The sequence below is a fragment of the Aureobasidium namibiae genome, assembly GCF_000721765.1.
Source record: "Aureobasidium namibiae CBS 147.97 unplaced genomic scaffold scaffold_30, whole genome shotgun sequence".
Taxonomy (NCBI): Eukaryota; Fungi; Ascomycota; class Dothideomycetes; order Dothideales; family Saccotheciaceae; genus Aureobasidium; species Aureobasidium namibiae.
The window spans coordinates 1-60350 of record NW_013581179.1 but is presented as its reverse complement, the minus strand read 5'-3'; the positions used below and the strand labels follow the sequence as shown (position 1 = coordinate 60350).

General features: G+C 51.2%; 22 protein-coding genes across 22 annotated transcripts in view; 14 read left to right on the top strand and 8 right to left on the bottom strand.

The window, feature by feature from the left end:
* M436DRAFT_76976 (uncharacterized protein) overlaps positions 1-1493 on the bottom strand; it is a gene marked incomplete at both ends in the record, with an annotated part of 1933 nt that extends 440 nt beyond the window's left edge. The window contains 2 exons of the mRNA XM_013567097.1: positions 158-198; positions 1118-1493. Coding sequence (XP_013422551.1) covers positions 158-198; positions 1118-1493 — 417 coding nt within the window. The remainder of the gene's footprint in view (positions 1-157; positions 199-1117) is intronic.
* A 578-nt stretch (positions 1494-2071) lies between these two features.
* Positions 2072-3301, top strand: M436DRAFT_68209 (uncharacterized protein; the record flags this gene model as incomplete). Its single annotated transcript, XM_013567072.1, has 2 exons — positions 2072-2711; positions 2829-3301. The coding sequence occupies 2 exons, from the start codon at positions 2072-2074 to the stop codon at positions 3299-3301; spliced, it is 1113 nt and encodes a 370-aa protein (XP_013422526.1).
* A 549-nt stretch (positions 3302-3850) lies between these two features.
* On the bottom strand, positions 3851-7312 carry M436DRAFT_58669 (TGF beta receptor associated protein-like protein 1; the record flags this gene model as incomplete). The annotated part of the gene is made up of 2 exons (XM_013567066.1): positions 3851-7140; positions 7195-7312. The coding sequence occupies 2 exons, from the start codon at positions 7310-7312 to the stop codon at positions 3851-3853; spliced, it is 3408 nt and encodes a 1135-aa protein (XP_013422520.1).
* Positions 7313-7524: 212 nt separating this feature from the next.
* On the top strand, positions 7525-9810 carry M436DRAFT_76974 (uncharacterized protein; the record flags this gene model as incomplete). Its single annotated transcript, XM_013567096.1, has 2 exons — positions 7525-7621; positions 7706-9810. 2 exons carry the CDS (start codon positions 7525-7527, stop codon positions 9808-9810), a joined length of 2202 nt encoding a protein of 733 aa, XP_013422550.1.
* A 1075-nt stretch (positions 9811-10885) lies between these two features.
* On the top strand, positions 10886-11854 carry M436DRAFT_76973 (uncharacterized protein; the record flags this gene model as incomplete). Its single annotated transcript, XM_013567095.1, has 3 exons — positions 10886-11054; positions 11116-11298; positions 11358-11854. 3 exons carry the CDS (start codon positions 10886-10888, stop codon positions 11852-11854), a joined length of 849 nt encoding a protein of 282 aa, XP_013422549.1.
* A 3208-nt stretch (positions 11855-15062) lies between these two features.
* M436DRAFT_76972 (kinase-like protein) lies at positions 15063-17361 on the top strand (the record flags this gene model as incomplete). The annotated part of the gene is made up of 2 exons (XM_013567094.1): positions 15063-16448; positions 16498-17361. 2 exons carry the CDS (start codon positions 15063-15065, stop codon positions 17359-17361), a joined length of 2250 nt encoding a protein of 749 aa, XP_013422548.1.
* A 699-nt stretch (positions 17362-18060) lies between these two features.
* M436DRAFT_76971 (uncharacterized protein) lies at positions 18061-19219 on the top strand (the record flags this gene model as incomplete). Its single annotated transcript, XM_013567093.1, has 3 exons — positions 18061-18123; positions 18176-18556; positions 18611-19219. The coding sequence occupies 3 exons, from the start codon at positions 18061-18063 to the stop codon at positions 19217-19219; spliced, it is 1053 nt and encodes a 350-aa protein (XP_013422547.1).
* Positions 19220-19638: 419 nt separating this feature from the next.
* M436DRAFT_58594 (uncharacterized protein) lies at positions 19639-20286 on the top strand (the record flags this gene model as incomplete). Its single annotated transcript, XM_013567060.1, has 2 exons — positions 19639-19719; positions 19825-20286. The coding sequence occupies 2 exons, from the start codon at positions 19639-19641 to the stop codon at positions 20284-20286; spliced, it is 543 nt and encodes a 180-aa protein (XP_013422514.1).
* A 1120-nt stretch (positions 20287-21406) lies between these two features.
* Positions 21407-23388, top strand: M436DRAFT_68201 (uncharacterized protein; the record flags this gene model as incomplete). The annotated part of the gene is made up of 3 exons (XM_013567071.1): positions 21407-21835; positions 21893-22052; positions 22103-23388. The coding sequence occupies 3 exons, from the start codon at positions 21407-21409 to the stop codon at positions 23386-23388; spliced, it is 1875 nt and encodes a 624-aa protein (XP_013422525.1).
* Positions 23389-24147: 759 nt separating this feature from the next.
* On the bottom strand, positions 24148-24633 carry M436DRAFT_23180 (uncharacterized protein; the record flags this gene model as incomplete). The annotated part of the gene is made up of 1 exon (XM_013567053.1): positions 24148-24633. A coding segment is annotated over one exon (486 nt), but the record flags the coding sequence as incomplete, so codon positions are not given.
* Positions 24634-25201: 568 nt separating this feature from the next.
* On the bottom strand, positions 25202-27361 carry M436DRAFT_58579 (uncharacterized protein; the record flags this gene model as incomplete). The annotated part of the gene is made up of 2 exons (XM_013567058.1): positions 25202-27113; positions 27255-27361. 2 exons carry the CDS (start codon positions 27359-27361, stop codon positions 25202-25204), a joined length of 2019 nt encoding a protein of 672 aa, XP_013422512.1.
* A 1772-nt stretch (positions 27362-29133) lies between these two features.
* Positions 29134-30452, top strand: M436DRAFT_68198 (uncharacterized protein; the record flags this gene model as incomplete). Its single annotated transcript, XM_013567070.1, has 2 exons — positions 29134-29449; positions 29524-30452. The coding sequence occupies 2 exons, from the start codon at positions 29134-29136 to the stop codon at positions 30450-30452; spliced, it is 1245 nt and encodes a 414-aa protein (XP_013422524.1).
* A 2070-nt stretch (positions 30453-32522) lies between these two features.
* On the top strand, positions 32523-33320 carry M436DRAFT_86462 (family 12 glycosyl hydrolase; the record flags this gene model as incomplete). The annotated part of the gene is made up of 2 exons (XM_013567092.1): positions 32523-32740; positions 32801-33320. The coding sequence occupies 2 exons, from the start codon at positions 32523-32525 to the stop codon at positions 33318-33320; spliced, it is 738 nt and encodes a 245-aa protein (XP_013422546.1).
* Positions 33321-35320: 2000 nt separating this feature from the next.
* On the bottom strand, positions 35321-36322 carry M436DRAFT_58570 (uncharacterized protein; the record flags this gene model as incomplete). Its single annotated transcript, XM_013567056.1, has 4 exons — positions 35321-35687; positions 35740-35993; positions 36054-36095; positions 36158-36322. 4 exons carry the CDS (start codon positions 36320-36322, stop codon positions 35321-35323), a joined length of 828 nt encoding a protein of 275 aa, XP_013422510.1.
* Positions 36323-38875: 2553 nt separating this feature from the next.
* On the top strand, positions 38876-39820 carry M436DRAFT_76965 (uncharacterized protein; the record flags this gene model as incomplete). The annotated part of the gene is made up of 1 exon (XM_013567091.1): positions 38876-39820. One exon carries the CDS (start codon positions 38876-38878, stop codon positions 39818-39820), a length of 945 nt encoding a protein of 314 aa, XP_013422545.1.
* A 1798-nt stretch (positions 39821-41618) lies between these two features.
* M436DRAFT_76964 (uncharacterized protein) lies at positions 41619-42833 on the bottom strand (the record flags this gene model as incomplete). Its single annotated transcript, XM_013567090.1, has 1 exon — positions 41619-42833. The coding sequence occupies one exon, from the start codon at positions 42831-42833 to the stop codon at positions 41619-41621; it is 1215 nt and encodes a 404-aa protein (XP_013422544.1).
* Positions 42834-44253: 1420 nt separating this feature from the next.
* M436DRAFT_68193 (DUF1479-domain-containing protein) lies at positions 44254-45943 on the bottom strand (the record flags this gene model as incomplete). Its single annotated transcript, XM_013567069.1, has 4 exons — positions 44254-44453; positions 44510-45170; positions 45226-45428; positions 45487-45943. The coding sequence occupies 4 exons, from the start codon at positions 45941-45943 to the stop codon at positions 44254-44256; spliced, it is 1521 nt and encodes a 506-aa protein (XP_013422523.1).
* Positions 45944-47387: 1444 nt separating this feature from the next.
* M436DRAFT_86457 (serine carboxypeptidase) lies at positions 47388-49100 on the top strand (the record flags this gene model as incomplete). The annotated part of the gene is made up of 2 exons (XM_013567089.1): positions 47388-47483; positions 47547-49100. The coding sequence occupies 2 exons, from the start codon at positions 47388-47390 to the stop codon at positions 49098-49100; spliced, it is 1650 nt and encodes a 549-aa protein (XP_013422543.1).
* A 1483-nt stretch (positions 49101-50583) lies between these two features.
* Positions 50584-53271, top strand: M436DRAFT_58595 (aspartyl-tRNA synthetase; the record flags this gene model as incomplete). Its single annotated transcript, XM_013567061.1, has 1 exon — positions 50584-53271. One exon carries the CDS (start codon positions 50584-50586, stop codon positions 53269-53271), a length of 2688 nt encoding a protein of 895 aa, XP_013422515.1.
* A 660-nt stretch (positions 53272-53931) lies between these two features.
* M436DRAFT_86455 (uncharacterized protein) lies at positions 53932-54297 on the top strand (the record flags this gene model as incomplete). The annotated part of the gene is made up of 1 exon (XM_013567088.1): positions 53932-54297. The coding sequence occupies one exon, from the start codon at positions 53932-53934 to the stop codon at positions 54295-54297; it is 366 nt and encodes a 121-aa protein (XP_013422542.1).
* A 147-nt stretch (positions 54298-54444) lies between these two features.
* M436DRAFT_86454 (uncharacterized protein) lies at positions 54445-55827 on the top strand (the record flags this gene model as incomplete). Its single annotated transcript, XM_013567087.1, has 1 exon — positions 54445-55827. The coding sequence occupies one exon, from the start codon at positions 54445-54447 to the stop codon at positions 55825-55827; it is 1383 nt and encodes a 460-aa protein (XP_013422541.1).
* Positions 55828-56675: 848 nt separating this feature from the next.
* On the bottom strand, positions 56676-59392 carry M436DRAFT_58671 (uncharacterized protein; the record flags this gene model as incomplete). Its single annotated transcript, XM_013567067.1, has 4 exons — positions 56676-56855; positions 56928-57584; positions 57644-58806; positions 58969-59392. The coding sequence occupies 4 exons, from the start codon at positions 59390-59392 to the stop codon at positions 56676-56678; spliced, it is 2424 nt and encodes an 807-aa protein (XP_013422521.1).
* Between the last annotated feature and the right edge of the window lie 958 nt (positions 59393-60350).

Here is a 60350-nt window from a genome sequence, read left to right as displayed (position 1 = left end):
CCTTGTTGTCCTTGTTGTCCTTGTTGTCCTTGTTGTCCTTGTTGTCCTTGTTGTCCTTGTTGTCCTTGTTGTCCTTGTTGTCCTTGTTGTCCTTGGCGTCGCTGGAGGTGGAAGGAGTAGTCATGGTTTTCTTGGTCTTGGTGGCAGCGGTGCTGACTGGAGGGTCGGTCTTCTTGGGGGCAGTCTTGTTGGTGGGAGCTTTGGTGTCAAGATCCTTCTCGTTGATGTAGATGCCAGTGGTGAACATTGCCGATCACATGTGAGTATATGTGGAAGAGTGTGAAACACGCGTATACATACTTCTGACTGTTTCTGAGAGATCTGCGCTTGTCGTATCTTGGTAGAGTCTTGGGTGCAGCGTGGAGAGCGCTTGATTGATGATCCTTGGATGAACGTGGGAGATGCGTAGATGTTTGATGATGAGTGGCATACGCGTGAATGTTGTGGTGAAGAGTGGTGGAGAAAGAGGAGTGCGTGTAAACACAGCGCTCAAGGTTGTGGTTGTTGTGAGAGCGCCAGTCGTGGTCTATTCCCTTTTGGGAACGCAAACGGAAAAGTCGACGGCGACTAGCCTCGACTGGACCTCTCGAACGGAGGAATGAGCATCCTACATCACTTTCTGATGTTCTGCAAGCGTTCTGTCACAAATCATCGATGTTTGGAGAGTCATGATTCGTTCACGAAGAAGACCCACAAGTCGATGAAGCCCAGCAGGGGTGTATTCCACAGTACAGTAGGCCACAGGAGTTGAACATGTCTCTACTATACAGATCTGATATGAGGTACAGAAGGGGTCATAGTCACGATGTGGAAAAGCGAATGGAGGAAGTGATTTGAATTTGAGAGATGCCATCAACACAGACCTGCTAGTTTTTGTCAATCTTGAAGTCATACAGTTGATTACTCATAAGCTACTCTGCTGCAGGTGCCTCATGTGGCAGCAAAGATGAGAACGCGCCTCAAAACTATCCAACAATACGGATACCGCCGCGCTTCTTCGCCTCTGCCTGCGCCTTGCGCTTCGCAAAGTCTTGAGCAACCTTAAAACACCTCTTGTACTGATAATGCCAGACCTTCGAAGGCTTGATTACTCCGTGAGTACCGGGACTTAACATACCGTGTTTATCATGACTCTTGGTCAATTTGCGAGCTTGACGACCAAATTCGCCTCGCATGTATCCTGCTGGAAGGTTGGGGTCAGCTGCTTCATCTTCAGTGGTAATGCCCATAGTTTTTGCAGCCTGAGCATCCTGCATAGCTTCTTTGATTGCGGCTTTCCTCTTTCGCTTGAAGAGGTTGTATTCTCGTCGACTCAGACCTTCGGGTGTGAGAAGAGCAATTGCTTCTTCCTGGGTGATAGAAGAACCAGTGACGGAAGGTGAAGATGGTACAACGGGAGTCGATGGTAAATCAGATGGTGAAGGGACATTAGGCGTAGAGGGAACGTCAGGCGTGCCAGCGCCGATGGGGGAATTTGTGCTGTGGAAACTCATCTTTTGTCACCAGGACTTCTATTTTGTAGTTTTGCTCGGACTCGCGTAGAATATGGAGACTTCGACCTTATAAACTCTACGCATCACCAGAGCTGACAAAGAACTTCGAAAGAGATTGCTTGAACATGGGGACAAAGAAATCCTCATGCAAGGCCCAAATAGTGGATGGACTACAAGAACGGAAAGGGCGCTGTGTTTCGCACTTTCTTTGTCAATCAGAATTTCTGGCTTTGTTGGACGGTTAGATGATAGCATCGCATCAGCTCCTGTGTGCGACATTCTTTCACCAACTTAGTTCATCATGAGCGGTTCTTTGAGCGGGTCTTCCAACAACTAAACTAGACGACAATTCGATTGTCCGACCTCTTTGATGTCCTTTGACCCCCCTCGAGTGATTATTCTCGAACAATGGACATACAATCTGGCACATACATGATCAATCGGCTCGTAAGTTGCTATAAAACACAAGAGCATGCAAGTCCCATGACCGATACTCGACACACCAATCTACAGGAAAGAAACAACACTATCTGAACAATCTCAAAACCACAAACAGGACATTCATATACAACAAAATCATGCCTCCCAAAAAACAAAAGGGCATGGAGACCTGGACGCGCAACGTCGGACTTGAGGCTGAATTGATCAGACTAGGTGTCGCTAGGGATGCTGTAATGGAGATGACAAGAGAACAACAGAGTGCCGAACTTGATAGACTTGAGGGCCTTGCTCCTCGAAGTATCGCAGATGCATATGCTCAGACCTGGACAGACAATCACCAACAGGCTGCCGCCGCTGCTGCCGCTTTCATGATCGCTAATCCCCCTCCTCCTCCTCCCGCCCCTGTTGTTCCTCCACCACCCCCTCCTACTGTCGAGACTGCACCCGAGACCCCTCACGCTCCTCCTGCTCCTCTCTCTGTTCGATCTGCTGACAATGTTGACCATTTAGGTAACGCTAATGCTGGAAATCCAGTTCAAGATGATCACCCAATGGATATTGATGGACCTGAATTGACCAGCATTGGTCTCCACCACAATTCTCCGACTGATAATAATCCTTGGCTCCTCCAACAATCAATGCAACCACCAATTGCAGCCCGTCGCGCCGATGAGCCTTGGCCACAACCACTCGGTCCTCTCTCCGTCGAAGTCCAAAGATTCATCAATGAGGCCCCCAATGATCACCTTCAGCGCCATCACCTCGAGGTCGTCGTCAGTGATCAATGGAACTATCTCATGGCACCACCCCCCGCACCGATTGAGATACCCTCGATGGGCCCACTGCCACTCGACATCTAACAAATGTACGCCCATCTCCCTGCACACCTCCAAGCTATCGTTTCCACGATGCCTCTGCCCTTGCAACACTCTTTCGCCCTCGAAACTCCTCACGTCCAAATGAGCCACCTCTACCACAGATACACTGAACTCAGACAACAATTGGAACAACAACTCGCAAACAGAACACACATCGATACTGATCCCCTTCTCCACACTCTTCCCGAACTCAGAAACTGGCTTCAAAATACCTCTCTCGCACTTCAAACCCGCTGGGTCAACTCTGTCCACCCCGACCGCATGGAAATCCTCAGAGAAAATGGTTTGCTGACTTGGATGCAGGATTACACTGTTGCCCACCTCCAAAGACTTGTCGCTACTGCTCCTCAACATGTTCCTGATCGTTTGCTGCAGGCTGAGGATATGGCTAGGTACAATGCTGGATTTGGTATGGATTACTTTGCTTGGTTCATTTCTCCTGAGCGCATGGCTTGGTATGAGGGACTCAGGCAGAGTGGTCAACTGTAAGTTTGATTTCGCTTTGTCGTTTGCTGATGTTTTGCAATTGTCGCTGGTCGATGCGAATGTTCGAGACAGCTAAGTCCTTTGCTGTCACTCTATCAATCAAATTTTTTTTCCTGCAATATCTCTTTTCTTTGCCTCTCGACATGTGCCAATACGTCATGGTTCTTTTGACTCCCGTGTACCGATATCTATAGCTAAACTCGAATTTCTCTCATTCAAGGCTTGCCTCATGTGAGACTGCACCTTATTTGTCCTGTAGACGTCTGCGCTTTAACGTATGATCTGTCCCATGTACATCTCTACTATACAACAGTCTCTCTCCGCACTTGAATCGGCCAGGTCTACGGCGCACCGGCAACCTCTCGGTCTTCGGCGCCGAGGGCCTCATGACTACCTAAGATAGGAGTAAACACTGCACCAACACCTTCACGTTCTCACTGAACTCCAGGGTTGTGGTCGGACCACAGTACGCGGCTCATTGGGCGAGAGAGGATCGATTGTGGATAACGGGCAGTTTGACAATGTAGGTATCGGAAAGAAGTTGACCATGCTCTAAGCAACGCCGCTATCTTTCTTGACACTCTCCCAAACAGCTCCCTCCTTTTCGATCTTCTCCACCACATCAACCGCAATTCTGAGGTTTTGGGCGCCAGCAAGTGCCCTGGCTATGACGGTCTCGTTTCTCTCAGACACAAGTCTTCCTAGCGCGCTAGCGATGAATGCGCCAAAGTGCTCGAGTGGCCATGACGGAGGAATCAGAGGCAGCACTTGTGCAACATCAAACCAACTTCCGAACTTTTCGAGAAGCTCGGCAACTCTTTCTAGTTGCTGTTCATGGTCTTCAAGATCGAAGTAACAGTGGAGGAGATGAGAGAAGAGTGTTTCTTGTTCCTCTTTTGAAGGTGAGGGGAGTGTTGAGGCCGAGGTGGCAGGGTGGAATATACTGCTACCGCCGAGGAGGCAATATCGTACTGCTGTGTCGAAATCTGCTAGTCCGTGAACAAGCAATTTGAGAGCTTTCTGATGCTCATCTCTTCGCGCTGCAAGGACTATCATCTCAGGGACAAGCACTCCTGAGTACGCATCCAGTCTATTGCTCAAGGCTTCAACGTCATAAACTGAAGAGCCGCCAATAAGCTGGAGGAGTCGAAGTCTGTTCTGCCACCATGTGTCCGGAAGACTGTTGTCATGAATGAATTGGCTATACGTCGGCTTCGGAGGAGACAGAGCTCGATAGGTGTGGTAGCTCGTAAGGAGTATGTCGCCGGCAGATGTCGATGGATCAGAGATGGCTTCGGTAACGGTATCGAGGTAGAAGTAGATAAGGTCGTTGGCATATTGATTTTGGTTCTTGCCGAAGACAAGGTGTTCCAAGTAGTCTTTGACTGCAGTTGGCGCACGCTCCTTTAGTAAGTCAACGGCTTCGGCAGTCGTAAACTTCACTCTTGCATTCTCATCTGCAAAGATTTGAACGCCGAGGGCGGGGTTGCGATTGGCGAGCCAAGTGCCGTAGTCCTTGACCAGTTCGACATCCTTGATTCTGGTGACATATTTCCGTACGTCCAATTCTCCGTCGATCAGTTCACCGCCTACGTCTTCTGAAGATTCGAGTATACGCCGCCAAGTTGATAGGACTTGACCAACCATACGTCGACTTTGATATAGTCGAGAAAGGACATAGAGACGTTTGTGCTGTTCAAGAAGTTCAACTGCACGGTCGAAGCATTCTACACCTTGATCGACGACATCGTTGAGCTCGGAACGTATCGACCCGGATATCGCCGGTCCCGGGAATGTGTTGCTGTCGAGCATTAGGAGTAGAGATAGTAACGCAGCGTCAACGGTATGGAAGACCTGCTTCTCATCTGCGATACTGCCAAAGCCTTTCTTCTTCCGCCAGGATTGCAGGTAGCGCTTCAAGACTTGTAGCAAATTGTCTCCATACGGACCTTGTGGATCTTGGTTGATAGAAGCTGCATGGTATTGTGCTTTGAATTGTTCAATGGCATTTTTGAGACCACCCGGTATCCAGAGGCCTTGTTGACCTTCGACTACCTCGTCTGACAGGACCGGGATGATGGAAAGGATGATGCGAGGGTCTATTTCTCCCTCTACAAGAGCGTCATGCGTTGAGCGTTTGTCAGTCTCAGAAGCAACGACGCCCTGATTGGTTTTGAGAATGAGATCAATCAGCAGCAGGAGCGAAGCTTGTTGCCGAACATAGTTGAAACCGAAGAACTCGAACTCGTTAGTGGCTTCTCTGCCACGTATACTGTTGATTACTGCTTGAACTTGGCTACGATGTACAGCGAACACATCGGCCGAAGAATCGATAGCGGCACTCAACCGAGTTTCGAGTTGCACGACGAGAGGGTTACGGACCACCCACCAGATACAGTCGCTGGCAAATACCAAGACTCTAGTCTGGACACTTGAGAACCGGTCGATGAGCTTGTCTTCATCGTTGTCGCGTTTCTCATCAGACGCAATCTCTTCGGGTGTCGTTTGATGAAGGTAGAGACGGCGCAGACTGAGTGCTTTACCAACAGAGGGAAGACTGAGAGTTGTCGCAGTAGTGACCTCGCGTAACGCCATCTGAGCTTTAGACATGTCAGAGTCTGGCAGGATGAGGTAATCTTTATAATACTGATTGTCCGAAGGATCAACATCCCAGCGTTGATACTCGACAATCTTTTCGACGACGCCATTCTTCTCACGACGTACAACAGCTAGCACAAAACCCTCTTGAGACATATCTCCAGGCATCCGTGGCATGGAAGGATCCGAGGCTTGACTGTCGACAACGATGGAATCTGGGTAGCTCTCGAACTGAATGGTACCCCGGACAACATCGCCGTCGAGATTGACAAACATGCCCACAGCAGGGTCATCAACAGAAGTACCGGTCGTCAAGAGGAACTCGTTCGGAGTGGGGGTGGAGATATGAGGTCTCAGTGGAGAGTGTGATATTGGAGGCACGAACGGTGGCTGTTCGACTTGTGGCGTAGGAGGAAGGATTTTGCCATCGAGGTCCAAAGAGGGACTAGCAAGCGGTCTCGTCGGGCTGGGGGAAAGAGTCTGACGGGAAGCAGCACGATGCGGCCATGCTGAGGGAGAGTCGTTGGGGTGGAGACGATCTGGAGTCTGACGACCAGGCGTCTGAGGAGAAGTGACGACTCGGTCCCGCACACGAAGATCAGGTCTGCGGACAGGGCTGGTGGCTGAGAGGGTGGGCGAAGCGGAGCGTTGCCTCGTAGGTGTGCCCTGGACTGGACTCTGGCGACCCGAATGCACGTCAGGCAAAGACGAGATGGGGAAGAGGTCAATCTTGCGTTGGTTGACAATGTCCAGCAAGGCGTAAGATGTACCATCAGCAACACAAGCGAGATCAGCGCGGCGTTGTATATCCAAACAATTGCCCAGCTCAATATCCCTGATCTTACGGGGAGAGCCTTGGTCCATGATGCGGATGACACGCAACTTCTGCCTCAAGCAGATGACAATAATGCAGCCATCAGCAGGATCCAGCTCCTGGCCATCCAAATCACGGTCCAGCCCTCCAACCCATGTGCAATCACTCTGCTTGATCTTTCCGCCGAACGCTGGACTGAGCTCGGGCAGTGTGTAGAATGTCAAAGTACCATGGCACAAGACGCATGCCTTCCCAACCGAGGGTAATAGTAGAATCTGCTCAACGATTGGCGACGAGTCGGATTGCTTGGTCGAGTGTTCGGGTTGTAGACGGGAAGCAAGGATGTAGGTAGGCTGGTCCGAGTCGGGCGACGGGATCGAGACAAAATGGAGAATCTCTCCTGCCGACGTTCCGATATACAGGTTGCCATCTGCTTAAGGTCAGAGAATTGGCAGGAGCGGCGCATGCGGAAGTCGCGACTCACCCCAGGCATCCACGCAGGTTATGTGCACATCGTGCTCTTCCTCTCCGTCTGGCGACAATGGGGCATTGCGCATCAAGTCGCGCAACACATATGCGCCATCATCAGCTGCAGTCTCCATGCTTCCTCATGACTCTGTCTCATCTACAGCGCAGTGATCAAGGTGTCGCAGCGGGCGTCATTCTCACATGTCAAAGCGCCAAGAATCTCCACGTAACCCTTGGATGCTCCTGCCCACTCGGTCAACAGACAAGGACATTGCTCCGTCAATAACCTATCTCTTGCCCTTGTTGACTCCAATCACATGCGCTGTGTTGAATGAGGGCAGTCAAAATGCCAAGTGAAGCAGCAGAGCCGCACGCCGTCCAGGGCGCCGTGGATCATCACGACAAGGAGAACAAGTTCCAGCAAGCAATCGCTTCATGGCGGAGTACGCACCTCTCTTTCTTTTGATCAAAGTCCATTCTGTGTTTGCCCTTTGCTCTCTTTGTCTCACTTACTTATATCTGGCTAGGCGTCGATCTAAGCTCCCTCATCTCGACCCTCGACACAGCCGCCTCGGATCTTGTCACCCACCAGCGAGATACTTTGGTACAACGCAAGGAGCTTGCTCAAAAGACCAAAGACTTCCGCAAACTCGAAGACGCCGCCAAACTTGGCGAGATCAAAGCGCTGCTCAAGTCGTACCAGTCCTTCATCGACCTCATCTCCAACCAGTCAAAGTCGACTCAGTCAGCCTTCCTCCAGATCTACTCGCCCCTGTCCGAAGCCCCCGATCCGTACCCACTGCTCGAAGCCTCGATTGACTCTTTTGTCACCGCTCAAGAAGTCGTCCCCAAGCTAGAGTCCGAGAACAAACACTTGCAGTCAACTGTCACCAAATTGACAGCACAACTAGAGGAAGCCGAGTCTCAGCTGGAACAAGAGCGCTCCACCAGACAGTCCTCACAGTCGAGTCAAGATACAAAGATCAAGGAAGTTGAGGCATCATGGAACGCTGTCCTGAAAGAGAAGCAAGACAATTGGGACGCACGGGAGAAGAGCTTGGAAGAAAAGGTCGAGAATCAAGACCGCCTGCTGAAGGAGCTCAAGGCCAGCTACGATGTCGCTCAACGTCTAGGCAAAGCCGAAGACGATACATCAAACACTCTACACGGCGCATCGCAGCAGGAGCTCGATCTGGTCAACCAGGAACTCGAAAAGGCAAACCTCCGTCTATCTGAGCTGGAAGGTCGCAACGAGCAGCTTCGCCTTGACCTCGCCCAGTCGACCTCAAACCAGAGCTCATCTCAAACCGCCGTCTCGGTCGAAGACGACCCTGCGTTCCTCCGCCTACGCTCTGAAAACTCTCAATTGCTACGAAAGCTCGATGCACAACGCTACGAGAAGGACTCGTTAAAGACAAAGTGCGACTCAAGTGTCAGATCACTGGAACGGGAGCTGGAATCCCTGAAGCAGGACCGTGAAAGTATCAAACGCAAGCTGGACAAATGCAGCGACTATGACGAGGTCAAGCAAGAGTTGGACATGCTCAAGTCAATCGAGTTTGCAACGGGTGATGCAGATGACTCGGACCGCGAGACAGATGCTCCTCCCATTACTGAGAAGGGCGAGTCTCTGGAGAAGCTGCTGCTTGCTCGCAACAAAAAGCTCTCCAACGAGCTGACCATCCTCCGTGTCTCGCACAACGATCTCCAGTCTCGTCTTGAGACGCTGCAAGAAGACCTGTCCAGCACGAACATGGAGTTGGAGAAGTCGCGCAACCTCACTCAAACACTCGAGGAGGATCTGCTGCAAGCTCAGAACGAAGCCACCAACGCTTTCGACCCCTCGGCCATGTCTGTAGCAGGCACATACACGTCTCGCTACCCAAAGTCCTCGTACGCCGCTTCCATTCGTCGTGGAGCGAACACTTCTCCCACGTCTTCCATCATTTCTGGCTTTGACACCGGCACCTCTTCACCCAGGGGACTGGATTCGTTACGCCTTGAAGCCCCTAACGCTGGCATCCTGCCAATGGTCACTGCTCAACGTGATCGCTTCAAGGCCAAGATCAGAGAGCTCGAGACGAATCTGCAGGAGCAGTACACTCTGGTCTCTTCTTTGCGCTCCGAGATTGCCAGCCTGCAAAAAGACAATCTGTCCCTGTATGAGAAGAGCAGATACGTCAACAGCTACAACACAAAGGGCGGTGCCACCTCTGGCTATTCGTCCACAAATCCGAGTACCATCACAATCGATCGTGGCAACTCAGGCACCGATGCTCGCTACAAGTCCGCCTACGAAAACTCAATATCTCCCTTTGCCGCTTTTAGAAGCAAGGAAACCAGCCGTGCCTTCCAAAGACTGTCACTACCAGAGAGAGCAGTATTGCAAGCGTCCAGGCTTGTCCTTGCAACAAGGACGAGCAGAAATATGTTTGCCGTCTGGGTTACAGGGCTCCATCTTCTGGTCTTTGTTATGTTGTTCTGGATGGGCGGAAGCAGCGATACACCACATCTGGCTCATACTGTTGCCGCTGGTAACGCCGCAATAGCTGGCGCAAAAGTAGCTGCGGCGCAAGGAGGTTCTGGAGGATCAGGTGCGAAATGGGAACAACCCGGTTTCGGAGACACGTAAAGAATTGGAATCAAAAGTATACTTCGTCTCCCATTCAACCCTTTGGACAAGTCACAACACTTACCTCCAAGCTTTCCCAAGCTTTCCGAGGGCTTTAATGGCGTTGCAAAGCTTTCACCTGGAGACATTCTCACCGCGGAGAGCCTGTCGAAGTCCAGCCGCACGGTTTCTGACGCCACCTCTTCAGCCAATCCACGCGTCAACTTGTCACACTCCTCTTTCGTTCTCATAACACACTTTCGGAGGCGTCGGAAACAAGATGCTCCAAGACTTTTCAAGAGAGATCAAGACCAGAACGGTTGCCTTGTGGATGCGGGGATACCAAACTTCACCTCGGTTAAAGTCTTACATGCCTCGGCACCGCTTCCTTCACGCAACGACTTGCTCGAACACCTGCCGTTTTGGGTTGGTCTTCTACGAGCCGCTGTGCTGGGAAGCTAGCTACGACCGATGTTTCGTTGACCGCAGCCGTGAGGGGTCTCCGATGTCGACTCTTTGGGGGGAAAAAGCAACTCGTTAATACTGAGCAATACCAAGAGATGATACAGATATGATATCAACAACAGCAATTACTTGTCCATTGGACATGAAACTCGATATGGATCCTCGTGGAGTGACATTCAGAGTGACAAGTTAGATCGTCAGGTAACTCAGGTTGTCAGTGACATGCAGATCGAGTCTCGGCCATCGTGTCTCGTAGACTCGTACCTTCGTACACAGCATCTTCCCCCTGATGCATCATGCAAGCCGCGGCTTTACGTTTCCTGCCCGTTCACCACGCCATCTCTTGCTTTAGCGCCTCACCTCTGGGGTAATTTGACGTGAAGATCTCCCCATGTGGGGATGCGACCGATGATCTGGGGATTGGGTTTCCGACGTTCTGGGGTTTGCGGAGAGTGAATTGGGACACTATCGTCTACTAGGCAGAGGAGGCCTTCGGAAGAGGAACCGGTCGTATATAAGTAGGGCGTGGATCCTCCTTACTCATCCCTCCGTACATCGTGGCCTTACTCATACCTACTACTTGCAGTCTGCTTCCTCTCCCATATCCATACCAATTCATACACGACCAATCATGTCTCACGAGAAGATCGACCACACCCTCACCGAGGACCGAGACAGTGGCAGTGGCAACGGCGCTCCTTTGAGTCGTCAAATGACTGTTGCCCTCACCCCCGAGCAATACGAGAGATTGTTCTTCCAGCCTGAAGGGCCCAGGCGTGGAGACTTCTCCAAGAGATTTGGTATGTCTACCTCCGCATCCGAGATGTGCCTCTGCAGATTCGTTTCTAACAACTATCACAGCCAACCCTACCCTACTCGGTCTTCTTGGCTTCTTGATCCCCTACACATCCACCATCTTTACTCTTTGCGGTCTGCGGGGTGCCGTCGCACCAACCAGTCTTATCGGCTTGAATGGTGACTACTACTTCCTCGGCGCCATCGCCATGAACCTTGCCGGTATCGCCGAGTTCGTCCTTGGTAACAGTACGTTTTGTCCTCATCCATCGAATTATCATCACGCCAGTGATCTAACATTGTAACAGCCTTCCCAATGGCCGTCTTCATCATCTACGGATGCCACTGGGGCTCCCTCGCCTACGCCCAGGATCCCTTCTACAACCAACTCTCGGCTTTCTCGAAAGTCGGCAGCAATGCCGGAGCCGAGTGGAACGCCTCGCAAGGATTCCACAATATCACCATGGTCCTTGTGTCTTTCACATTCCTCGTCGCCACTTTCCGCGTCAACGCCTTCTTCGTTGCCACTTTCTTCGGCCTGGTGATGATGTTTTCATTCATCGCTGCCGCCGACTTTGCTGTCCCTCACATTGAAACTGCTGCTGACCCTCTTGCTGCACTTGAACATGTGGGTACGCTGCTCAAGATCGGAGGTGGATTCGGTTGGTTGGGTTTGATCAGTGGATGGTACCTCGCCATTTTGACCGCTTGCGCTGCTGTCGGTATCCCCTGCCCTCTTCCTGTTTTGGACTTGAGCGGCAAGGTCTTCTCCAAGAAGGATGGCGAGCACTCCAAGCACGCTTAGATGTGCTTGTCTGTGTGTGAAAGAGGGAAAGATGATGTGTATGAGATAAGTAATGATGTATATGTACTACGTAAAGATTTTCCATTCTTCCTTCACTTTTCCTCTTCTTCTTCCTCCTCTGTGTGGTGAAATCGGGTGTGTTTTGCGATTTTGAGACATGGTTCACTTTCTTCTCTTTTGCAAGATGTCTTGCTGCTCCACAAAGATACCAAACAACACAACAGTGCTCGAGACATGTGCTCAGACATGCAAATGTCTCGATCTAGCGTCCTTACTATCTGTCTTTTCCTCCATCAAAGCCTCGAAACTTCAAAAGCAACAGTCACACCCTTATAATTTCACCATCAATTACCACCAAAGCACACAACAACTCCTACAGAACTACAATAATGTCATACTCGAAAGCCAACAAGAACGATCAACCCAGCAGATCCACAAATCGCAAACCACCAGCCATCAAAGATCAATTAACTCCTGCCACCTCTACACCAAGTCGATTGCCTGGAACCTTGCATCCAGCTTCTTCTGCAACGCCACCGCCCAAGACCAGACAGCCATCTACCGCTCCAGCACGTAAACCCTCCGCTGCAACCAAACCAACTCCTTCACTAAAGCGGCCCTCACCACAACAAACTCCACAGCGCAAATTCTCTGCTACGCCAACCCCTTCCCATCTCTCTCCCAATCAGCCACGCAAAGCCTCTGTGACGCCAAAGTCACCCTCAGCGCGGAAGACATCTGCTACACCAAAGCCTTCCCACCTCACTCCTCCTGGGCGCAACGCCTACACTGTTCTGAACTCTGCACCATCTCAAGCAACCCAACCTCTAAAACCTTCACCACGCAAAGCTTCTGCAACTCCCAAGCTGCCCTCGCCGCCAAAACCAGATTGGAAAGCGCCACCGGGAAAACGCTGTTCGTTTACATCGTCGCCTACTCAGATTCCTTCGCCTGTGTTTGTTTTCTCGGTCAGAAAGGATGCCTCGGCATCACTAGAACCGAGTTCGCTGGTGGGTAGTGGTATAGGTGGACTGTGTACTCCTGTGCCTGCTCAGAGAAGGCGTAGAGGTGGCGTGATGGGATCTAGTCCATTGGTATGCGAGGTCAGCGGTGAAGAAGATGTACTCGAAGGATCTGGCAGAAAGGGCATGGAGGAAGTCAAGGAATTGGGGTTGAGATTACTTTTCAACGATCCATTTCTTTCGACTCTTGGATCTGCCTCTGGAACCATCTCTGCAGTCTCTGGCCTCCCTGTTTCACCGAGAGTAAAGCCTATCACCGATGCTCTTTCGCCCACCTCGCCGACCTCACCTCGACCGCGCATCTATACGCCCACGTCCACCGCGACCACTCCTACCTTCGCCACTGCCTTGAGCCCCATTGCCACGAACAGCAAACACCAGCAACAAGCAGGAGATGCAGAAGAGCAGACACCAAAACGCGACTCCCTCTCTCCCAATCTCGGGCCCACCACTGTCACGCCTCCATCCAGACTTACCTTCCCATCTACGGCCACTCCGAGATCACAATCGTCCAGGATCCCTCATCTCAAGTACCGCCATCTCAGTCCTCTCAGCACGCTCCCGCCTTCGCCCTCGTCGACACATCCCTACACCGGAAACGCGCATATTACGCCTTCGTGCACCGTAGGAGCGCTGACGCATCGATTGGCGTGCGGACATCTGGTACTCACGATTATGCCAGAGGTTTGCGGTGTCAATTGTATTCATCCGAAGGATGTGCGAAGCAATAGTTCTCAGGAAGCAGGTGGGAAGAAGGGCGGTGGGGAGGTGAGAAGGGAGAAGAGTGAGCAAGAGAGAGTCACAAGGGAGAGGCAAGGAAATGGTTGGGAAAGGGCTTGGAGAGAGAGAATTGCGAGGAAGAGAGAGCACACAGAGCAAGGCTTCGTGGGTAATATCAGGAATTTGGATGCAGAATGGGGTTGTCCTTGTTGTGTGATGGTAGGAGAGCAGGGGAAGAGGAGGAGGTGTGTTGCTATCTTGGCGGCGGAACATCGATAGATCATGATAGACAGACACTGGGAGTGAATATTTGCATTAGGTGAGGATGTGTATGTGCGAGCGCAAGAGGGTGAATTGATCGAAGTAGGGTATATCGAATGCACACAAATACCACTATGTCTTATTGAGAGTGTCGCTCTTGTCCAGCGACCGGCTTCGAAGAGCCTCGCAAGATGATGTCTGGACACAAAGAATCTGACCACATGACTTCCGCCGATGCAAACGATGAAGCTCTATACTTTGGTTCAATTATTCCCGAGCATGGAACGACGTTGTCGGAGAACATAGACTTCCGAGTGACAGGCCATGGTTTGCGACTTGTGAGTGTTTCCATTATTGACGCGCTTTGAGCGGAAGCGCGTGGAGAAGGACACGGAATCGGTCTCCCATCACTGGCTCACCGGCTTCCAAGATGGCTTCTCTGATTTCTGCCATAGACTTGAATCAGGTGTTGGACGGCGTCGAAGGAAGATGTCACCGTCGTCGTCATCCTCCAAGTCGCGGAGTCGGAGCTGCCAAGACTCGATACCAACACGTGGGCTGCTTATTCACACTTTTATGCAAGCCATCCGCGAACAATAATCCTGTTTTGTTGGAGCTGTCCACAAAAAAAGTCACGCCGACCGTGATAACAGGTAATTTCCAGAACCCGTGTCCTCTAGAGTCGACTCTTTTCCCTCTCATCTCCAACAACAAAGCACACGACACCTTTCCGCGACACTTTTGGGGAAAGAACGACTGTGCCAAGCCCAATCAACAGCTTTGTGCACGGTATTCGTTCGTCCTGAAATCTGGCAGCTTGATTCAGGCCGCCAACAGCACTTTTTGTTCATCCTGACCAAGATCTGACACCCTACTCAACATGGCCCATCGCGACTCGCCGAAGCTGCAAGGCATCTTGAAGAACGATGATGACGTTCAAGCCGCTCAGAACGGTCAGCCTGTCTCGCCGTCGCAGTTGTTGAACATTCGTGGTGCTCAGTCGCCGAAAGAGGGTCCCAAATGTACGTATCTTCTCTGTCTGCCTTCACGACTTGATGCAGTGACCCTCACAACTTGCGTGTCCTTGTTCATCTACTCATCTGTCGAAACCAACTTCGTCTGCCCATCCCTTGAATTTCTCATCTCATATCGCTTATCATGTATCAGCTGTTTCAATTGATCCCTATGCAGAGACCATTTCTCCAATGATGCTCGGAAAGGACAAAGATGTTGATGATCTCGAACTTGACAGAGTTCCCAGCAGTGGTCCTCGTGCTTTCAAGGCCAAGGGCCCCAACCAGAAGCGTCTGTCAGGCAGACGCGCGCACAACGGATCAGTGACCTCGTTGCCAATCCTCGAACCATCCGAAGGTGAGAAGGATGAAGAACACCATCTGTTCAGTGGTGGTCTTGTCGGTCAAGTAACTGCATGGCTTCGTGAGGAGAGAAAGAAACGTGATGCACGCAAGACGCGCAAATCTGCCAATGCGCAACCTCAAGAAGAGGGCACTCCTCATGAGAATGTTCCCACCACTTCTCGCTCCCGTCGTCGTAGCTCTGGCGAGAGCGTCGATCTCAGCAGGTTGGAGCAGATCTTGAAGGAAAGCATCCACTTCGAGAAACCTCGTAAACCATCACTTGTGCATCCGAGCATCCGAAAGCGCCCATCAGTCGCCCGCCTGCACAAGTCTTCGTCCAATGCTGGTCAATCCTCCGACACTGAGTACCATGACGGCGATGCTCTCGTCCCCTCTGCTGAGGCCTGGCTTGACAACACCAAGACACTAGCCAGTGCTGGAGGTGCTGCAGACCCGAACGAGTCGACAGAAAGTCTCGGCCTTGGTTCTCGTCAAGCTTGGTCATCGTTCAAGTACGAGATTGTCCGTCTTACCCACACGCTGCGTATCAAGGGCTGGCGTCGTGTGCCCATGGACATGAGTAACGAGTGCACTGTTGAGAGACTCAGCGGCGCCCTCACCAATGCCGTCTACGTTGTATCACCGCCGAACGTATTGCCTCCTCGTCCCACAAGCGCCGATGGAAGCCAACCCTTGCAACGCCCTCCTCCCGCAAAACTGCTTCTCCGTATCTATGGTCCTCAAGTGGAGCACCTCATCGATCGCGAGTCTGAACTTCAGATCCTTCGCCGTCTGGCTCGCAAGCGCATAGGACCTCGTTTGCTGGGTACATTCAGCAATGGTCGATTCGAAGAATACTTCCACGCAAAAGCACTTGACCCCCAAGATCTGCGCAACGCAGACACGTCCAAGCAGATTGCCAAGCGAATGCGCGAACTCCACGAAGGTATCGATTTGCTTGAGCGCGAGCGTGACGAGGGTGCATTTGTTTGGCAAAACTGGGACAAGTGGTTCCAGCGTGTCGAAGATGTGACCATGTGGCTTGACAGCGAAGTTCTCAAGCATCAGCAGAGCAAGAACCCTTCGATGGAAGGATGGCAGGCTCGTGGCTTTGTTTGCGGTACTGAATGGGCCGTCTTCAAGAAGACGGTGCAAAGATATCGTGAGTGGCTGGAGGCACAGTACACTGAGCCCGGCCAGCTGCGCTCTCGTTACGTCTTTGCTCACAACGATGTAAGTTATTCTTGTCCTCGACTGCGCGTATCCATCTAACATTTGGTAGACCCAATACGGCAACATCCTCCGTCTTCTGCCTTCGGGCACATCACCCCTTCTCTTGCCAGCCAACACGCACAAGCAACTGATCGTCATTGACTTCGAGTATGCCAACGCAAACACGCCTGGCCTCGAGTTCGCCAACCACTTTACCGAATGGTGCTACAACTACCACGACGAAAAGGTGCCCTGGCTCTGCAACACATCCTTCTACCCCACTCCCGAAGAGCAAGATCGCTTCGTTCGCGCCTACGTGCGTCACCGTCCTCAGTTCAATGCCATGACTCCCCAGTTGGGTCCTCAAGACGGCGCTGCTGCAGCAGGAAAGGAAAAGGAACAAGAGAAGCAGAAACGACCTGCTGGACCTACAAGCAGTATCTCAAACTTCATGCTAGATGCCCGCGGACCTCCCGAGTCGGCCGCAACCACGGCAAAGCAAGATGCAGAGTACCAAGCCAATGAGGACGCCCAAGTGCGCTCTCTGCTGCGCGAAACACACATGTGGCGACTCGCAAACACAGCTCAATGGGTGGCTTGGGGTATCGTACAAGCCAAAGTACCTGGTCTGCCCTCTGCTCCTTCTGCAGCTATCCCGCTTTCCGAGACTCCGGATGAGATGACACCTACTGGAGACCAAGTCATTTCTGATCCTCTGGATGCAGAGGTTAAACAGTTGCAAGATGATATCAAGGATAAGCGACCGGACCCGAATGAGGAGGATGACGAGCAAGCCGAGGAAGAATTCGATTACTTGGCTTATGCTAGGGACAGAGCTATGTTCTTCTGGGGTGATGCGTTGAGTTTGGGTCTTGTGGATGAGAAGGAGTTGCCTGAGGATGTCAAGAGCTCGGTCAAGAGAGTTGAGAATTGAGGCATGTAGGATCTCTAGGGTGTACGGTGGCTTGTTCGAGCAAGAGTCCTACTATTGAACGTCTTGCTAATGGATAGATCGAGGTACACCACAGCACGACTACCTGATTCTGACAGCATTGTTGATATCTCCCTTACGACCCACTGCAATTTTTAGTGCTATGGAAATGCAGTGTGATGACTCCAATCTGCTGTGTGTCCATTGAGAGCCCCTGGCGTTTATCGAATCTAATGGGCTCTCAGTGGATATAGCTCCAGCCCATGATATCTACGTGACTTTTGATAGCAATCTCCAGAGCACACACGCCACATGGAACGACTGAGCGACGAGACGTCGGTCATGAGCCTCGCTCGACATTGGCTCAGTATGTTGATATATCTTGTGACCCACGTCTAGTCCTATAGAAATGCAGAGGAGTGATTGGAATGTACTGTATGTCCACTGAGAGCCCCGAGGATGGAGTAGATGTGACGGGCTCTCAATGGATACAGCTACGGATCGTCATAGCTATGTGAATTTTGACAGGCTGTTTGTGTGTATGCAAATCAATTCGAGATGGTCGAGGAAAGATGCCCTGTCAAAAAGCAGACTAGTCCCAATCAGGAAATGATCATCCACTGTTTTGGACTTTGATGTTTTGGACTTTGTCATGCGCCGGCTTTGCTTCTGCCACAACAAGACAGCAATCAACGTTACACAATGGCGACGAGTGAGCAGATCAAGACGGCGCTGTTGACAGAGCACTTCCGCTATACACCATTGGTGAGTGCGCGTCTTGAGTCTTCTGTCGCGACCGAGTGCTTATCCGCTACAGACACTCCTCGACGACATTGTCAACACCGTCAACGAACTCACCTACCAAGCCGTCGGCGAAATCGAGACCGCGCTTCTCAATGTACCCAAAGAACAACTTGGTTTTGCGCCCACTGCGCCACACTCCACCAGCGACCAAACGCGAGACACGACCTCCCAAAACACAGCAGCAGACACCGTAGCAGCAGCAGAAGCAACAGCAGAAGAAGCAGCGACCACTGAAATCAGCGCCGGCATTGTGAAGCTCGAGAGTCTGCTAAACTCGACCATTGACAAGAACTTCGACAAGTTGGAGATTTATACGTTGCGCAATCTGTTGACTGTGAGTAATGCAAAGGAAGATGAAGGCTTGGAGAATTGGATCCTGCTGGATCATTACAAGGTATGTTGGTATGCTCTGTCGCTGTGTGAGGAATAGACAGCTGATATGCTTCAGGATCTCAAAACACCCTCTACAGATGGCAATACGCCAACGCCAGACTCGATAACGCGTTTGCGAAGAAAAGTACAAGAGACGGAGAAATTGCAATCGAGTCTACAAGCAGAAGTGGCACAGAACGAAGCTTTGCTCGCGCAACTGCGATCGCTGGTCCCATCTGCAACAGCTACATCTTCCAAACCCGATGACGACGCGCAACAACACGCAACCAACCACTCCTTCTCCTTCCTCACCTCGACTTCTGCTGCGGCATCTCTAGGCGTAGGCTCCACCAGCCACGCCAATTCTCTCGCCCAAAATACTTCATTCGTATATTCGCAATTACCTGCTTTACGAGATATAGTTGCAACACTCCGCGCTCACTTGGCTACGTTGCCAAAGAAGGATATGGCTGCCACGATCGACGGAGTACAAGAAGCTAGACATGGATATATCGAGAGTCAAAGCAGGAGGGCATTGGAGAGGGTTGGTGTGGATGCGACACCGGCACCAGATACAGAGGCTCTGGGGAGGAGGATGGGTGTTGAAGAGACGAGGGCGTTGGAGGGAATCGTGGGGGCTATGGGCGCGCAGCAAAAGTACGATGAGGATAAGATGGAGGAATGAGGAACGAGGATGAGTTTGAATTACGAGGTCATGAAGGAATTGGGGAGAGGCGTTAAGGCTTTTGCGAGTTTGATGATACCCAGATGTAACCCCGAGAATGAGAAAAGAGAACTTTTGATATACACCCACAACTCCATCTTTGACGAAAGGTCTGTGGGGTCATGCTCACGGTCACTTTACTTCACATGCTTCCTACGAATGTCGTGTCGAGAAGGATCAAAGGATCGAAACTTAAACGTATTCAAGGCAGACGCGCCCATCACCTGTTATAGCTACCAATTTGGCTCCCCTTATCTTTGCTATGAGGTTACTGACCATAAGTTCACATCACAAAATTCCATGGTTCCAGAAAAGGAAAAGTCACACTAATCCACCACAAAGCACTCAAAACATTTCCGATTCTTTCGCACACCGAAACCATGACGATTGAAAACATCATGATACAAACTGATCAAGTCGTCAACGATGCTGTATGCTGTACAGTAAACCTTCCCATTTCTGTAAGCTTTTGCCATCTTTATTTCTCTAGCGTTTACTTTCTCGGCATCCCATCGCCGCGACATGAAGTAACATAGGAACGCCGAAGTACTGATGCATATATCAAGGTACTCAATACCTTCCTCAATCAAGTCCACACACAAGAAGACGAAGAAGGAGCGGTGCCGACATTGACACTGATTCACGATCTTCAGACACGATTCTGGGGACCTACAAAGGAGTTGCGAGAACCAGACAACAACGACAACGACAACAAGGAAAGCAATGCTGGCATACTAGACACACCTTTTCTCAATCTCTCACCTGTCGCCATTGTTGCAACTCTCCAACACCTGACTAGGACTACAGACTCCGCTATCCAGACAGATTGGTTTTTGGTTTTAGACGCTCGGTCTATGGAGGATCATACAGCTGTGATTGTTAGTGTAGAGCAGGAGGAGGTGAGGCAAGTGAGGGTGGAGTGGAAAACGGCGAGTAGATATTTGGCTGCTGCTAGCACAAGTCATCCGGGTATTGATGAATTGATAGAGATTGCGGAGGGGAATGAGGATGGAGTGTTGAGGGATTAAGGAGTGGTTGTGGGGAAGGAATAGCAGGATGGTGGGTAATGAAATCGATGGGAAAAGTCGAGCTGTAATGAGTTGTAGAGATATCTTTCCATCCAACTCGCGCTTTGTATATCTGACACATCTTTGGGATCTACTTGCGTGTAAACTAGTTCTGGCTGGATGAATTCATAAATCTCCATCTGATACGTGAGTACATCTCATGATTGAACTATACTGGTGATCCGTCCTGTCATGCTTCTTTGAATGGTCAAAAGTTCGAAGTCGGGTTGTACTTAGCACCCTGTCGTGCTACTGACTCTCTCTTCGACTGATCAAGATTACTTCCCCTTGACCTGGACCTTGTTCTTACAGAATTGTCGTGGTCTCAGAAGGAAGACAATGCCTCTGTAGTCATTCATGACACTGAAATAGATCTGATGTCGCGATAATGCTGAATTATTCATCGGATCATCGGGACCGGCTACGACTTGTGTTAATGCTGCCACTCAACTTCGATCTCAGCTTGTATCTGACATGGAATAGGGGAAGTTGTAAGCCACCGCAGACTGGCATATGCACTTGCCGTTCATATGGTATACAATTGACGAATCTCTTCGGAGTTCATGCTCGTGGAACCCCGCCACCATGTGGTTTTTATCTTGTTTACTTTTTTGCCCTTGCTCAAGCTTCGGGACGGAAAGCTTGCGCTCGCCAAGACAGGAGTTTGAGCCAATGAAGCTTGGTAGACAGGCACGTTTCACCGCAACATCAACTTTTTGTGTCCCGCCCTCGACTCACAGCCTCAGTGAATCTTACCAAGCATACCCATGTCTTGGCCACCTTGCGAGCTTGGTTCCCGCAGCTTCGTCAGAACAGGCAGGCCGGGTGGCTACCGCCTGGCTGCCGTGTTCAGCATGTCAAATGCAACATCCCTCATTGGCTTTGACAAGTGATCCGCGTCGTCAGTGGCATACTCGATAGCATGCGGGTCCACAGCATTGAGTACGAAGTGAGTGGACGATCCCTGAGCTGTCCTTCACCTATCCCCGAGCTCCGAAAAGTACAAAGTCGACTCGGATTCCCGTTGTAGAACTTCTTGAAAGGTAGGAGCTATTCGATTGGTCTTCACCTGCAGTCCACGATGCGTTCATTCATCTCTCTGCTTTCCCTCTCGTCCGTCGCTCTTGCGAGCTGGACTCGGAACTTGAACTACCGCAGTCCTTCTGACCACCATCCTGGTCTCGGTATCTCTCTCCACAAGGTCAACAAGCGCAATGTGCCTGGTACTCAGTACTCTGCCTCGCAGTTGAACTTTACCCATGGCGTTGCTTCTGGTGACCCGTACTCGGACTCTGTCATTCTGTGGACTCGTGTAGCTCCCATGTTTGACAATGTTAACGACAACTCGACTGTGTCTGGCATTGCACCGCTCTACGGTCATGGAGCCAGCTTGAACGCCAGTACTGCTCCTGTATGTGTGCAGTACAAGGTTGCCAAGACTTCCAACTTCACCCATGTCGAGAGCCAGGGCACCGCCTACACTTCTTCCGACATTGACTACACTGTCAAGGTACGACATATCCTATCTTGGGGAACATGAAGCACTGGCTAATTCTTGAGCTTCCAGGTCGAGGCCAAGAACCTGACCGCATTCACCCGCTACTACTACCAATTCAACGTCTGCGGTTCCAACAAGACCAGTCCTCTTGGCCGCACCAAGACTGCTCCTGACACCAATGACTACACTGCCGAGGTTGGACTTGCTGTCTACTCGTGCAGCAACTTCCGTATGCCACACTCGATCCCAGTATCCGACAAAACGACTAACACATGACAGCATTCGGCTTCTTCAACGCCTATGGAAACCCCGTGCGAAAGGACTCTGTCGACTACGTCATCCACCTCGGCGACTACATCTACGAGTACGCCGGCGACGGTGACTACGGCTACGGCTACAGCATCAACCGCATCCCCAAGCCCGAACGTGTCATCACCACTCTCTACGACTACCGCGAGCGCCTCGCTACCTACCGCACCGATCTCGATCTTCTCGCTTCTCATCAGAACTACCCTTGGATTCCTGTCTGGGATGACCACGAGGTCTCGGATAACACATACCGCGATGGCGCTTCTGAGCTGAACAACACCGAGGCTTCGTTCATCAGCGATGGTGGTGTCTCGGTTGACCAGAGAAAGATGAATGCTGTCAGAGCTTACTTTGAGTGGATGCCCATCCGTCAAGTCGAAATGGACGACAATCTTCGTATCTGGCGCAGCTTCAGCATTGGCAGCTTGTTCGACTTGGTCATGCTTGACACCCGCCAATACGACCGCTCCATCACAGATCTCTACTGGAACACCGATTACGTCCACGACATCAGCAACGATGCAGGCAGAAGTATGATGGGCAGCAGACAGGAAAACTGGTTCTACAACCAACTGACTCAATCCGCAAACCGTGGTGCCGCATGGCGTCTTATTGGCTCTCAAACCGTCTTCTCGCGTGTGAATGAGTCTGCGGCGTATGGCAACACCAATCCTCTCGACTACGACGCTTGGGATGGCTACCAAGCCAACCGCAACCGCACCTTGTCGCATCTCTACAACAACGGCATCGGCAACAACATCGTCATGTCGGGCGACTCTCACGCCTCATGGGTATCTGATCTCGTGTGGCTTGACCACGAACGCTACAACTCCACCTCCGGCAACAACAGCATCGGTGTCGAATTCGCCGGCTCTGCCGTCTCCTCGCCCTGCCCGTACGGCCAAAACATCTCCCTCGCAGCCGCCAACAACGCCTCCGACTGGCTGGTGCATGCAAACGAAGAATTGCAATGGCAAGACATCTACTACAGAGGTTACTTTGAGCTCCACATCAACTACGACGAAGTAACCGCCAATTACTTTGGCATGCCCACCATCATCAACCGCAACCCTGACGAGATTTCTCTCGCCAACTTTACCGTCAAGAGCGGTGCTAACAAGTTGCAACGACCTGTTGCTGGTGGCATCGTCGAGTCTGGTGCACTGAAGTTGGGGCAGGTTGTCCAGACTAATGCTACCAACAACACTGCTACGGGTGTTTGGTTCGTTAGCCAGGCTAACGAGGAGGATATCTGAGGATGCCTACAAGGGGTAGGGCAAGGGGGAAAGATGATGAAGATGTATACGCGAGAAGAATACAATTTCACGGCCATTAAACATCACGAACGACTCGTTTGCCTTTGCAATAGCAGTGACGGTTGTCACGAGCTTAATCTTTATCTCGAGTGGTGTTGTTTCTACACTCAAAGGTATTGATGGAATTTGCACAGTGATAGTCGACATTGCTGACATTTGTTCCAACGAGCGTCGACCGAAGGCATCACGTATCCATCGATATCCGTCACAAATCGAATTCCATCGTTGATAAAATCACACTACCATAGCTGCTCGAGACGTCTTTGGGCTTTCGAATGCCAAAAAACAAAGTCATGTACTGTGTTCGGTATGGCGGGGAGGACTCATAAATCCAAAGGCGTCCATCCTTATGGGCGCGGCGGACTAGAAACAAGCGATGATTTGTATACGGGGAGCGTTGGCGAAAAACCGATCGAGTCATCCTCATACGCGTGTGCGATACCCGCCGCTTCCGTTACTACGTGAGAGCAAAAGTCTTGTGCGTGAGATTCTGCTGCTGCTCGCGTGGGCACTCGAATGGCGAATCCGTAATCATCATATCGATGACATTTGGAGGACAGTTCTTGTGGCTCATCGGATGCTCTGCAAAACTCCTTGCCTGTACACTGTAGCTCGAATCCCCACGAGTCAAACGTGACAATCTCAAGCTTTGATGGCATCTCCAGCTGTACGATCAGAAGACCTTTTCCAGTGTTGGCGTCTGAAGCGTAGGAGCTGCATGATAGCCGTGGTAACCAAAATAACAATACCAACAATCGAGACCGCAAAACCCGCTTTGTCTAGACTGCAGACGAACCACAAGTACGGCACTCTACCTGCTCGGTCTTGTCTGCTAGGAGGTGTGCTATAGGAAACCCCACTTCCCAGAGGCGTATGCAGATATCCACTGCAAGAGGAAACACTCCGTCGAGTCAAAACAGCAATAGCTATGAAACCCCCAGCGAAGCATGTATCCAGGATAAAGCTGATTATAGCGAGTACAGGATGGCCGCCAAGAAAACAAGTCGAGATTGCGTTGATCAAGGTGTAGAGAACGGCAGCGCTTGAGATTCCTTCGATAGCTTTTGATGAAGCAGAGATAGGGAGTTTGTGCTGCGTGAGGTATGAGAGGAAGTAGCCGTAGATGCCGACGATGGCTCCGGCGGCGCATAGACAGAGTAGGTATAGTGTGGTCTGTACTATTCTTTGAATTTCGAGCTTTCCGGAACGCATGGTCTTGGGTCAGAGGAGACTTGCGACTAGGTAGAAGCAGTTACGCAGTCTGCGAAGAAACAAGGGACGAAATTTGATGGTAGTGGCAACTTCGATGGCTTCTCAAGATCGCTGTGGAGGTGATGTCCATTTAGTAGTGTGTAGGAAACGGCATAGATGAGGTCAGCCTTGGACTTGGTGTTCTAGGCATGTCCTTGGCAGAAGCATCAAGGATGAGCATAGCCACAGAGCTGGATGAAGATACACCTAAAAGCGGTCGGATCTGCACCCCTGACTCAAGAAAGGTCACCTAAGGTTATAAATAGGTGATCGCATCGTGGGGACAAGTCAAGATCTTCTCCAACCTCATGTTTTGCGATTCTGACCCTGGCTTCACTTGCATGATACACCTTGGCGTAGGAGTTCCAGGATCAACCAGAGGAAAATCTTTCTCGTAGACCGACGCTAGCATGGGCAATACACATCACCCCCCCACGACTTTACAGCCGGTCTGCAACAAATTCTGTTTTGCCTCTGTACGAGCTGTAGAGCGAGACCAAGCTCACTCAACCTCCTTCCACCTCGCCTCAAGATACGCCACCCTCGCAAAGTCACCCCCACCCTGACTTGCCACAGCAGCAGCCTGTTGCCCATACGCAGCGCCCTCCACACCCCACGGAGTAGCAAAACCATGTCCCACAGATGAATTGCCGTACGTAGTCGTATACCTCGGCAACGGACCATAATGAATTCCACTTGCCGTAGAAGACATGCGATCCAGATTATTGTAGAATGAACTATTCATATTCAATCTTTTTTGCTCGAATAAACGCATCTGGGCTGCAGCGAGTAGTTGATCCATCACGGGAACCGTTTCGATAAAAACTTGCGTGCGGTGTTCGCGATAGGCGATGAAGTTTGCGAGTGCGGTTTCGTCGGGGAGGTAGTTGTTGTTGGCATCCCTGATATTTTGGATAGCGGAGGCTTCTTGCACGGCTCGCCAGCGTCGGCGCATGTTTGCGGAGTAAAGCTCACAGAGATGTTTTCCTGGTGAACTCTCATGGTTGAAGTAGTGGGAGAGTGGTCTTTCGCGTAGTACATCTTCGTAGCAGGCTGGACAGACACCCATGGGATCGCCTCTGAGCCCGATGCGCCAAAATTGAGCTACTTGTTGTTTCACACCCGTGCACGGGAAGATGGAGGCCATGCGCCGGATGTGAGTAATAAACTGCTCTGTATCTGGTGTTTCAAGCGCAACATGGTAACGTATTATGGTCTTTGCGAAGTTGGGAGCCTCTGCGCAAAAGTCGCACATCTTGGTCGTGCCTGGAGGACACTTCTTCTGGGGTTGGAAGTAGATCTGCATCCCAAAAGCGCAGATGAAACCACTATAGCATGTGGGACAGACATCGAAGTTGTTGCAGCCTCCTTTGAGAGTATACCATTGTACACCAGCCATGCCTGCACCTTTGCATATAGGCGTCTTTATCTGCACTTTGCAGGTGTTCCAGAAGATGTCGTGCTTTTCATATCCCAGTGCTGCTCCATAGGCAGCTTTCAATGCTGGGATTGCGAGATCGCATATCAGCTGAGTTTCCTTGTTCTCCTTCGGGAGAAGCTTTGGTTTGTACTGCTTGTCGAAAGCAGTCAAGGCCATTGAGTCCAGGAAGCATGTTTCGCAGATCACAACACTGACATCACCAGAGATAATCCCATACCAATCTCGGCTTGCCGAGCTGACTGCGTTGAAACCAGCACAAGAAGGCTTACTCAGGCGACTTGTCGCTGCAGCGACGAACTTGGGCCAATCATTCACTTCTGAGTGTTCAGCAAATGCCCTTGTGATATTGGGAACAGCGATATCGCAAGCCCAAGTTTGTTTCTGAGTTGGCTGATGATCATGGAGCCTGAACCGTCTTTCGAAGCTCGAGCCGACGATGAAAGCATTGTAACAAGCCTCACAAGCGACAAGTCCTGGAATAGCATTGTGCTTTGCTTGGAACCATTTCAATCCGACCAAAGCTGTTCCAGAGACGCCTCCCATACCATGACAATTGGGTATCTTGGCCCTTACTTCCATGTATGCTTTGACTGACTGCAGATCGCGCGTGGTGACTGCCTCTGGCCATAGTTTATCGGCCATACGAGGTACACCAAACATGCATCGAGCAGCATAATTCTGACCTGGTTCCAGCTTACCAGTAAAGTCGAGCTCGAAGATGCTGTTCCGAACATAAAACTCAAAGCATCTGCTGCAGGTGGAGAAACCTGGAACGTCGATGTGTCGGAACCAGAATGCATCATGCAGTAGATTCTCACCACTGGGACATCCTCTCCCAACATAGTAACCTTTCTTCTGGCCTGCTGGAAGACATGATGGTGGAGAAGATGTGGTGAAGAAGTTACCGCTCAGTGATGGAACTAGATGAGGGGGGTGTTCGATTCCTGAGTATGATTTATATGGTGCTGGGCGTCTGCCATCAGCCTGCTCAGGTCGATGATCCGATATCTTGGGTGAGCTGCTTTGTGATGCGGAGGAGTAGTCTGCATTCAAAGTCTCGAATCTATTCCTTAGGTTGTGCATTGGATCCTCATGACCGGAACCATAAGAAGACTGTTGAGCCGATCCTTGTGAAGGTTTCCGAGGTGGCAGTGGAGGGGGTCGATTGGATCCTGACTGCGACGAGGGATTGCGTCGTGGCGGTAATGGTGGTCTGTCCATAATGACCGTTGATGACTCACGCCTCGAGGTATCCTGTGACGTGGGAGATGATGATGGTGGTATACACGATCCAAAGCGGACAGTAGAGGCAGCGGAGGAAAGTGCTCGAGCGGATCCAAAGAAGAAGACATGCAATCAGATCCGGACGGAACAGTGTCTATAGCTGGTGAATGGCATGAGTTCATCGGCAATATCAGCCTCAGGTCATCCTGAAACCTGGCGGGGACTTCGGGAAGGAGCGCCAAGCATCTCCAGTGCGCCACGCTAATCTGTAGAGGTGTCAAAAAAGCGATGGACGATGTAGGAGAAGCTGAGCACCTTATATTATCATCGCTAGGGTTCGTATCACATCGGGCACTCCGAGAGTGCCAAGCATGATCGGCGCTTAAGCATATACCAATCGCAACCCGACCTGCTAAGAAAAAAGGTTAAGGAATCTGTAGAGAATGCTGAAGATGCGTGGCAGCTCGGTGTGGAATATGAGCGGATGCGATCTGAATCAGTGCGAGTCGCTTATGTATAATCCTGTCGTCTTATCCCAACGCGACGGTGTAATGTAGACCAGCGAGGCGACATCGAGAGTATGCCGGCTGGGTAACGCCCCGGATGGCGAAGGAGTATCAGCATAACAACGAAAACGAGAGACGTAGAGACGACCAGACTGTAGTCATAGGATGTAGTAATGGGATGTGATCATGTAATGGAGATGGCTTAGAGGACTGTAGATGCTTAAACGTTCAATAGTTGATATAATGTATCATCAAAACAACTGCAGCCTGCAATTGGTGACATGTTCAGCGCATTTTAGGAGTGAGGTGCTGAGTTCCATCTGATTCAGATGCGCGAGTGCAAGGCTAACATGTCGACTAACACTATACCTCGCGAACGTGTCATGAATAGTGTACACTGTTTTCCAACCGCGCAGTCTAAGAAGCAGATGGAATTGTCACAAGATGGCCAGTTGGGAGATGGCTGTCAACGGTGGACTAGGAATGCTCTTGAATCACACATCAATCGCGTGTGTAGGAGATCGTTGATACCAAAGTGAGGGTGTTTACATGGGATAGTGAAGTCTGTAAGCATATAAACAACGAAGGATACTTTTCCACTGCCATAAAAGGTCACTGGTCAAACGGTCAGGAGGCAAGTGTATCACGCACGTCGGGTTACCTACGGGAGTAATTTGTTGATCGTGGCCCTCCATGGATAGGAAATCGAGTACGACTTGAAGGTCCGGGCCATTGTCTTTTTCCTTTTTTTGTCTCGATTTTTTCTCTCATACCACAATCTCTTTCTTGTGTTATCGTGAAGGAGGAGGAGGTGAAAGTGTAAGAAGAGATGACCGCAAGTAATGAGTTGAAAGCGTGAGTGGTATTTTGTTCAAACCTCATCCAGAGCAATCATTTCGCGGTGAATGTTTGATCAGGTGTCTTTCATCTACCACTCTTGCCTTTCTTGGACATATACCCAGATCGCCATTCAATAGAGAAGCAAAGATGCATGGCAGGAAAGTCACTATGTTGTTGTTCTACAGTGTTTGATGTTTGGCTGCTTGAGCTGGGATATGACTGCAATGACCCCTGATGTCCACATATTGCAACAATTAGACGGCGCCGACGACATGGAAGATTTAGTAACATCTAGCACCAAGGGTAGACATAAGAATACAAGACCATAATCACATTCTACCCATCTCCCACACTTACCACTCTTCACTTACTATTTTCTTTATGTGCGAGCTTTTCCGAAAGCGGAAATTCCTTAGCGTCGTCATGCCGGACTCGTCAACACAGCTTCACTTACGGCATTACGATGTTTACGGCGACTCGAAGCCCGCGTCTCAATTGCTTCGCCGAGTCATCTCTCCATCACCAAGCAAGATGAGCCTCATCCGCCAACTCCTGGAATCGATTCCAGAGCGCGAGCGTGAGATGGAAAAGGAAGACTACTCCAAGTGCACCTTACGCGCAAAGAAAGGATACGATCGCCGCAGTGGTCGCTCGATCATGGTGTTCAAGATAAGTCGTCCAAACAAGAAGAAACAGCCTTGTGGTATGGTCGACTGTCGGGTTTGTGGAGTCTTCTGGCGTAAGTACTCCTTTGATATCGTTTCATGCGACCAGGTATGGGTTCGAAAGGACAAGTGAGCTGACCTTGACTAGGCATGGAAATGGAAGATCTCGAAAAGCGTGTTCCAGGCTTCGTCTCGGAGCAGGTCGTCCCCAAACAATCGTTGCGCAAGAGATTGGGTACATCACCGGCGCCGTCCACGACTGGATCTACCACGTCGACCTTGACTGAGTTCACCGAGATCTCCGAAATCTCGCAAGAGCTGTTGGGCCACAGCTTCGACTCCGGAATCCCTACGCCTTCATCAACACAATCTTCCGCCACATTTTGCGACTCATCAACTGCAAGCATACAGTCGACTCCCACCAAGTCTCTCAGGAACAGCAACCTCAACGGACCACACGATCTGCCGTCCCCTTCTTCTTCAACAACATTGGCCGACTTGAGTGGTGACTCCAAGCTCTTCAATGGCCAACATCTGCCAGTTCATCCTTCGGTACCGGCCTTGAACGAATTCAACTTGCGTAGCCGCCGTTCCGCCATCTTCAAGAACTCTGCCCCCTCCGTCGTTGGCTCTTCGAGCGCCATGTCCACCTTGACCCAATTCTCGGAGCTGGACACTGCCTCATCACTCTCGACCCCACCAAGCAGCCTCTCTTCGATCCCACTTACCGTATCTTCGGCCAGAACCACCAGCACACCCCACTCGCCATACAAGGTCATCAAAGTCCGCAAGCACAGAGAGATGACTAAGTTTGCCGATGGCTCGGAGTGGATTCCAGCAACCCTTGCGCGCGTCCAAGAGTACATCGCCTCTCAAGGCGAACGCCGTCTGCCTCTATCATACCGTCTAATTGTGGCCAGACGCGCTCTGGGTGGTTCGAGAGTGGGCGCACAGTTCGAGAAGGGCATTCGAAAGGTCGATCTCAAAGCTGGAGTAAAGCCACAGACCAGAGCCGAGGTTTTGAGCCGTGGACTGAAGTACTTCCCTAACGATGGATTCCAGACGCAGAAATCCTAGAGGGAATGGTGTTGTAAAGTCGGATATTGAACATTACATTCATACTGAGTGTCCAGAAGAGATCAGCACCACTTGTACTTGCCTATTTTGCGTTCAATCAACCAAGGAAGGCTCATGGGATATCGAGGGATGAAAGGCTTCGTTGGATATCCTGGCCGTGGTTGGTTGTAGATCGCAGAGAATTCACCAAGCAAGCAGCCTTCAGCTGTCAATCGAAAACGCAAAGTCATCTTTCTTGTCATGTTCTCGCACCAGATAATGGTTTGTCGGCGAGCAAGAAATGTGACAGACCGCATGCGGCAGGAACTGACGTCCAATCCGTGCCAAGCATTCCAATCGCCTTCCATTCTCTCTGCGACAAAGAAGGCACGACCGAAACGCGACTCAACAATGAACCGCCAAGACGGACACGTTTGCTTCCACAGTCGACAATGGGAGAATGTATAGCTGTCGGTTAGCCGACTCAGGAGACCAACACTGAGCTCACGAGCTGTCGTGGTCGCCAGGAGATCGACGGCCGTAACCATCGAACTAGAATCCTCTTCTCCACTACCACCCACCGGCCAGTTGTGGCAGCTGACTGACCGATCATTCAGGCTATGATTGTCGCGCAGCATGTCGAGGCTACTTTGGCTCTCCGGTGGCGATCTGGCGAGCAGGCACGACTTTCCGTACGTCGAATGGCCGCGGCATCCTTCTGTCGCAAAGTTCAGGATCCTGAACGGTGGTATAGCTTCAGTCGACATGTTAACACTATGACACGCAGACATCATATAGGGAAAGAGCTTGGACAGAGGAACAATCCCAAATGATCTATCGAAAGCAAGTTGAATGCCGGAGCTCCACGCACATCGGATTCTTCTGTTGGACTAGTGCGTCGACTGCTTAGGGCGAGGCATCCCTCGCGTAGCTTTAATGCTCGTTCACAACGTCTCGCGCTTGTACAGAGACCTATTGGGAGGTTGTTCCGAGCATGAGAAGGTAGGACATCTCACAACAGGACAAGGCAACTCTTCCATATCGTTTTGGGTATCGCAGCCAGCACGATTCGGATAAACCGGCGAACACTATTCGCACTTGCACAGCTGCCAGAGCATTGTCTGGACGGGAAAATGGCCAAAGTACGTAGCTTTTAGTATTCATACAAATGCATCTAGTCGCATAGGACTAGGAAGCCTATATTGGCGAACGCGAGTGATCTGCAATACAGGGACGTTGACACCTGGTGGACCCAAGCAAGCCTTCTCGCCAATCTACAGGCAATAGAGAGTCTCCTTGATGAGTTCTCTGAATGATGCGACAAGCAGGGCAAGGTCTCTAGTAACAACAAAGCGCAATTTTATCAACCACAAAAATAAGCAGAAAGCAATACGAACAGAGTCGCTTGACAACCACTATACAACAGTCGCGGGAGATCAAAGCGTTGATCATTTTGGCCAGAAAGTTTGACAAAGTGTTTACCCGAAGCCCCGAACTTCCAAGCTTTCAAATGTGCGATCTTCATTCCACCCCCTCTTCTCTATATCATTTCTTCCAGACGACTAGTCCTTTCATCAAAGAACTTCCACAAATCGCGATGATCAAGATGCTGTCACTTCGCTTGGAAGTCGTTGGTTGTCCACGCCACGAGTACATGTCATTCGTCGCAAAAGAATCGCCGGGGAACCCTTGTTAGCCTGCTGCAGATGAAACAAGCCACGGGTCAAAAGCTTCTTCGACGAAACCTCCTCTTGTTAATTTATCCTTCACTCGCTGGCAGGGCTGTGATAGGGCTTTGCTATTGTAGGGCTCTAGACGTGGTTTTTGAAACGCAATGCCCTGTAGGCTGTCGGCTGGAAGCACGCTTTTACGCTTAGCATGGATTGTCTCTTCCGTTTTGTCCGTCTTTGAGGAGAAGGTGAGTCTGTCCATATATAAGCAAGGCCCAAGTTTTGGTTTTGTCCCACATACTGCATCGCCTACCTTCTCTTCAATCCGAACCAAAGCCAGACTGGTGCTGTCTTTGTATACCATCCTCTCTTTACAACTCAGACTCTCCTTGACGCTCGTATACTTTTCTCTCCCGGCAATATGAAGTTCATCACTGCTGCTGCCGTCATGTTGGGCGTTGCCTCGGCCGCCCCCACTGCCACTATTGAGAAGCGCGCTCAACAGTGCGGTCAATGGGACAGCAAGGTCACCGGTGCCTACACTCTGTACCAAGACCTGTGGGGCATCTCCGGCTACACTGGCTCCCAATGCTCCGACATCAACAGCCTGAGCGGAAGCACCCTCAACTGGTGGACCACGTGAGTGTTCCCTCAACCCTCAACTCCTACAAAGACAGCAACAACTAACAACACCCACAGCTGGTCATGGGCCGGCGGCTCCAGCCAAGTAAAATCCTACGCCAACGTCGTCACAAAGACCAACCCCGTCCAAATCTCCAAAATCAAGTCCCTGGCCACAAAATGGACCTGGGTGCAATCCGGCAGCAACGTCGTCGCCGACGTCGCCTACGACATCTTCACCTCCTCCACCGCAGGCGGCAAGAATGAATTCGAAATCATGGTCTGGCTGGCCGCGCTCGGTGGCGCAGGTCCCATCTCCGCAACGGGCAAACCCATTGCTACCGTTACTGTTGCTGGCCACAGCTGGAAGTTGTGGTATGGCAGCAATGGTGTTAACGAGGTGTACTCGTTCACGCCCAACGGAAACAATGTTGCTAGTTTCAGTGGTGATTTGATGGATTTCTTTGCGTACTTGATCAAGAGTCAGGGATTCAAGGATAGCCAGTACTTGATTTCTGTTGGTGCTGGAACCGAGCCTTTCACCGGCTCTAACGCTAAGCTTACTTCTTCCTACAGCTTGGTTCCTGCTTACAAGTGAAGCATTGGAGCTTGAGCTGTGGAGTGGTCTTGATGGCTGGCTGCCGACTCAGCTGTCGGGATACGCGCAGGAGCATTCGTCGAGGGCGACTGTTTCATTTTTCGAACCTCAAGTACGTTAACTATCAGATGCGGTTGCCAAAATGCAAATATGTATACTGAGACAACCATTCACCTGTCGCCTCCCTTTCCTGATGCCTAGATCTCCATTGTAGGACTTGGAACATACGCGATTGTGATGGGTCTACTTACTCGGCCTCTTGTGAGCGGTAAGAGATGAGAAAGGTTATGATTCATCTGTTGTGCTCTTATGTCAAATCACATGCACGAAGATCAAATGTTCCTTTTTCGTGTGTAATCTGGCCGCAGGTCTAGAACGAGTCTTGCGAAAGTGCTTCTGAACATTTCCTCCCCGACATATCACAAGTTGAAATAACAGGATGGAGTTGACAGAGACACGCAATCTGCATGTCACTGTAGAAATCAAGATATTCTCGTCATACCATTCGGTGTACGAGATAACAAACCGAAGAATCGAATGCAGCACTAACCATAGACACCCGGATCAACTGTGTGGTGATCAAGACCTCCTTGTTCCAGGAGTCGGTAACACTACTCATACTTCCCGTGCAGAATCCTGCTAGTGGAAAGAAACCCGCGACATGCCACGTCAAAAAGCTCAAGCAAGAGAACAGGAGGACTTCCCACCAAGAGCCTCAGGCCGAAAAAAAAGACCGTTGACATGGGCGTCCCACTGGAAATATCAGAGAACCGGAGAGCCCGAGACGTTGAAAATCTGGATTGACGTAGGGTCACGGGGTACTGCAAGGTCGTGCAACGGTATGGAAATGTGGAAAGCATGGCTTGGTGACGACGACGTGCAGTGTATGATGTGACTCACTCCGACGGCGGAAATAAGCTGTTGTAAAGGAATTTGCTCTACTCTCGGTGTAACAGTCGATTACAGAAGACATGTCTGGTCATCACAACACGACGTACCATTCAGAAGAGCATTATCCTTCGACGACACCTATCTTTGTTGCTATGCCCTAAGAAGAAGGCGCATGATGGGATGTGGAGGTTGAAGAGGTCTCCCCGAATTTCACCCCGATATAGATTAAACTACATCGAGGCCAGTATAAACCGTTGTGTGGACAAAACGTCTCATCGTACCATCTATTGCGTTTCAAACTCAACGATGGAAAGTCGGATAGGAAGGGTTCTGGGTTTGCCACATCAGTTCTATGCTGCAGGCGTGCGCATCTGCACTGGCTGGACTTGCTTGTGTGGTATACTAGGTGCGTCCAGGCTGGCCAGAATGCCAGTGCAAATTATCTGACAGACATCCACTGACATGACACGACATGGCCAGAACGACCGGAATGCAAAGATGAGAAGAAGAGAGCACTGTGGCTGTTATTACATTGCTTGCTGGATGTTGATGGCATCAAGCTGACAGAAAGATCTAGCATATCGTTGCAAGAAGGGGTATCAGAGAGCAAAAATGCCTTGAGAAGGAAAAGAAGAGAGAATATATGCACAGAGAAAAGAATCCGCTAAAGAAAATGCAGGAAACAAAGAGATGAAGCTGGTCAGAAAGATTGTAACTGGTGCCTCAGGGAAGCCCTGACATGAACCTCCTTGGGCCTGCCACTTTCTAAATCTCTCAATGCAACTGTTTCCCAGTCGGAGTTGTTGCTGGTCAAAGGGCAAAAAGAGTCGGCTAGGGAGATCGGCTTCCTTACAATTGTGGCGACGCTTGTTGTGTGACTCTTTTTCTTGCCGTTGAACATCCTGGATGCAGAGTGGAAAGAAGAGGTGCCGTCGAATATGACGTCTTTGTCAAACTCGTCCCAGGACATGGAAGGTGGAATACAGTCACCCCGGCGGGATGAGTTATTCGAAGGTATGATACGGGCTTTCTTGGTCGAGAACCAGGAGGTTATTGCTGTCCATAGGGGGCGCAGCGACGGAACGCAGGCGCATAACTACGTGTCTGGGTTAGTGTTGTACTACAAGGTAAGACCTGGTGGATTTGAGACTTACCAGGCCAACATAAATCTCGACATCTGCACAAATCCACAAAGGTAGTGCTCCCCAAGTCGAGTCCTTGGTTCCGAGGAAGGCGCGGTAAACATATACCTCTCGAACAATGCCAGCAGCTGTCGCGATTGTACCCAGGGAAAGTAGCACCGTTGCTGCCAGCCTCTGCCTGAACACGACATTCAAGCGAGCGACGATAGGCAGTGGTAGAATGTTGACGACAAAGTCCATCACAGTCAGCAATGCTCCGATTGTGGTGATGGAAACACCTTCGCTGAAGCACTGCGAATTATCTCCGATAGTCGTCCAAGCCGCATGTATAGGTCTGCAAACTGTCAATGCCATGCTCATAGGAAGTGAAACTGACTCGGACATACCGGCATCGAAAAATGGAGACCAACACGGCAACCAGACACAGAGCAGCATTCAGGCCCATCACAACATAGATGATCCTTCTGAGGCCCTTCTCGGCCACGTCTTTGATGAGCCATAGGTAGAACAGCAATAGTGCCATTCGCACGCACGTTCCGCTCACGATGAACAGTATCTTCGCGGCCAAATATGCTTTGACGGACGTCGATAGTACATCCAGAGGGATGTTCCAGATATGTCGATCCCATCCATAATGTCCCTGATATTCGTGTTAGCGGACTTGTGCGTGGTCACGGTCATCGCTAGCGGATTGTCATACCATTGCCACATTCACAACTGCGCCAAATCCTACTGCAAACATCTAGATTTACCATGGTAAGCCAAAGGTCAAGATGTCTCAAGCATTGAACATGGTCCACGTACGAATGCTAGTAGTATGAACAAGTCATCCCACCATAGGCCTCGCTTGGCTCCCATACGCATCCGACAGTAATACCGAGCCACTACCACAACGAATGCAAAACCCATCAGAAGGTCATTGCCAAGGATGTAGCCTTTGGCTCGATCCGAGAGGCCGCCCCGGTCCATGGAGGATGAAGAGACACCAGATCCACAGGGTACACGGCCGTAAGATTCCAAGATCCAGTGATGCGGTACGTCTGTGCACTGCAGAAGGAGGCTGGGTGGTGGTGTAGTTGTCCCGAGTAGTGCCAAAAAGTCGCGTCGCGCGTCGGAAACCTAGAGGGAGCTACTGCACGAGAAATGCAGGCAGGGAGTTTATTATACTTGGTCGCCTTGACTTTTAAGGTGTATCGAAACCTGGAGCTGTCTCAGTAGTAGGTGCGTAGCCACGAGCCAAAGCGTGTACGTATAACGTGGATTTTCGCTGCCATGCCTCTTTAAGCAGATCGAGCACTTAGCTCTCAGCAATATAACGACTTTCCGGGCCAGTTTTGTCTCGGTCAGAACGCCTGTTGGCGACTGACGGGTGGCCTTCACTGTCCAGGACTGCTGTCACGATGATTTGCTCGGCATTCTGAACAGTCCAACGGTTGTATTGGGCGGGATGCCGTCTTTTGCGCGTCCGCTGATAGAACGCCCAGGGCAAGATCAAACGGTCAAGACAACTAGTCGAAGCGACACTCGAGGCGCAGGATTAGATTTCTCTCACCAAAAGTAAATGGATTGATGGTGGGAAGAACCCATGTCAGGGTTGTCGATTGTAGGAACGGGCGCGGCAATGCAGTCAGAAAAGTGTTTGCGTGTGGGTCTTGCTTTATCAAATGTCTCGCAAAAGCGTACGGCCGTCCGTCATCTCAAACAATAGTGACCTCGCGTGCAGGCCTCAGGCTCGAGCGGGCCTTGATGAGGTAGAGACATTTCTCGTGTATTCTTGCAGAATGTCACGACGAGTGCCGTGTCGGTCAGCATGCGAACCACGAGAGAGGCGCCCAGGTACTGAGTACACCATGTGGTGGAAGAATCCTTCGACCGCTTGTCATGGACTAGAAAATTCGAAGAAAACGGCGATGAACAAGTCTTGGGTCTCGAAGTGCAGGCCTCCAAAGAGCAACAGGAAGGGAAGTTGAGTGCCAAGCTGTCCCGATGGAAGGAGCCGATCCGACTGTGTCCGTGCGTGTCCAGACTATCACTTGGTCCGTATCGACAACGTCTGCTCATATCAAGGCATCTTGGTGCTGATCGATGATCGATTTTCATTAACGAAGAACGCCGCTGGAGTCATCGTTCTTTGTTCGCAAAAGAAGCAACTTGCAAGACTCTTCCTTGTCGAGTTCCGCTGATGTGGGTGACTGGTGCGATGCGCGTCTCGGTCGGCAGTGTGATCTCGTTGTCAACGGCCGCACGCCATGTCGGTTCATTTGATTGCGCCCACGAGGGAGACCCAGAACATGCTCGTTCAGGAGCGGTTTTCTCTGCGAGCGCCCCTTTTGGAGGTCGGCTTGTAAACGACGACTGTGGCTCCCGGGTCCAAGCGCTTGAGGCAAACGTTGACACCTTACGAACCCGTCGCAATATTGTGAATCACTCTGCGACAATGGACTTGCGCTGAGTGTTTAAGGAAGTCTCGCTTGCTGCTGCTTGCAACAAGCCTTTTTTTGCGTGTCCGCTTGCTCTTGGTTGCGATGAAATCTTCTCTCTCGCCAGGCTCGCTGCCTGAGGAGAGTCAGGCACAAACCAAGTCGATGGTCGCTACCCGAATAGCGCCTGGCGCACGGTTCTTCTTCCCTGCATAAGGTTGTTGCCAGCCTCTTCGCAACCGGCTACTCGCAAGCTCGTGGTAAACAAAGCTCTGGCACTGCAGGTCCGCTCCAGAACTATCCCTATCCCCTAGCGAAGATCGGTCTTGTATACTGACCCATGGCTGGATAAGCTCGTATCCACTCTCGTCTCGAGTCATTCTGAACCTTGGTCGCAAGATGTTCTCTGGTAGGTAGGTGCTATGCCAGACGCGCAACGCGACCAAGATTTGGTGTGGTAGACCTCGACTTCAAAGCACTATGACGTTATTCTGGTACTCAAGCATCACTCAGTCGACGAACCCTAAGCGCAATTTGCTGGCTTCGCGTTGATATCTTATCACATCACGGATGTTCAGAACCTTCAAACACCTGATCATGCGGTGCGATTGCTGGAAATTACTCGGAGCATAACAAAATATGGTGATGAGTGTCAGTTCTCATTGGTCCGGACCATCACGACTCCTTACGATGAGGGAACGCTAAGCCGCAATCCAAGCCAACGGCTGTAACCTCACCTTGAAACTTCACGCCTTTCATGCATGCAACGGAGCTACTCATGCACGGCACGCCCTGGCCAAGGGCTATTCGTACACCATCTCGCAGGCTCTCTCGGTATACCATCATCCCTGCGCCACTGCAGAAACTGTCCCATGCGAACAAGATCTAGGTTGCCGTATCGTCCGGATGGATCGCTCCATGATGATGCATCCACGGTACACTATCCGGCTACGTCGTGCTCTTGACTCTTTGCCCAGGAGTCGAACCTTCGAAACCGAGGATGTAGGGTTGTATATAATGAGCTGGGAAGGACGTTGGTGCTCAAGAGGTTACCCAGAGATCATCCTTTTTGAGTTTGAGCACATTCGTTCTCCTTGCAAAGATGCCTATCCTTCTCACCTCTCTCTTGGGCACCGCAGTGGGCTCTGCGGTAGTCTACCTCACATCTCCTACTCTGGCTGCTGTTCTTGCCGGATCGACACTTGACTGGATCACGATTCACTCCTTAGCGATCGACGCTCTTTTCGCCATCCTGATTTGCTTCTTCATCCTCTGCTACTTGGAGACTAAGTGGATCGCTGTCAACCAATCGTTCCCCTACACTTTCCATCTCAAGAACAACCTCGGAAAATCCTCTTTCGATTTTCAGTTGGTTGTGTTTGAGCTTTGGCATACGAACAAGCTCAACAGATATGGTCATATGGTGTGTCTCTTCTGCGAACAGCTTCTATGGCTATACATCATCAGAATCACGTTTGGGTTATCTGGTCTGGCATTGACAAACATCGCTTTGGGCATGCAAGCCTTCTCTTTCGGAGACTTCAGACTTGGCGTTGGAACCGCCGTCTTCAATGCTGCTTACTCATTACTCGGCATGTGGGCCTTTGATAGATTCGCACCAGTGGCCGCGATCGACATTTCCAAGATCGCGCTCTTCTGGGTGGTGGTTGTGCGCACCGCTGTACACGCTGCTGAGCCATTACCCCCAGTCTACGACAGCGAGACCGACTCGTTCGGTGAAACCTGGGGCGATGACGGCTATCATCTGATCTTCAAGAAGCCCTTCTCTGCTCTTTGGTTGTTCGTTCTTGGCATTGTTTCCGAGCTTGCTTCTGGTGTGCCTGGGCGTCTCTTTGGTACTGCTCTCTACAAGGCTCTCTACCGTGCTGGTGGTTTCCGCAGCAGCACACTCAAGGGTGTTGATACTGCCAGAGAAGAAGCTCTCTCGACGCTTGTGAACGGCTGGGCATCAAACGAGATGCTCGCGCCCTACTTCCTTAAATCGTCTTCCGTGGCTCCTGTGGAGAAGCTGCCTCTCGAGTGTTGATCACTTGTTGAATGCAGCGTTCATGCAACGAAATCTTCCTCATCCTTTCGTATCTCTTTCTTCCTGATTTCTCTTTGTTTCCATTCTAGCGCAGAGCTCATTTATAGACGGTTTTAGATTATGGGTTGGCGGCGGCGTCATTTCTTTGTTTTTTTCTCTATTTTTCTCGCCTTCTTTTCTTCTTTTCTTCGAATACCCCCAGTTGCGTTCATATAAGAGTTTTGATGTCATAGATTTCTATTTTTTCCTAGCAAGTCAATCTGCCTATCTCCAATCTTCAAACTTTCGGTTAATCTCTGCTTTTGATCAACTGTCCCCATGTCGTCGTTGTCGGCAACACAAGCCATGGATGTGGTCGCGGTCCGCGCCGTAAGCGTTCCCGTCCACGATGCATTTTGTTCAGCTGGGCTTTGCGAACCATCACAGGAGATCAAAGCTGACAAGCTCCCGGGACAGGGGAACAAGCTCGTGGTTTTTAAGGAGATGCTGCATGGACCATGAGTTTGGAGTACTTTGCCAAGATCGCCATTACAGACGCATAAAATGAGGACGTGCAGTCAGCAAGCTTCCTCGGAGAGAACGTCAGTCGCTTGCATCTTTCACAATCCTTACGTCCTTGCTCACCTATGTGTCCTCGGTACTACCTGGATTTTATCTTCAAAGGATGGACTGGCAGTTTGCTAATTCTACAGCCTGCTTCTTTACGCAATTCCTGCTGCTGATACCACAGATGAGATCCATCCTTGTGCTGATACTTTACTCCATGCTCCTCCCACAAGGTATCCGTGCTCTGCTTCACCGACCATCCGCTACGTACTGCCAAGCAGAGGCAGAACCTTACCACTGTTGCACATAACCTATTGATCGCCAGTCGTTGAAGCTTGTTCCTTCTGGATACACTTCATCTGCCATGCTCTCAGCTCGGGTTCACAGACGACGATCTGCCCTCTGACTCCAAAGGCTATTGGAATGATCGAAACCGTGTCTGTCAGCTGTTGGACAGATAGTGTTCTTCTCCTACACATCGGATAATACCTATGGAAGCGCAATGGGCTGCTCGGACCATGACAGTTGTTAGGAAAGACACTCTATAGTCAATGAGCCGGGCGGTGAAGCTCGAGCATTGTCTTGCATCCTGCTCCCCTGGAGATCTATTCACACTCAACTCCATCCGAACAACAGTGCGAAAAAAAAGGAGCGCAGGCAAATACCACCAGATCTCAAGACGCAACACATCAAAAAAAAAATATCAGTGTTGATAAACACTCCTATCGCAGCTCCAAAGTCCTCGACCTTTGTCGTGTAAGTTGTGACCTCACTTATGCACGAAGGCCGCGATCTTGATATCCCTCCAGTCTTGCTAAGATGAAAAGATGTTTTGGCAACTGTAGGGGAGACAAAGGTCATTCCTCAGCAACAAATTCTACTACAAAGCTTGAACGTATGAATACCGGCGCCTTTTCAACTGGTTGTATCAAGGCCTAGTCAGGATGCGAAGAATTACTGGGCAGCGTTGTGCTAAAGAAAGATGGTAACTTTTGCCATGCAGCTGCGAGAGATCATGTTTCGAAGTGTTGTGTGTGATATGATGCTCTCGGGGGATGACGACTACTTGTACTATCCTGTCGGTATGCTGTGGAAAATGGGTGTCCCTTCGTTGGCTGACCAAGACTAGAAATGGAAAACAGAGAATGGGGTATCTATTCGTGCAAATCATGAGAGTCGTCTATATCAACGCCATATAAACAAGTACAGCTAGATCGTGTCTAGTAAACCCGCCAACAAGTTGGAAAGCTAATCATACTCTCTTTCCACTCTTGACTCTCAGTCTCCCAGTACCGTCTCTCCCTCGGTAGAGCATCAAAACACCACTCACCAGACACCATCTTTCCACATCCATATCTCTTCTCCATTTCTGCACTTTAGGCACTTCTTGTCCATCACGGCGCAGTCTCTCGAGATGGCGAGAAATGTGTTCTGTACGCAAGATCCAAGCTTGTGAGCCAGAGAAAGTGGAACAGCAAAAGATGCATTGCGTAGATGTAGGAGGAGCAGGTGGAGGGATATAGCAGCGATCAGCTTGTTTGGCCAGTTGTGCGGGTGTATCAGGTATGACGATGCAGTCGTATCTTGCTGTCTTGGCGCTGGAGATTGTTGACGTATACTCGGAGGAAGTTTTGCAGTGCATACGGCGTAGATGTTGGATGAACAAGTCTTTGCGATTGAAGTCGTTGGTCTGTTGTGGTGAGGAAGAGGAACTGGGCTTGGGGACGCAGAGGTCACAGCGGTATGTACTGAGAGAAAGGTGTTGGGTGTTGAGGTGGCGCTTCCATTCGTTCTTGGAGGAGAAGGATGCTGGACAGCCGTAAGGAAGGAAAGGACAAGGGTATGCTGTCTTGACTTTATTGACTTGTTCCTTCCTGGGTGAGGACCTGGGACATGTATGGAAGTGCTTTATCGGTTCCTCTTGCTTGACGGGAGGACAGCCATGTCGCTCAGGGGAGCTGTTGGTGGAGACAATCGTAGGCGTGATCGTTGAGGAAGGAGCTGATGGTGCCTCCAGGATCAGTTCGGGGTGAACCTGCGCGTGTTCGGCTGCTGTCCATTCTCCGACCCCACGAGTGTCGAATGCCTGTTCCTCGGACAATCGGAATTGGGGGTACTGATCATGATAGTACGGTGGAGAGGTAGACTCTTGTTGATAGTATGCCGACACATCGGGTTGACATTGAACTTGGTTCAGTGATGTGAATGGTTGCATACAGTATCCTGCATTTGCTTGCGACCACGTAGGGTAGTGGTGACGAAAGTCTGGCCGGGGAGAAGGAGAATAGGCGATACTTGGAGTAGGAGAAGACCACGTGCCGCTGCAACTGTCGCTCATGTTCTCTGGAAAGAGCCATGACGAGGACGGTCGGGGAGAAGAGTATGCCGAGTCTTGCATCGAGGGAGCGTCGGTGGGCTTGTCAACAACAAAGCCAGAGTAGTACAAATCTTCGGTACCAATGTCCATGAAGTCAGACTGTACGATGGGGTTCATCTTCCTAATTCCATATATTGTGATTGGTAGCCTGGGCGGAGGAAGGGAATACGTTCAAGTACAAAATCTCGAAGCCTGAAGGTCGTTGTGTCTGTGTATGAATTATCTGCCAGCTAGCGTGGTGGTAAAAATCTAAGATCGGAAGCGTCAAGCTGGAAGCCAACAGAGACAGCTGTGAAGTGAATAGTTTTCAGGTAGGACATCAAATTGATTATGTAGATTTGAATGAGAGGTCAAGGAGAAAACAGGGTAGTCGATGTGGCTGGCAGGAGCATATATAGCAAGAGCGTGTTTATAGCAGCGAATGGGGGCAGTGACGACCAATCAGACCAGACCAACCATCCTACCTGCAATGTTCTGACAAGTGGCTGCCTTTTTCGCAAAACAGAACGCCGTCCACATCGGGGATTTGGTTGCGGCACAGCACCTACCTCTGCTGCCAGAACGACTTCGTGGGGACGAGCTGCAAATAATCCATCAAAGCAGGGTACTGTCGATCCGCTGACCGGTCTACAGAGAACAGTCCCCACGGCGACGGGATTGGCATGGGAAGGCGGGTAGAACAATTGGTCTGTCCAATAGCTTGCGATGGGCAAGTCCACCACGCAAATTGATAAGCAAAGATAGAGTGACCACTCCATGGTATCGGATGGCTTCCTCAGGTTGTGGCATACGGGATATGCACATGCGCATCAGGGGGCCGTGCTGCTGTGCATACATTGAGGGCTGAGTGAAGGATCAAAGGCGCCATCGAGAATTCTGCCCACCCTTGTCCGTCATGAGCATCCCGGAATACAAGACTCACAGCATGGCTTAGAGTTATTACAGTAGAAGGAAGTATCGATGTTGGCATGTCGCACTGTGCGTGGTATGTACAACCATGGGGCAGTGCGTATTGGATGCTTACTTCTTCTCCCGCTTCTATAAATTGCATCGCTCCTTTGTATGGTGAGGTACACACAGAGTTGTTCGGGAATGGTTTCGTGGAGCGAAACCGAAAGCGACACAGTTTTGTTTCGAAGGGTGAGATTGTTCGAGTTGTGGGAGACAGCAGAGATGCAATCATGCAAGATACTCGAGCGTGGGGACCGGAAGGTCATGCCGAGGGGAGTCGGCAGTGAAACTCCCCTCTTGGCATGCATGCACATCGGGGACCTTCATCTAAAATCGTCAGAGGCAGAGGCAGCTAGCCAATCTCGCAGCTATCCTTTTCAGTCATCCGGCGACTCGAACAAACATGTGATTGCAATCACCGCAACAAATCACCGAAGTTCTCGACTTCGAAGCCTGCTTTCCGAATCATGTTCGTTGTGCGTCAAAGGTCGGTGGAGGAAAATTGCAAGATTGCTGTCGTTATGTACGCCATGCAGGACGCGCAACACCATGCGCCATATCACTCGAAACCAAGAATTCGGTTTGCATTCGCCATGACCTTCTTCTCTCCCGGCGTGCGGCCACTGTTCTCATCGAACTTTTCCAAGCCCATGGCGCGTAGACCATTGACTCCCGAGACCGCCGAAATGTCTTCTTGCACCGCGCGACCGGCGTGCTGGCTCTCACCAACGCCTCCAGGGAAGTCTGGTGATGGAGTGCCTGCGTGGCTGTTATTAGCATGACTCTTGTTGTGTTTGTTGAGCGCTGTGGCTTACCTCTCAAGAAGCAGTCTCTCTGGCGCACCAAGTATTCGGCGTTGCGCTCGGTGAGTGGGCACGCAGGAATATAGAGCACGCTCGAATCGTTCTTCCCGGCATGAATCTTGTCGACAGCGTGAATACCATCGCAGTGCCAGACCACATAGTCACCAGGCTGTACTCTTGGTATGTGCACCATGGTCTCCGGTAGGTTGAGATGGGGATGGAGCAGTGCGTTGAGTTCCTGACCGCGTCCCAGATTAGCTCCCTGCAGCCACGAGCTTGGTTTGTCTTCGAGCTTCCAGTTGTCTGGTGAGAGGTACTCGTCGGTGTTGACATGCTCAAAGGCTCCGTTGACCGTGACCTGAGTCGAGGGACCATTTCTGGGAGTGAAGAAGGGGCGGAGAAGGAAGTATGCGGTCGCAAGCTGGAGTAGTGGGTTGACAAGTAAAGTGCCTTCGAATGCGCTGCAGTGAGACAAGCTCAACCAGCCTTGAGCTGCTCTGAATGCACTGCAAGCACCGGCTCCCTGGTAGAGATCTGATTCGACAGGCAAGCGGCTGCTCGACTCCCAAGGATCGTACTTCTCCCAACTACCTTGCCAGATATCCTGGTAGACTTTGCCTCTACCGTAACCAGTTTCTTCCCATCTTTCGCAGCTTCCACCGTCCACATGCGGCTGTCAGAAGGTTAGCACCATCTTAGCAACTGGATTCCAGTGACTGAGAACTTACACCGAGGGCGAATTTTGCATCACCGGGCTCACGCATACGAAGCCTATCAGCGTATGAGATTGGTGTGTCCGAGAACAATGCGTTTGGGTCTTTGGAGTGCCAGAAGCTGAGCAAAAACTGTTGTGCTTTGAGCAGGTTGGGATGACCTCTTGCCCGGATTTGTGATTTGCTCCAGTAGAGCTCGAACACTTGTGCTGAGAAGCCTAGAGAGGTGTGTCAGCTTGCTTACACATGTCGCGGGTGGAGAAGCTTGAATCTTACTTTTGGTCTGAGGATTTGCCTTGATGTACTCTCGTAGATCCTCCTTCATCTGCAATGCCTCAGCCTCGGGAATTGCACCTTTGATGACTGCAACACCACGCTTTCTGTATTCGCTGCTGAAGTGTCCGGATGGAGCATCGATTTCTTTGAAGTCAATTTGAGGTACAATCGACGAGCCAAGTCGCTTGATTTCCTGTACCTCGTCCTTCAATGTCAAGAGCAACCTGTCCCAGGATGCTTTGACGGCTTGCTCATTTCCCCGAATGAGATTTTCCTTCACGGTAGCAAACCGAGGCTCCAGTGCTTCGAATTGCTGACCGGATAGAGAAGCGAACGAGTCTGCGATGGTTCCCTCTGCCTTGCCGCTGATAGCCGTTGCAGCTGTACGCAGTTGGTTTGACCACCGGAGTTTGGAAAACCGGTATGGCTGTTTGATAGTCTGGATTGTCCGCAGCATCTCGTCTCTATGTCTGTGCAGAGATTAAAGATATAATTTTTGTCGTGTTGTATAACAAGAGATCGGGTGATAGTGTAAGCGATGGAACGATGACAGGGCAGTGTAACGACCCAATGCAACAGGTAGTTGTCAGCTAGAGAAAATGTAGGACGAATAGCACAAACTGAGGAGCTGATAGATAATGGATATGCTTGACGAATTCATAGGATTATAAGACTTGTCTGTTCTGACCGGAAGAGGAGGATGCTGATGTGGTGTGAGGGTAACCGGCAGCGGCACATCCAGATTGGGAGTCGACCGCTCTGGCTATGCGGACGGGCGGCGCCCGACAAAACTAGCCATGCTCCGCTGTAGCGGTTCCGACCAAAGCGTCATTGCGCAAAAGAATTCGGCGCGAACACCGAACAGCATTCGAGCTTGCGATGTGGTCAATACGTTCTCTATCAGAGAGAAGTTGACAGAAGTGGACAAGCACTCACCTTGCAATAAGCAAAAGTAGATCGTCGAGGACCCCGTCGGCAAAAGGAATGCCGCTTCTGTGGATCGAACACAGTGCCTCCAGAATACTCTTGTGGTAACAAGAAGGACAGAAGTTGACTTCAGTCTGGCGCTCTCCCAGATGAGCTAAAGCGGCTTGATAAGGTTAGCTATACTGCTGGTGGTATAATCAGTCTTTGTATCTGATATCACGACAACCTGTCTGGTACAAGGAAGTGACCCATCGCAAACCTGTTCGCGAATTTGCATAAGATAGTCAGAAAGCCTCCAAATGTTAGTGAGTTAATCCGGGCGTTTGATGCTCAGCAGTTTTGTTGGTGCTGTGTGTATAGTTGGTGATCATGGTTGAACTCGAAAAATTCTCGAAATTCTGAAGACGGAATTGTGAGCAGACCTTCCATCGTACAGTGACAATGTCACTTCATGAGTAAGCCCGAGGACTACAGTCAATGTCTTGTGATGCATATTAATTTGACAGCACGCATATTGCGGTCTCAATGGATCAGAATGAAGTTTCGAGACTCGAAAATTCATGTTGGAGAAAGCACCCTGGCGCTACAAAGCGGAAGAGCGATTGACACCTAGCAGTCGGAAACAGATGAGGGGTTCAGACATTGGATCTGGTTTCTTGTCTTCGGGCTATTGTCTTTCGCTGATGGTATCTTTGCTGTCGTTGCCTCGGTATTCATGGTGCCTGGTGCCTGAAGGCGTGGAGCTTGGTCTAAGGTGATCGTCGGCCTGTTGTGGAAGGTGCCTTCGGGCCGGCGATCACTGTCTTATCGGCCTTCCTGTTTTACGAACGAACATGCGGGCAGAAGAGGGGACGTTCATGACGCGACTCGAGCTGTATTGAACGACATCAATTGCTCACCGCACTTATATTCATCAGACCAATTCATACATCTTCTATCTTCATCATTCCCACCACCGTCTACAAATCGTGACGATGAAGCTTCTACCATTGTTATACGCGCTTCCACTTGTCGCTGCACTGGGCAGCAGGCAACACAAGCGTAATCTGGAAAGCTCAACCCTCGAGAAGGTATGATGCTCGAGAGGTCACCATGGCCGATTGCTGTAGCACATTTACTAACGCGTTTCCCAGCGTGACATCAATCCTGCAAAGCTCTATCCCGAATACAACATCTCTGTACCTGTGGACCACTTCCACAATTCTTCTCAGTACGAACCACACAGCAATGCCACCTTTGACTTGAGATACTGGTTCGATGCATCGCACTACCAGCCTGGTGGACCGGTCATCGTCCTTCAATCTGGTGAGACCGATGGCTCAGGACGCTTGACTTATTTGGCCAAGGGTATACTTGCAAAGCTCGCTCAAGCCACTCATGGTGTTGGTGTCGTACTTGAACATCGCTACTATGGCACTTCCTTCCCTACTCCTGACCTGTCTACCGAGAACCTTCGATTCTTAACCACCGAACAAGCGCTGGCCGACGAAGCATACTTTGCAAGAAATATTGTTTTCCCTGGACTCGAACATCTGGACCTGACCAGTGAATCGGCTGCATACATCGGATATGGCGGATCGTATGCAGGCGCTTTCAATGCTTTCTTGAAAGTTGTCTATCCGGACGTCTTCTGGGGAACAATCTCTAGCAGCGGTGTTACCAAAGCCATCTACGATTACTATGACTACTTCACCCCAATCGCCGAAAACGCACCTGCCAAGTGCATCTCAACACAAAAGACTCTGATCCACATTGTGGACACCATTCTCAAGAAGAACCAGACAGACCTCACTTTGCAACTCAAGACTGCATTTGGTCTGGAGAACGTTACCTACGACAACGACTTTGCCTCTGCGGTGTCGAATGGAATCGAAAGTTGGCAAAGCCGTAACTGGGACCCCAAGGTTGGAAGTCCTGCTTTTGACCGGTACTGCAGCAACATTTCATCCGACTTAGCACTCTACCGAAGCACATCTTCGCTCCGCCCTGTTGTTGAGTCTTTAATCGAGTCCACCAGTTACAAAGCTGAAGAAACTCTGGTCAACCGCATGCTCAACTTCATTGGGTATGTGAACACCACTTACGTGGCACCATGTGCCAGAGGGGGTAGCACCCAGGACCAGTGCTTCAGCAACCACAATGCGACATACTACCAGCAACACGACCTATCGTCATACACCTGGCGCTCATGGGCATATCAATACTGCTCCGAATGGGGTTACTTGCAAACCGGATACGCACCTCCTGGCCAGCTGCCTATCGTCTCCTCTCTGCTTGACCTCGAGTATGAGAGCATTGTTTGTGTTGAAGCCTTCAACATCACTACCCCTTCCGATGTTGATCGCATCAACAAGTACGGCGGCTATGACATTTCCTATCCTCGTCTTGCCTTTGTCGATGGATCGGCTGACCCTTGGCGTCCCGCTACTCCTCACGCATATGCTCAAGGTGCGAAGAAGCGCAACTCGACTTCTAGCGAGCCATTCATCTTGATCGAAGGGGCTGTCCACCACTGGGACGAGAATGGCTTGTTTCCCAACGAGACCACCGCTACCCTTCCACCATTGACCGTTGTCGATACTCAGAATCAGGAACTCCAGTTCGTGCAAGAATGGATGCTGGAATGGGAGCTGGAGCAGCAGGTCAAGGCAGCTTACCAGAAGCCAGTCACTCAGGGACCCATTTGAGTGGAGTCCGTTCGATGATAATTGATGTACCCTAACGATTGTATGATTTCACGATCAAGCGTGTTTCGACGCGAGTGAGAGAAGTGTCGATGTACAATTTGGAGGCGTATGAGCCTGTATTTCGATGGGTTGCCTATCGAGGATTTGGCTTCCTATCGGATGGCGGGTCCTCCACTAGCCGCTTCTAAATACAAGACCGGATGCTGCCGGCAGCGAGTACTTCCCAGCAAAATATCCAGGGCTCGCGCGTATTTGTGTTCTATTTGCTTTATCGACCAAACCTTTATTAGTCAATGCGAACCTTGAGGCTGCCTTTCTGCGCCATCTGATAACGTAGAGCACAAAAGTAGGAGGAAAACGCCGAGGGAAAGCGAAATCGATATGCGAAGGATGACGTCGGTATTGTCACGGTGCACGGTGTGAGCATTGGGGAAAACAATCTAAAACTCATCGCGATCGCGGGGCGACACAAACAAACAGGAGTCAGAAGAAGCAGGATTGGCAGAGGTAGGGGGCACGGCAATCTGATGCATGGCTAAGCGAAAGGAAACCACAGAATGCGACGAAATTGACAAAGGGTCATACTGATGTACACACAGGAACGAGAAAAGCATGACCGAGAAGGGAAAGGCAGTTTGCGGAGAGGGCTGGTTATTGGAAGCTGATGGCTTGAACAAGTAGCCGCTTTAGAGCCGTAACAGACCGTGGGACATGTCAAAGGAGAGGGCACCGCAGGGGGGAAAAGCAGGAATGACCATGGCTACTATAGATGAGCATGACGAGGAAATACGCACGCGCAGGTTTGAAGTACAGGATCAGCGGTAATAGGCAGGAGCGAGCACCGATTACAGGCAAATGCTTGTAGCGGACCTTTGAGGCAGGAGCAGGCTTGGAGCGAAAGCTTGATGATGTAACTTTGCGAGGCTCCCCCCCACGGTAATCTCTGACCTGAATCCTCGACCAGAGAACCTTGTCCTGTCCTATTCATTCAATTTGCTCTCTTCCTGTCCAACAGTCTGCCTATTCTCTCTCTCCACACACACCCTCATTCCCTCGTCTCCATCGAACGCCGGGTGTGCTTCCAGCCATGAAGAAGGCATTGCACAAACTCGTGCCCGGCCACCACCGCCGCAGTACCAGCGCCAGCGGAAACTACTCCAACTCAGACAACGGCACTCCCACATCTGCCAGCAGAGCCAGCACAGATCTGTCGGAGCGCCCTCGCCAGTCTCTGGATCAGGGAGCTCGCCCTGGCTCAAAGGCTCGCTTTGCTTCGCCGCGAAACTCGACCTCGATCGACACGCGCGGCTCGCTCGACAATAGCCGTGCCTCCACTGATCTCTCTCACCGCCGCCAGTCTCGTTCTACTTCACATCACAGACCTACACACAGCCCATTGGGCGCTTTCAGACACAAGCTCCGCCGTGGTTCTTCGTCCTCGTCGTCCAACGATGGCCGTCCCCTGAATGCTGCTGGCGAGCCCATGTCAAAAGCACAGCTACGTAAGCGCCAAAAGCTTCTGCAGAAAGAGGAGAGGCACAAGAAGGCCCAAGAGCATCTGGCTGCAGACCGCAAGCTGCAACAACAGACCCAAGCACGTGCAGAGGCCGAGGAAACCGGCGACATGAAGACCAAGTACGGTGTTCTGCCCCTCAACTACTACGCTCCCGCACAGCCTGCCGGTGAGAAGAAGGTCAACCTGCTCGAGCTGTCTGAGAGAGACGTTGGCTCATGGGTCACCTTCCGTGCTCGCGTCCACATGATCCGCCAGATCAGCAGCCGTCGTGTCTTTGTCTCGTTCCGTCAACAGACTGCTTCGATCCAGGGTGTCTTGCACGAGCACGCTGGTGTTTCGCTAGGTATGGTCTACTGGGCCAAGCATCTCAAGCTTGAGTCGGTCGTGCGTGTGCGCGCTGTCGTTCAAGAACCCAAGGCCAAGCAGGGCAAGATTACTGGCTGTTCCATCGGAAACCTCGAAGTCTCAATTCATGAGCTACACGTCGAGGGCTCCAGAACCGCCCCTCTGCCCTTCAACGTCGCCGAAGCTGAGGTCACTCGCGAACAAGCAGAGCTTACCAAGAACGCCCGTCAGCACATCGGTGACCGCACCCGTCTCGCCAACCGCATTCTCGATCTCCGCACCAACACGTCCCAAAGTATCTTCCGTGTGCAGTCTGGTGTCTCATCCTTCTTCCGCGAATACCTCCGTGGCCAAGGCTTCATGGAAATCCACACACCCAAGCTGCAAGGCGGTGCTACCGAATCTGGTGCTAGTGTGTTCAAGGTCGACTACTTCGGCAGACCGGCTTTCCTGGCTCAGTCACCTCAGTTGGCTAAGCAGATGTGTATTTCGGCCGACTTTGGCAAGGTCTTTGAGATCGGTGCCGTCTTCCGTGCTGAAAACAGTAACACACACAGACACATGACCGAGTACACCGGTCTGGATCTGGAGATGGCCATCGATGAGCATTACCACGAAGTCCTTCGTGTTCTTGATGGTCTCTTCAAGTTCATGTTCAAGAGCGTCTACGAGAACTACCGCCACGAAATCGACACACTGAAGAAGCACTTCCCTCACGAGGATCTTGTCTGGCTCGATAAGACTCCCATCATCCCCTTCGCCGAGGGCATCCGTCTCCTCAACGACTCTGGCTGGAGAGACGATCACGGCAACCCTCTTCCCGAAGATGAGGATCTCGGTACCCGCGACGAAATCCAGCTCGGAAAGGTCATCAAGCAAGTTTACGGCACAGATTACTACGTCCTCGACAAGTTCCCTGCAGGTGCCAGACCTTTCTACGCCATGCCCGACCCCAACAACCCCAAGATAACCAACTCGTTTGATATTTTCCTTCGTGGCCAAGAAATTCTCTCTGGTGGTCAGCGTATTCACGACGAGAAGATGTTGATCAAGCAGATGGAGCGATTGAAGATGGACCCCAGCACGCTGGATGAGTACATGCAAGGATTTGCCTGGGGAGCTCCTCCTCACGGTGGTGGTGGTATCGGTTTGGAGCGTATGCTGATGTTGCTGCTCTCTCTTGGTGACATTCGCCATGCCACTCTCTTCCCTCGCGATCCCAAGTCCCTCCCCGCAAAGCCCGTCGTCAAGCAACTCAGACATCCCGAAGCCAGCACATTGCACCCTCCGTGGGAAGGTCAAGACCGCCACGCTGCCGGCATGGAGCTTCCTTCCGTCGAGATGCTCATCGCCAACTACGGAGATGCTTCCAACACCTCTTGGCTCGAGCCTCGCACCGAGATCTGGAGAGACGACGCTACCGGTGCCGCCGTCGGTTTTGTGCCTCACCAAGGCTATGCCATCACCGTTGGTGACCCGCTTTGCCACAAGAGTCAGTACGCCCGTACTATTGCAGGATACTTGCACTACATCAAGAAAGAGCGTGGAATCAAGCCCCTGTGGCTGTTGTGTGGTGGTGACACTGAGGAAGTCCTGGCGTCGCACCAATTCGATTGGCGTACATTCTCAGTCGCTGCTGAGCAGCGTCTCGATCCTGGCAACAACCCGGCTGTGCACGATCACGACATCCAGCGTAAGATCCGCCACGCGAGCAAGGAAGGCGTCAAGGTGCACGATTACCCGCTCGGCACACCAGTACCGGCTGAGATCAAGCAAAAGATTGACGGCCGTGTCAAGGACTGGCTGGCCAACCGCAAGGGCAAGCAGGTCCATCTCACAGATGTTCACCCTTGGCAAGATGAGGCTCATCGTCAATACCACTACACTACCGACAAGGACGGCCAAATCGCTGGCTTCGTCATCATGGCCCAGCTGTCGCCCGACCATGGCTGGCAAGTCAAGTTCTCGCTTGATTTCCCCGGAGCACCCTCAGGTGCCATTGAGATGCTCGTTATGCACGCGCTTTCGCAATGTGCGGCCGGCGGTGCCACGTCGGTCACGTTCGGTGGTGGTGCCAGCTCCAAGCTGACTCCCGGTCACAACCTGAAGGGTACCCGTATCAAGGTTCTCAGCAAAGCCTACCATGCCATCGCCACTGAGCTCAAGCTCACGGCCAAGTCAGAGTTCAGAGAGAAGCTCGGTGCCCAGGATGACCCCATCTACGTGTGTTACCCACCACACGGCCTCGGACCTGGAGGTGTCAAGGCAATCTTGACCTTCTTCGAGGACACGGATGATGGCAACAACTAGAAGTATGGAGAGACAGGTATACACACTGCTCTTGATATTTGTTTTCCTCGCGATACAGTTGTACGATGGTCGGATAAGCAATATTCTGGATATGACATGGCAGCAACAGCGATACCACCCCCTTTTGTTTTTGATATTTCCTTGCGTCTCTCAATTCTCTGTCTTTAGTCGTTAAACCCGTTCACGAATTGATAGATGCACCGAACACTAATTAATGCTTTTACGTACACTTCAACCTTGTTTCCCTTTGTGTTCTGTCGATGTTTTGTGTATCTCTCACTTCCTTTGTTCTCTTTGTCTCTTTGCTTGAGACCGGCCTGAAGGTAAGTTATAAGAGCCAACGATATTTCCAGAGGATTGAGAAGATGGCAGGGAGTAGAGAAAGCTAACAATACACAGCATGCGATGATATGCCTATATGACAGAGCATAAACGTCACAGCAACCCGTCGGCGGACGGGAGTTTGTCGACGCCATGTGTGACCGGGCAAGAACAGCGACTGCTCGCTGCTTCCTCGACAGGCAAGACGAAGCTTCATTTTGTTATGACAAGCGTCCCGTCGTCCACTTCTTCCTCTTCACTTCCTTGCCATCACCATCCCCATCATCATTCATCTCGCATCTCCATCGATTACCCCCATTCATACACGTCTTATCCATCATGGTCTGCGGCACCACCTCAGCAGCTAGCGTCGGGCTGGTTACAATCCTCGTGCCCTCTCTCGTTATACCGTTCGTCCTTGCCAACGTGGTCGGCTGGACCATATTCGGAGTGCACAAGCACCGCAAACACAAGCGTCAACGTGAAGGCCGTGGTGCTGGCGATGGATCTGCAGCAGGAGCGGGCAATACTTTCGTCACGAGTACAGGACCGAGTGGAGAAACCGTGGTTTCTGTTGTGCCAGCCGGCGCTGCTGGTAGCGGTGGTAGTTCTGGTGGCAGCTACGGCGGTTCTGGCGGATCTGGAACTACAGGAGCGTCTTACACGACGGGTGGAGTGCCTGTTCAGAGACAGGAAGTGGTCTAGGCAGCAGGCGGTGCTCCAGGAGAGACAGTGATTGTCACTCCCGGCCCTCACTAAAGTACGTTTGTCACATGCCATCTCTCTCACTCTTTCAACGCGGCTTTCATCTCACTCTTGCCCCACCTTCCTTTCTCTTCTTCCAACACAAGCATGTCAACTTTCAGCTGGCGTCCACCATCTGTTCCCTTTGAGGCGCAGACGCGTGACGGTCTGCCTTTCACCGTCTGGCACGTCTGCTGCGTCTGCCAGCAACCACGATCTGCTCGTTTCCACGCCGAGCACTCTGTTGACACAAACTCTCCAGTCTTGCCGCCTCCTAGCATCTGTCGTCGTTGCGCATCTAAATCTCCTTCGTTGCCATTGCCTCTTTCGCTTCCACCTACACAGGCCTTGGTGCTGCAGATCTCAGCACCTCAGGCCCCAACACCCCAAGTCTCGACACCTCAGCCAGCATCACAAATCTCAGCACCTCAGGCTCCTGCCTCGCCCAGCCCACCACCTCAGCCAGACTTTCGAAACATTCCTTTCCGTCACGTCAAGCCCTTTGCCTCAGAGCCACAGCACGTTGAGCCTCCTCTTGTGCCTGCTTCACCTGTCAAACCTACCGAACCTTCCATCGCATCAATTCCAACAATCGAGATCATGTCTCCTCATGGTTCATCCTACAAGGAGTACCTTCTTGTCAAGAGGGCGAATGAGCGCACATCATCCAAGACCACATCAAGAGACTACTATCCTCCACCTGCTCAAGACTATCCACCACCTTCAAGAGACTATCCTGCTCCTCGTCAAAACTACTCAGTACCCGGAGAATATCCTCAGCCGCTGCGAGGTAGCCCCGTACCCTCCAGAGACTCCCGACCTCCAGCCAGACAGTATCCTGCGCACTCCAGAGACGTCTTTCCGCCCTTCCAGGACTACCCATCAACAGTCAGCAGCCGCCCAGAAGCATTCGAGGACCCACCTTTGTACAGAGATCCCCCTGCCCCAATTGCAAGCGTCAGACCAACCAAACGTCGTGTTTCTTTCTCCGAAGAGGACGAGGTTGCCACACTTCCGCCAGACTTGGCTTCTGGACGTGATGACCATTCCGTGCAAGGTCTTTCTCGGATGCGCTTGCAACCTCCCAACATCAATGGCGAGCCCTCCGTCCAGGACGACTATCAGTGCGAGAAACAACGCAACCGCACCTACATCGATCCTGCCGAAAGGCCTTACGTCCCAGAACCCAAGCGGACTCCTCTCAGCGAGTCTCCCGCACGTGAGCTTCCTCTCGTAGAAGAGTCTTACGCACATGGTCCTTATAGAGCAGAGAACTCACCTACACCAAGCATGCAAGTTCATGTTGACAAGGATGATTTCGTCTTGGACAAGGGCAGCGAACCTCGCAAAGCTCCTCGACAGTATGACCCTGGACCAGCAAATCAGAACGATCGTACATGGACGAGATACGTGACGGTCAAGGAATACAGGGATGAGAAGGGACCTTTTGTCGAAGTGGAGGAAAAGTTTGTTTTTGACGATGAGCGTTGATGCTGCATCGTACCCCCTTTTTGCTCCTACTATACACGCTCATGGTTCTTGCTAGCTTTAGCTACTGGTATGCTTGAATTGAAACTCGATTTTCCCTCTTATGTTCCGTACCGCTTGTCAGAAGCTATCTGTGTTATGGTATGGAGAGTGTCTCAACCATGCACTCTGAAGAAGTCCCAGTGAGTTTGTTGGTCTGGGAAACACGTTTCCAAGAAAGATATGAGACACCCGTCTGATCCAGAAAATTGACACAAAACCGCTCGTGAGGAATATATATTCTGTCCTGCCCTGCTCTGCTCTTTTGATCCAAGAGACTTTGTTTCGCAATGTTCGCTCTTTGACCAACCTTCTCACCAACACCTTCAAAAAAAAATAAAACCAAGAGTGATCATGTGCTCTAGTAATAGATCGTGGTTTGAGAAAACCCCATGTAAAGAAAAAAAAAACAAGAGAAGCGATCAATACAAAAGGTCAAGAAATGGAGAGAGAGAGAGAGAAAGAAAAAAGAATAAATTTATTGCCCTTTGCTCTTTTACCGCCATGTTGCCACATGTCGTTGGGTTTTGCCTTTTCGTTGCCTTTGCTTCTAACCACACAATTCATCGTTCTCTCCCCAATTCCTCTAGGTTGAAAAAAAGATAACAGTCATTCGTAGCTCTTCAGCTGCTCTTTTTTTGTTTTTTTCTCCCGCTGTGGCCCCCCGCGGATCTAGGAATACGACAATTGTTATTCTGAGCATTCCATTCATCCATGATTGTACAACAAGAGCAACCCCATTCTTTGAACGGAACAAAGCGTCAAAGCTTTCTTCTTTAATCTGAGAACGCCTTCCTATTTGCTTTTGTCTTTCAATCCTGCGATTCTTGCTCGACGAGCCACTCCATGACGCTCTCGTAGCACAGCACGAATTGCCTCAGACTCTGCACCATTGAGATTCTTTGCCTTCTGAACTCCTCTACCGTCTTCTCAATGAGGTCTTGGGTTTCGTCATTCACCCACTCGCCATCGACCTCATCGTGTTCTGATGACTGAGGCTGTTGTGAGCTTGCTGAGCCAGGAGCGCTGAAGAAAGGATCGTTGCTCGCGTCTTTCATTTGCACGGAGCTTCGTCGTGTATCGATGTGCATGGGTGAGGAGTCTCGTTGGCGACGCGAGATGCGTTGAGAGGCTCGTTGGCGCTTCAACATGTCGATGACGGAGGCGACGGTGCAGAAAGTTCCTGTGCGGCCACAGCCGGCTGAGCAGTGCACCACAATAGGCGCGGTCTCTGGTGGATCTGGCTCTGAGATGCTGGAGGAAGTGGTGCTGCGAACGACTGCATCGCATTGTTCCACCAATCCTAGCAGATGAGCGGGATGTGCAGGCGCTCCAAAGTCTGGCCATGAAGAGTATTGCAGTTGAGTGATTTCGCGCATCCGTTCGAACGGATACCCTTCATGTCTGAGCGCCAATTTGCGCACAATGACATACGGTTGATCGTCCTTTGCTCCAGCATTGCCATCGGCAGTGGTGTCCAGTCTAGCCAACGGAGCACCGTCAGTGGATTTTCTGCCGCCGACCGAAGGGCGCTGTTGTCTGTGTCTCTTGATCTTTGCAGGGTCGAGGGAAGCGCGTTTTTCGGAGAGGAATTCGAGGCGACACTGTCCGTATTGCTTGTCTGACCAGTAGTTGTGAGCTTTTACTTGGCCGCCTTCTTTTTCGGCGGTCAGCATGACGATGACGCGAGTTTCTTGTTGCCAGATTACGTTCCAGAAGTCCTGTTGGGCTTGAGTTAGCGAATTGCTTGATGACACGAAGGAGAGAGATGGAAACTCACAGCGAATGTAGCGGGAATGGGTCCTTGGGTGGCGATATACCGCTTATGCGATCGCTTGGAGGAAATGTAGTTGGCGTTGAAGTAGTCACAGCCGTGCGAAGGCACATCCTGTAGTTTGACGCGCGAATGCTCAAAAGGCCAGATGTTGTTGTATCTGTTCTTGGAGCCCTTTTCGATACCAGCGATCTGAATGGCAGATTTAGGCATGGACTGCGTGGGCGAGCCATACGAGACCTTTCCTGAAAGTGCTTCTTGCATGCGTTTCTGCTCTCTCTTCTCGATTTGCAAGAATTTATCAGATACGCGTGCGCCCTTATCTTTCTCGTCGGAAGCTGCTTGTAGCCAGGGAGGGAAGTGATCTTGTGCTTCTTTGGACAAGTGAGAGGGGCGCTTAATCTCCATCTGACCGACACCGCCGATGAGATCCATGTTTTGTCTGATGTTGCCGAAGAAGGGGTTGGCGGCGTTCTTCTCGGCGGGCATGGGACAACCTCCGATGACGGGTGCGATCTCAGGACCCGCCAAGTCCAGCTTCATCGACATGGGCCCACCAGCACGGCTTGGTGCGCCACCTGCTCTCTGAACATGCGAAGGGTGCTTCTTTGCGAATTCGGCAAAGCCGCCCTTGAGGATGTAGCACTTGCCCTCGACGCCTTCGCTGTCAAACTTCTTGATCGTGTTAACACAAGAAGCGGCGTCTTTGAGTTGGAACGAAGCCGAGTCGTAGACGATGATGTATTTGCTGCTTTTCCAGTTTTCAAACTTTTGGCGTTGATCAGGGTCGTCCTTGAAAGTCTCGGCAAGCTTGTTGACGTTGAAAGATGGACGTTTGAGAAGAGTGGTAGGAATGCACAAGTTGAGAGCACCACGGAGATGAGCACCGGCGTATTGTGTCGAGACACGCAGATCCAGTATCAAAATCTCCTCGGCAGCAGAGTCGAGCAGATTGCACAGATGCTGGGGGGTGATGAAGGAAGTCGAGTCGTTCAAGGGACCGGCCACGGGAACGGTCTCGGCTCTAGGCTTGAACTGGGGTTGAGAAGGGAGGTTGAGATTGAAAGGCATGTTGTTCAGCCTGGGCTGGCTGCTGGGGCGCTCAGAAGCATGGCGAAGGCCGTCTGGAAAAGACCCGTCGTTAGAAAGATGTCTTTTTGGAGAGCGGCCTAGGTACGCGGATTCGGGATCGAGATTTGAATTATTACCTGCACCTGAGATGGAGCCAGAGTGAGCTCTTCCACCCGACACTGAGCCCGAAGGGACGCGTCCACCCGAGATGGAGCCAGAGGGGGGGCGTCCGCCTGATATTGAGCCAGAAGGAGCACGACCCGTTGGAGGCATGTGCATCTGCATCGGCCTCAACTCGGTGGTAGCCTTTGGACTGGCCGAGATGTTGATGTTGTTGAAGAAGCTGTTGTTATTGGCGTTTGTTGTGTTGGGGCTGTTGTTGCCAGCAGAGGGCAAGGCAGGCTTCTTAAAGTCAAACTCATGCAGGGAGCCCAGACTGAAGCCAACACTCTCGGACTGGCGGCGGAAAGCATCGAAGTCGGGGTTCTGGTCGACAGGGATGACGGTGGGCGAGAAAGCAGCCGTCGACCTCACAGCTGACGAAGGTGGACTCCAGTTCTTCCTTGTATGGCGGTTTGATTCGGAATCGTAGGAATCGTCCTGGGCGGTGAAGCCAAAGTAGTTTGGACTGGGGGTGCGCACATGGCCGCGGTGAGGTTGTGGTGATTGAAGCAAGGGACCCATAGTGCGCGCGCTGGTCGACGGCGGACGGGCGCCGGGGGTTCTGGCGGCAGACATGGTGCTGCGTGTTGTGAGAGTGTGTGCCCGAGTGTGGCGCTGACGACGAGTGTCGGGTTTTCACGCAGACGGGCTGGGAGGCGTGTGTGGGCGAACGTGGACGGCGCGCAGGGCGAGGATGCTGGTGGGAGGAGTCGGGGCTAGGCGGCGACGGGATTGATATGCGCAGTAGCCATGTGTAAGAGTCTTGACGGGTGTCGTTGTCCACAGGCCCGGGTGGGTGCGTCAAAGGTGGGCCTCGAAAGACCCAGACCAACATGACGTATGTCATTTGTCCAAGCCCTCCCAATACCTAACACATGAACAACTTCACCCGTCCCAGCTAGACCACCCGCTTGCAGACAACCGACCAATTCCCCGACCATTCTCATGCCAGACCTCAACATCTATCAATCTCATTTCCTCTATCCTAGCTCATTCTTGCTCCAAGACTGCACCAAGATCCTCACCAATCCCAATCTCTAGACCCTGACATTTCGACTCGCCCCGAGAACAAAGAGAAGCCAGGAAAACCGGGTCCACGTGCCTCTTGCCCATCTTTTTCCTTTCCTTATCCAACCCAGACCCTTTTTCTCGTATTCCCGTCCCATTCGCCATCTCAATCGACAAGGAACTTACTCTATCCGTTCAAGCCATGCTCTACACAACACACAAACAGCTCGGCACTCCTCACTCTTTTACTGCTTGCTGCTTATCTAGATCTTCAAAAAAAGTCTCAATCGAACCGCTCTGGAGTCCCCTCAGGGCTGCTTGAGCTGCCAGACCCTTGCAATGCCCGACGCGCCAAGTCTCAAAAGCTGAACAATGTCCGAAATACCAATCAAACACATGACCTCGGAGGCTTACTCCATGTGTCTCGGATATTATTGCTTTGATATACGTCAATACCAAATGCTTGCCCCCC